This window comes from Haemaphysalis longicornis, unplaced genomic scaffold (genome assembly GCF_048455015.1).
Source record: "Haemaphysalis longicornis isolate Haplotype H1 unplaced genomic scaffold, Haemaphysalis longicornis Haplotype H1 scaffold_4, whole genome shotgun sequence".
In the NCBI taxonomy this organism is placed as follows: Eukaryota; Metazoa; Arthropoda; class Arachnida; order Ixodida; family Ixodidae; genus Haemaphysalis; species Haemaphysalis longicornis.
The window spans coordinates 121,151,043-121,223,131 of record NW_027526361.1 but is presented as its reverse complement, the minus strand read 5'-3'; the positions used below and the strand labels follow the sequence as shown (position 1 = coordinate 121,223,131).

The window sequence follows — 72,089 nt, the reverse complement described above, 5'->3', positions numbered from 1 at the left end:
GGAGCCATGAAGAGAAAATGCAAGTTGGTTTTATTCGAAAGATTTCGTGTTTTATAGTGCCCCCAGCGCTTGTCCGGATACAAACGGTGCTTTATTCACTGAGAAATTAAACAATTTAGGTTAAAATTTTGATTTTCCCGCTCAATCGTGCGTTTTCGTGGTCCCAAGTGACATCACGGGAACCGACCGCTCTGCAGCCTAGAGTACCTTCATTCACGCATCCGCCGTACAGGGTAGAGACACGTAACGCTGGCGCCGCCATGTTCGGTTGCTCGCTCGCCGCCGAAGCAAGTCATTGTGTCAAAACCGCGCTAAAATTTTCGCCGCAACACGGTTTACTGAAGAAGTTTGAATCATATTGTCTGTTTCGCGTTGCTAGGTCTCGTGGGAAACGAAAAGAATAACGCGTTGAGCCCGTTGGCCCAATTGCGGCGGCACGGGACCGTTCAAAGGTTGTCTCCACCCTGTAGCGGTGTTGGTTTGTTCCCGCGTTTCTTTACGTTCCGTAACCTAGATGGCGCCACCATACCGTGGCAAGCGTTTGGTTTGTTTTTGCCCGCATTTAAACCTGGCTTGTTTTTGTTCTGGGAGAAAATATTCGTTCCCTGAAACAGTGCTCGCTCGACAAATGGGGTCACGTAAGACACCGTTGCTTGCGTCGATCGGCCAGTGTCGTCTGAGACAACCCCAAGCCCCATAGTGCTGTGCAGCTAAACCAAAGCATGCTGTGCGCAGTACGAACAGCAGAACGCATCAGTACTTCTATGTTTACATGTGCTTTCGTAACTTCCACTGTTTGTCCCATCATTCCTATTGCTTTGTAAAGAATGTGCCCTAAATTTAAGCGCAAATCGCTCGTTCGTCTAGTTGGTAAGCTCTACCTAATTTGCGTCTGCTTCTGCCAGCCTCCGCCAATCGCAGAGCTTAGCCCATGTGACATCACAGGTTCTGTTGCGGGAAATGAGCTGGTGGGTCGCATGACCATTCCCGTTTTTCCTAATTATGTAGCTTATTTGAGCGAAGTTTACGTTAAAAGTGGTGTCAGTATGATTCTAACGAGACAATCTTTTGAATGAACCAAACTTGTGTTTTCTCTTCATGGCTCCTTTAAAGGGGCCATGAAGAAAAAGTGCAAATTTGGTTCATTCGAAAAATTGCCTCGTAAGAATGACAGTGAAACCACTTTCAATGCAAACTTCACTAAGATAAGCTGTGAAATTGGTAAAAAAGAGAGTGGGCATGCGACCCACTAGCTCATTTCCCGCACTAGAACGTATAACGTATTATGAGCAGGCGTGCTCATTGCTGAGACGGGCAAAATCAAACGCAGGGCTACTTGCGCTTAAATTTATTGCATATTCTTTTTATAGTACTAATAATTGGGGGTGGGGAGGGGGTTAACAGTAGAAGTTAAGAACGACAACGCAAACATAGACGGACCAGTGCGTACTGTGCCCACCATGCTTGTAATAACTGCACGGAATTCCGGCGCTTTGGGGTTGTCTCACACGACACTGGCCGATTGGTGTAAGCGACATTGCCTCACGGGACCCTATTGGTCGAGCATACGCAATGTTTTTCAAAACGATTACTATCAAGGGTAACAAAAATAGGCCAGGTCAAAATTCGGTCAAAAACAAAGCGAGTTGACATCGACTTGAGAGGTATTGTGGCGCTATCTATATACGAACGTTAAACGAAGGAGCGAAAGAAGTTTCGTCGTACGCGGCAGCCCTAGTCAACGTACGTAACAGTCGTTTCACCGAGCTTCCCTGGATACGTCATCGCTTTTGTCACCGAGCACATGGCTTTAGCGGGATAATTAAAATTTCGTTTGATGTGTAATTTTTCGGTGAATACCGCATCGTTTGCAGCCGGACAAACGCTGCGAGTACTATGAAATACCAATTTTTTATATAAATAAAATAGTATTTGGTATTTATGGCCCCTTTAGCGTGCGCGCAGATCTCCATGCACACGCGCTTCTCGTCCCCGTCTGCACCGCACATGCAGCCATACGGCTACACAGGAAAGCTATGCAGGCTTGTCACAAACTTTACATTAGAAAAAAAAGACCACACGCAAACAATGACAACATAGAGAGAGAGAGAGAGAGAGAGAGAGAGAGAGAGAGAGAGAGAGAGAGAGAGAGAGAGAGAGAGAGAGTGAGTGAGTGAGTGAGTGAGAGAGAGAGAGAGAGAGAGAGAGAGAGAGAGAGAGAGAGAGAGAGAGAGAGAGAGAGAGAGAGAGAGAGAGAGAGAAGTCTTATATGATACTGGTGAGGTTAGCCTGGCCAATGCACCTAGCTTGCTACACCAGATGTATGTAAAAAAAAGAAATCGAAGTGATGATGATGATGACATAGAAACAAGACAGACAAAAGTACGGAATAGAAACTAGGCTAATCCCTTTATTTAATATCATTTTATTTAGTTTTATATTTCCTGCTCTTAGAAGGCGTTCATGCGTAAAGAAAGCTGATACTGAACACTACAGAACTCGGAAAACACAGGTACGCACGTTGTGGGTTCAGGCTGATCGGGCTGCGTGTAAGTTTACACAATGGTGGCCATGTTTTTGCTGTGCTTGATGCCCTTCCAGACAAGTGTCAGGTCCCGTGCGTCTTCTGGCTCGAAATTGGTGCCGTTGCGGAAGCACTGGTACGTAGTAACATCTTCCTGGTGTATACGCTGCGATTGCGACAAGACAGAGACGTCACTTCTAGTGGTATGTTTGAGTGTCCTGAGACTGCCACTTGTACACTATTGCCAGGGCACCTGTATTGGGATTCAAATATTTCGGGATTACCGACCCTTGATTTCAGCACAAACCCTTATAAATGTTTACGGCCCAATGAGCTGAGTAACAATCAAGCTTGATTACGCGCGTTCGATTCCCGGCCGTGGAGGCCGCTTTTCTGATGGAGGTGCAAAGCAAAAACGACCCTCTGTACGAGATTTCGGCGCAACGTGAAGATCCCCAGGGGGTCAAAATTAATCTGGACACCTCCACTACGGCTCGCCTCATCACCTCTGTAGCGTCGGCGCGTTAAACCCTACAATCAACCAATCAAACTTGATTTATAGTGGTCAGAACAGGCGCCAGCGGTCCCACTAGTTGGCGGGTACAGATAATTATTTATCACAACTCGTTGATCTTTAACCGCCGTCTGCATATCTTAATAGCTTCCATCCACCAACTTCCGGGGCAATCAAACATGAACTCTCAGACACCACGCATACCAGGCATGTTCTAGCTTCCGGACGTGAGACTGAAATCTAATTTTGTTCCATCCGTGTCTCACCTCGCTCAAAACTCGGCGCAGCAAAGCGGACAAGGAGGACATGCCTGGCCAAGTAGTATGAGGGAAAGTGGCGAGGAAGCACGGAGCCGATGAGCACGTGTGGGGAGTGCGCGCCTCAAGAAAAAAAAATTCGCCGGGTATTTGCTCACTTTCTTGCAAATGTCGAAGAAAGACGATAGTCGACTGGCGCCCCTGCCAAGTAAATGCCTCCCTTCTTTTTCCAGCTCACCTCTCATGCTGTTCCTCTCCCGTGTCGTTGCTTCCAAGATAACGCGCTAGAGGCTTTCTCAAGTCAATTTAAATATGCCGCGTTCCACTTCTCCCCGCCGAATGCCGCGATGCCAGAGGTGCCGTACCGCGGAGACTCGCGTGAATTGAGGAACCCTACTTACGCCACGCGCGTTCCAAGCGGAAAGCGAAAACTATCTAGTGGAACCTTTAGTTAGTGTTGCTGTTTGATTTTTAAAATTCCGCTTGGGAAACCGCGGGCCACTACATTTAGATTTTTCTGTGCGTATCTTTCATTGAATCTACCATACGTGTGCTTTTATTTAGGAAAACACTGCGGATATCATTTAAGTGTTGATGTCTTGCCCTAGATGAGCGTCGTATTTTGATTTGAATGAACATTACTGCCGCACCTAGCCGTTATGTTTGGCTGTGGGTATATAAACCATTGGTGTACCATCTCTTTCCCCTTGGCCAGGTACCTGAATTCAGGGACAGACAGAGAGACATACACACAGAGAACAACATTTTCGCGTTCCAGTAGCCCAAGGCACTATCGATGTTAAAACGCCCCGCGCAGTCGGAATGCAATGTGGGTCTCAGGCATTACTAAACCGGCGTTTACCCGATTGCGCTATCATTGCATATGGGGCGCTCAGCATTTCGTTTGCGTTTGTAGTGCAGGCGTTGGCTTTGGACTTCAGCTGAGTTGAAGTGGACAGATGTTCTGGAGGGGAGGCGCGCGTCGGAGATTGGATGCGGCTATTGATGACGTAAGCTCTGACGTGCAGGTGTTCTACTACTTGAGAGAGGCGGCGTGCGCTCGGGAGATTTTCGTGCCCGATCTACAGGCTTCTGTGTGGGACCCCGGTCAAGAATCACTCATCGCAGAAATAGAAAAAGTTCAAAATCGCGCGTCGCGCTTCATTCTTTCTAATTATCACCGCACATCAAGCGTTACGGCCATGAAATTAAGCCTTTCTTTACCACTGCTCGACCATCGGAGGAAATTATTTCGGTTGTGTCTTTCATAAAATATATCACAAAAATCACATTCTAAAATAACAGCTACTATCTTCTCCATCTTACACCTCGGCACGCATTGATCATCTGTACAAAGTTAACGTACCATCCTGTCATACAAAGCATTTTCATGATTCGTTTATCCCCAGCACTTGCGTTAGTTGGAACCGCCTTCCTTCATCTGTTGCTGCGATAACAGATGAGACTACGTTCCGATCTGCTGTAAGCAACCTGTTGTGATGATTTCTTATCTTTACGTTGCTCTTTTCAGCTTGTGTTTGTGATGCTGCTTTTGTTTCTCTTATGTTACACAAGATGTAACCCGCTCCCCTCTGTAACGCCCTTTGGGCCCTGAGGGTAACCAAATAAATAAATAAATAAATAAATAAATAAGATGGGCAGGCCTGAGAAACGCCAAATTAAAGCTAATGAAGAGCGCCAGATATGCTGTTCCCTCAGTATTAAAATTTAGGTCTTAGGAACTCGCATGTAACTTGCGGAGGTGACCGAATTTTTTTACTATTTGTGGTCTTTAAGGTGCATTATTTTGCAAGGCCGATGGAAACAATATGAACCTGGCACGTCAACAGGGTAGCAATATGCTGAAGATGGCTTTGCACATCCGATGCCGGGTTGATGCCGTTAGTGGCACAACTTTGCCCACGAAATGGTACACGGGCTTTCTTCATCGTCGGCCAGCAACCAGTTCTCCTGAAACTTCATACATGTTTGTCGTGGTGTACGAGCCATGTTGTACGTACTTCAAAAAATTCTTCCATTGGGCTGGCGCAGAAAACCATTCCCAAAGCGGTCACTGCGACGAACAGGGCGGTGAGACGTGGATTCCCCGGTGACATGCCTGGAATTGGGCAGACGATCCAAGTTAGACGGAAAAGGGAATATGAAAGGTTCCACTAGAACGAAGGTGCACAATCAAATATGCAGCCCTTTTTTATAAAATCAATGTTTATGTTGTAAAATGCTGAAGGAGGCCTCAATTCGAGCAGAATAACCTCACCTAATTTTTACGGCCGAAATTCCTGAAGCTGCCTCTAAGTGAATGCATTTTTTGCGATGACAGTTGAAATTCCAACCTTCGAGATACAACTTCTCTTAATCTCCTTAAATAAATTTTTGTCCGTAAGCTTAATCAACAATTCTGATTCCAATTGCACGGCTAAACCTAGGTCTCCTTCACAGCTAGTGTGATGGACGCTTTTCATAACCGGCTGCATATATCCTACACACAAGAACAGCTGCCAAGATTTAAACTCTCATAGCTCTCCCGTTAACGTTAAAAAAATTTATGAGCAGTCCCGATAGATTTCGCTTGTTTCCGTGGCGTTGCTCATTAGTGATCTGTATTGCACTGTTACAGGATCAAACAAAGATCACTGATATCCCAAGTGTGCATTACGCCCAAACTAGCTAACCATTCCGCCGTTTTTTCTTTATTAACAAAGAACTGGAAGGTTAATTACATAGCTGTTCTATCATGCTGTGAAAATGTCTTTTGGGAATTCACTCCCATGGTCATCCAAATAATTTGTCTTCCATAACGAGATTTGTTTTCAAATTTATTTTTAAAGGGGTCCTGAAATGCCTTCCGCCGATGCATGGATGTACATGTAACCAAATAAAGCAATGTATTAGCAATCTCCTCCTGCCAGAATTTTGTTAAAGCGATGAGTATTAGCTGAGAAATCGTAAATCAAAAACCGCGAATTATCGTCGCGCCGTATTTCCTCCTCCTTTCAACTGTTTCTTCGCTGTTGGCCTCCCCTCCCAAGATGCTCCGCTCCTCAGCGGTGACGTACTTCCGCTATTGCGCTCCCACAGACTGCCGTCTGCTACGGGCCAGCTCTTTCGGCTTTTTCATCTCTGTAGACACCATGGACACAGGCTGGAAAAGCGAACGAATGACCTGGCCGCATGTGTGCGGCCTGGCCTTGCCCTTTCGCGGTGTACGTAGCTGCCGTTGGTATCGGCGGCGAACTCGCAGCCGCGTGGGGAGAATCGTGCGCTCGTTCCCTTTGGTGCACCGCGCACTGTTTATCCAAAAAGCGCGGTCTCAGATGTGGCCCCGCTGGTGCCGGGTGTTATTTTGCGGTGGTTGTAATTCCTACTACCGGCGGCATGTGAAAAAAGACATTTTCAACCGACACAGAACCCGTGCACAAAACGCGCCGGATCGGATCGCTTTATCAGCGGCGATGAACGTGAAGGCGAAGAGCAAACCAACGCTGCACTCGATCAGCGAGAACCCGTGTTCTGACAAGCTGCACCCATGTGTTGCATTCAACACTGACGGGAAAGCGTTTGTTTGCACTTGTTTGGATAGTCGTAAAATGTCCAAACACTCCGGCACTCCGCTAGCAGATCAGCCGGTGAGACATTTCGGAAAACATTTGACAGATGGCGCCGTATGCATTAGTGTGTCGCTACGCAAAACTGATGAGACGCTCTACTAAAACTCCCATCGCGGTGTCACGTAGCGGGACGCAAAAATTTAGCGTTTAGCGTATGCAAAGGCCACAAACGCTGTACTAAAACTCTATTAGCAGCAAAATAGCGTGCGTATGTGAAACCGCTTGCGTTTACAAAGCTGCACGCCGAGCGCGTACGTGTCAAACCTAGTGACATCGTTCAAATACACTGGCAAGCACAGTGTAACGTAGTCAGATATCAACCGTACGCTCAGGCGACAAGCAAGAGCTTGTTTTATGTGGGGCGGAGATTGCGCATAAAGGCCCGTTCGCACTTGCGACGAAAGCGAGTGAGAGCGGCAGGAATTCCGTCGCTTTGTCGCGCGACGATCGTTTTTGTCGAATGGTCGGGACAAATTTTGGTTGCGCGACAGAATTCCCGTCGCTTTCGCTCGCTTTCGTCGCAAGCGGGAATGGAAAGTTCTGCCGCTGCCGTCTGCTACGCAGCTCGGAGGTAACCGCGCGACCTGCTCGGGCCGGATGAACGCGCACACTCCCGCACGGCAGCGCCCCAAGCGGCAGACGGCCGCGTACATCGCTCCCGGCGCCCGCCTGAAGCCCGCCCTCGGCACACTAGCCAGTATATTTCAGGCACTATAATGGAGGAAAGATTTTTTGCTTCCGATGAACCTAGTGCTTTGCCCCTGTGTTTTTAAATACGTGAAGTGGTTAGCACGTCGTCCTCACGCAGCTCTGTATCGTCGTAGCATCGCTGATTGTCCGAACGAAGCTTGCAGCTAAGCCAATGCAGCGACCGAAGCTGTGTGTGTGTGTGTGTGCATCGCCTCCTGTGTGTTGTGGACGCGTTCGTTTCGCGATGAAATGCGACATTGTACTTTTGCGGGTGGATAGTGCTTCCCATGGTCTGGATTATCTTTCTCGAACGACGTACCACTCAACCTCGCATGGGGTATGTGCAGTGTGCCTGGCTAAAAGCCTTCTCGCTTGCGCGCCAGAGTTGTGACTTGCTGCTCGTCCCCGCAAACCGGGTGTGAGGTGAGTGCCGAATTTACGACGGGCAGGAGGAGGCAACTCATCGTCTGTCAATCGCGGTTCAGACTTGCAACGCATGTTGTGACGTTGCGTTCGTTCGAAACGCATCTCTGGATTGTTTTGAAGTTGAATAAAATGTACGCGTCAAACCCGGGCATTCGGCTCAGGGCGTTCTCTGCGATTGCACGAAAGAAGTGCCACGGGGCTTCAACGCTTTCTTTATAGAACGTACTCAGGTAAGAGAATATCCATGTCGTGTTATGGCCGTGTTGCATTCAATACAAACGGTTAAGCGCTTGTTTACACTTGTTTCGTTTGTCGTAAAATGTCAAAGCACTCCGGCACTCCGCTGGCAGATCAGCCGGCGAGCCGACGCTGAGCAGACGACTCATCTCTTTGCCGGAAGTGCGTGAAAAAGCCGCCCAATAGCAGGATGTCTAGCTCATGACGAACATCTGGGAATCGATGATGTAGACATGTGAAGATGGCGGCGTCCAAAAACACGAAGGAAAGGGTGAGAAAAAAGCGACAAACTTTGCAACAAAAGTGTGAGCTTTCCGCTGCGCGTAAAAGAGTAATACTTGGCACAGGTGACGTTGGCGACCCAATCTAGCGATTGCGCTAGTTCATTTAGTGTGCTCAAAATGCCTTTCAGGGCCCCTTTAAAGTCTGTGTTAACACTCGAAGCAAAAGATACTTGGGGAATTTATTCTTGTTGCGTACTTTGAAGGAGAAAGCCTGGCAATGCTTATGAAAGACTGATTTACTGCTACATTTTATTTGAGTCTTTTTCCTTTCTTTCGTTTCCTTTGAGCAGATGATTCACACCTAATCCCCTTTCACGTTGCTCCCATTGCAATGCCTGTACAACCGCCACACTCCTCCACCTTACCTGGACTCGTTCTAGTTTCGTCTCGCATGAAACTTTTACCGAACCGTGTATCGGCCATGCGCACATAGACCCCCACCAGCGGGATCCCGGCACACTTGATCAAATTATCATTTGCTACCTTAAACGTGACCTAGCACGGGTACTGTGCATGCTTATTCTGCATCGTATTCTTCGCAACCACTTCCAACACCGAATCATTAGCTGAAAAAGACCTATTCGTGGTGCCCATGGCGAACTCTATCCGTAGTAGCTGATATTCACTTGGCTGTATTGATCCTGACCCCCATTCTTGTTCACCCATTCGCCCTTCTTGGACGACGGGTCCTCCTGTTCCGCATTGAAACTGCTACTACTATTACTACTACGTTTACTCGTGTTTTGGCGTGGATTAATTCGGCATGTTTAATTACTGCCACAGCGTGCTTTCGCCTCTTCTTTCTTGGCTTTCGCTTCTTGGCTTTTCGGTGCTTCATGCTTCAACGGGCAGGCTGGCGACACACGTCACATCGTCGGCTAATCAAAGTTCCGCGCGGTTAGAGTGCGTGTGTTCGACTGATGTGCCATCACATTAACCTGTAGCGCGTCACGTGCTAGTCAACATTTTCTTCCAGGGCTCCTACTGTGTAACCATCAGTTAAAATGCTATGTGAACTACAGTGTGGGCTTACTTACTGCTTACAGCAGCCGCCATTTTCTGTACAGGGCAACGACTACAACAACAACATTAACGATGGTGCACTTAACGATGTCGGCTTATAATCAATTTTTGGGGCATATTTTTAAAACCACGCTAAATCAACTCGTAATTTTGAGATTGTTTTCGCTCACATCGATATATCGTTCCTCACTCATTCCAAAAATGGTATCACACTGCTATTTTATGGACAGTTCTTTGCAACGAAACGAACCACAAAATTCTGCAGTTGCATTAAACGGGTTGCATACATAGATTTGTGTGTTATGGCTTTGTGTAAAACGGATCCCGGAATTCAAAAGTTGTTTACACGCACCATTTATCCTCCTATGCGGTACTGTTGCGGCCGATTGACTGGCTTGAAGTGCCTTTTTCACTGGCAAAATTGCCATAGAATCTAGGAAGAGGATTACGCTGTGGATCGTAAAATAAAAAGCAAGGGTCTTTATTCGTGCAAACTCAAAGTTGAAGCATGGCTGTAGGAATGCGATTGTTAGAAAAATCGGAATGAGGAATGCGAATAATTACGGATGGACTAACCAGGAGCCTCTGGGCAAACAGCATTCTCGCAATACGGCAACAATTATCTGCAGGTTTCTCTGGCTTACCTGTTCTTGTATGTGGTACGATTGTTCCTCTTGAATAGGCTACGCCGCTTATCCAAAGCTAAGTCGGTCTGACTGCGGCTTATATGCTCACAGGCACCATCGGCGAGGTCATTATCGGAAGGTACGGAAGTAACGCTGCCACCTGAGCACTAAAACAGCTGCCGGTCGTTTCTGTCATTTCAATGGGAAGTAAAAATTTAGTTGGGAGTGAAACTGTTGCTCAGCTGCCGACTAGTTTGACGTCGCCTGTGCACTGGTGCATGAATTCCTGGGAACAAGTCTCTGCACTACAATTTAACCCAGACTGATTCAAATTTTTCCCTGCTATTCCATAACAAGAGATGTGCTATTGAGGTCTAGTGCATTTTGACTGCGAAACGGAGAAATGAAAATAGTCACAGGTGGATTCAGCAGGTGTGGTCATATTAATGCAAGTTCGCATATGTGACTAGCTTTTCTTCGACTTTTCGGGGCATGAAAACAAATCTGGTAGCCAGGTAGAAAGTTTTTGAGCAACCCGAGAGACAAATTAAGTTTCTTTAGAAAAATATATACATTTTTAGACCCCGCCCCATTCGCTCTGTTCCTTAGCTGAAGAAGCAGGATCAAAGCAGGAACTTTATTATACATTGTTCCTTTCGAAGTGGTATCCACTTGGAGGCCACCCTGAAGTGTCTACCCTGGGGTGGTATATCCGCAGCTGGATATATGAAAAACAAAACATGATTTTAACACCGCTAATGCGCTATCTCGGCAGTGACACCTAAGACTACCTACTTCTAGAAATACGAAAACCTAACTGCTTGCTCAGCGTTTACGTAAAAGTTAACGTAGCGTCAAAATAGAAATGACACCTTCTCTAAAAAAGCATGCGGTACACACTTTGAAGTCAACTTTCTTATTGAATTCGAAACATTAAATAACCAACTGCATGTGGTGGATGTAAAACTCAACAAGGACAACAAAGACGTTAACCCGTGTGCCGTGCTAAATAGCGCGGAAATATTTGAAGCGCCTGCCGGAACAGCATCACCGAGATTTTTTTATGACTTTTGCCGCTTAGAGATTTGAACTGAGGATTATATCTACGTTTGTCAGGTTTACAACCAATCTGAGCGAGAGTCGCTGCAGCGGACGTACGCTTAAGTCATTGACTTTTTGTGTGCACGTGTGCGTTCATTTCCAGCCCAGGGATCGCAACTCTATAAGGCCCGAGTTCCGCCTACTCCCGAGTTTCCAGCTGCTTGGGCGAAGCACGACCGGCTTTATAGATAGTGACCTACCCATGCACGGCACTTCCGCGTGCCGAATTTGTTATTGCTCGTATGGTTTTTTTAGCTCTTTGCGAAGTGACTGCACCGGTTCGCGCTGCATTTAATCCTGACTTCTTCGCTGTATACGCATTTTCGCGGCCTGCCATCGTTGTTAATTTGTCTTTATTTCGGTGTGTTGTGGTCAGTCTTTTCCGATTCACACTGGGGGAAGTGCACACCTGCTGTGGGCTCGGCAGTGTGCTCAATTAGGAGTTTTAAATGCAGATCATTTCTTAACTCACGATGTTATGCGTCCGTAAGTCGGCGTCCGCAGCGAGCCAGCACGTGCGCCCCTCCCCCGCTTCTCCTCGCTCTCAACAACAGGTGCGGGCGCGCATGCGCGTGCTCCGGCGCTGAAAGAGGCGTTGCAGCAGCAGGTGCTACCTCCCCTCCCTCTACTGCGCGCGCTACGAATATACTCGTTGCCCGAGCGAAGGATCCGCGGCCCGACGTTGACGTTTGGCCGCGGCTTCTCGTGCACGAAGTTCGGCGTCGGCAGCGCGCTTCAGACGCTTTCGTTCGGCGTCGGCAGCGCGCCGTCTCGCCGCCTTGTCTTCTGCCGCCGTCGATGAAGAGGATGGTACGATGTCTTGAACTGGTACTGCAACGCTGACGTTGGCTCGCATCGCGGTACTGGTTGAAGGTGTTGCTTCCATCGCTTATGAACTTCGACTATGGTGCACTGCCCTCCCGAGAGGGATAATTAGAAAGAAAAGAAAAGAAACAAAAGAATAATAACAAAGATCCAACCGATTGCCCCGCAGAGAGGGTGGGGTGCAAACGTTGGCAATAAATAACACGTTACGTACTTACGTCTCTCGTCTCTCTCTCTCTCTCGTCTCTCTCTCTCTCTCTCTCTCTCTCTCTCTCTCTCTCTCGTCTCGCAAACCAAATACCCAACCCCTACGACAACAACAACTACAACTACCACCGCCAACTACCACAACCTACGCCACGTGACCACCCCCAATGCTCTGCATTTACTCGTGTCCCTCGCGCGGGGGCATGCGACGGAGGGTTTTTTTTTTAACGTGAAATTGTTACTTGGCTAGGATGGTGAAGGCAAGCGCCAGGTCGGCGTCCACCCAACGCGCAACCACCCGGATGTAGTACGCAAAAAACTCTCCACAGTTGCATACCCTTTTGCTAGAGCGTTGCACGGCGTTCCACGAGTTGGGTTGTGCCCGTACATCCAAAAGAATAAAACGCCAAGAAATATTAAGCGCGTTTCGTTTGATAGCGTGGAACAGGAAAAACGAACAGGAAGAAGCGCTTTGCTCGCACTGTTTGATATAGTGCATCGAAATCGGAAGGACAAAAAGGAAGAAAAACTCGGTGCGCGGTCAATTCTCATTAGCTAACGAGGCATAGCACGAGTTTAACATAAAAAAGAGCGAGCATGCGTCAGGAATTTCCCGCGGAGTCTTGGTTGGCCTTCAGCTTATGTGGACATTTCCTACGGTACTCCCATATGTTCAGAGATTGTCCCATGGTTTGAAGAATGTTGCGGGTCGCTTTGGTGTGCGGGTTGTCTTTTCAGCACCCGATAGACGCAGCAAAATTTGTGGACCTGTTGATAGGAAGCTCAAAGGCATGTCGCGTGCCGCTGGAAAGGGTGCAGGCGTGCGGGGTGAAGCCTGTGTCTCCTTTTGTACCACGCAAAAAGTGTGTTGTCTACCTTATACCATTTCCATGTGGTCATGTGTATATTGCACAGACAAGTAGGTGCATTGATGTTAGGTTTTTAGAACATAAACGGTCTTTACCAGGGAACACCTATTCGCACGTCGCTCAGCCTCTTTCAGAGTGCAAACACCAGCCTGCAGCTGCGTTCCAGGAAACAGTGTTGCTATCTGAGCACGTCAAAAGAAAGCTTTTCGATGTAAAGCAAAAGTGCACAAAGTTTCCACATTTTTAAATGGATGAAAAAGCTTGAAAATAAACAATGCCAGTCGAGCAGGCGGATATCGTTTGCTTGTGTACGTTCACATATTTGCATTACTAAGAAATAGTTCTAGACTTAACCGCGCACGGTAAAGGCAACCAGACTTGACTGTGAATTGTCGTTGCTGGCCAGTATTATAGGTAGTTATCGGTACAATCGGCATTGATTAGTACGTGTGCTAGTTTTTATGCAAGCATAAGCAGCCCGCTCTGCGAGCGAAGCTAAGCTGGCGTGTTTGGGGATTAAACTTAGCCCCACCTGACGGAGCGGACCGTCCCTACACGGCAATTTTTTTGGCAGGCAGGCTCCAGTTGTCGCCGGCTGCGATGGGCAGATCGCTATCTATAAAGAGAGTAGTGCTAGTTGAGCATCCGATACACCTCGAGTGATACTGGCGCCATCGCGCGAAGTACGCCTGGCATATTCAGCGCATCCTATTGAGGCTACTTACGTTGAAAAAGTAAAGCTTGTGATAACACCTGCATGCAGCGCTATATGAAATCGAGCTGCAGTATTCACTCCCTAACATAATGTAGATAACTCCACTCCTTTTTTTTTTCAAAACTCCAGCCTGGCTGTTCGCCACGCCCACCGCAGGGCAGTCCGTTTTTCTCGGTGTTCTGTTCTTCCTCTCAATTATGTTTGCTGCCTGGCTTGAGGGTAGCCCCAGCGCAGCTCTGTTCAAGCACAAACAAATTAAAGGAGTTCCTTTTAGCGACGATAACACGCCCTGATACCGACTGTCAAATATGGCTTTCTATACATTTTGGGTGTGTGGGAATGGCGGGCGTTTATCAGAAATCGTCCGAATATCGCGAATAAATCATGTGTTCGGGCATCGACGCTTGCGTTTTAGACGACAAGGTCGTGTCATCTGTCATCGACTGTTGTGTTCAAGGTGAATGAAGAAGGCTCTTGTAGAAAAATCTTGTCTTGGCCGCTTGAATCGGCTCGGACTAGAGGAAACTTTAGTTAGACCAGACATCCCTGCGACTGTAGCAGCATTGGTCACAGTGGCCGGGAAACTTCGTTTTTGTTTGGTGCTAAGTGCTTGTTGCGGCTAGCGTTCGCTGAATGAAGACGACTTCGTGGGTACAACGCTACCCCATCGACAAAGTCGACGCCATGGTTCGGTCGCTACGCCGCGCCCACGAATGGGTTGGGTGTGTTTGACTGACACTATCACTGGGAAAACACTCTTGAATGGTTTTGCATGACCGTGTTGAACTCGTGACGCTCGTGGTGGCCGCTCCTGCGGCTTGGTATATTGTTCATGGTCGCCGTAGCAGGCATATTTCTATCCCGTCAGATTTTTTTCTTTACCGGAGGAGGAATTTTGAACTTCTCTGGAAAAGTACTGTGCATTGGATGTGCACTCATCTGGCGACGGACCCCCGTTTGCGACGACTCCGACGCGGCTTTCGATCAAGAAGCAAGTGTTGTGTACGCGGTGGTTTTGCGCGACGGGCAGCTTTCACAGAACCGCACTGTCGACCAGCGTTGCGGAGTTGCCTCTCCGGAATTCCAATGACGCCGAATTCATTCCACCTTTTCGAGATGCCGGAATGGAATTGGAAGGGAATGAGGACAACGCTTGGACGAATCGAATGGGAATGGATATAGGCGCCTTTCATCCGGAATGGAATGTGGATAGAATGGTGATTTTTAGACTATGGCGTCCTCATTGCTGGCGCGTTCCGGCTACTTAATGAGCCTGAGGCGACAACTGCGTCAGTATATCTCAAAAGGAGCACCGTCGACGAAAACGAGAACGCATACCCGGTGACTGAATCGCGCAGCCTGCCGCAGTGCGTGCGAAAATGAACTTCGAGCGGCGCAAGCGCGTGTGGCCGGTGGCGCCGTTGGGTCGGCTACTCGTGCTTCGGCAGGCTTTTTGAGGTATCTTTCTATTTATAACTGTCTATGGCGCCGATGGCAGACCGGCGTCTCATTGACAGGCGCCGTGTGGCCAGGGCAGCCGGCGGGGAATAGCATAGAGAAGCAGTAGGCGAGGGGGTGGGGGGGGGGGGGGGGATACGAAAGGCACGCATCCGAAGCCGCGGTGTTTTTCACCACAAGCTGAAGCTGCAAATTCTTGGAGCTAGCAATATAAAGCGTTTCCGCATGAAACATAAAACAACGAGTCTGCTTGGCGTTCTCCTCGCAACCCCCGTACCCGGTGCGCCTTGAGGCTTGCAAGCCGACCTGGTAGGCATCTAGCGCGAATACGGCGCACACCTGGCTACCGTCTGTCCGTGTTTTGCGGCGGGGCCCCGCGGTTCCAGCAAATCAAAACCAAGGCAGCAAAAAGAAAATTGTGGGTAAAAGATTTCCGTGCCCGGCACCCCCCATAAGCGTAAGAAGCGATCTTCAGATAAGTTAGTAAGCTTTTTACCTCCACGCTCTGCTACGGCGGCTACGTTAGTGGGCAGCTGGGATATACGATTACACTAGATAATATACAAGACAACGCAGAACGCACAGCTGCCGGAACGCATTTGCTCCAAACACCGCCGGCTCCAATAGCGCCCTTTTTTGCGAGTGCTTTGATAGCTCTCAGCAGTGCGACACCGTGCTTTGCTTCGATCCGAATGACTCGTCCCCTCCTCCAGTGGTGCCACACTTGTTTATGATTTGGTTTCTGTGCTTGTATGCACATGGTCTTTGCGCCTGTGTACGAACGTACCTGATTACTGAAGCCTTCGTAGTCGGCTTGAAAGTTGAAGCATCGCCACTAATCAGGTGGGAAGGTCTCATTTAAAAATTTTGATAAGGTCCTCGTGCTTATTAGTTGCGCGTGGATGGAAATAAACTTTCTAACCGTACTTCTTTAACTTAACAGGGCTCCCGTCTCGATGTGGTTCTGTCACTTTCAATGAAGGGGTCATAAAGAATGCCCTGTATTGAACGAATAGGGCTGAGGTAGTGCCAGGGCATTAAGCAAGCGCAATGGAGGTGAACGTTGAAGCGGTGGCGACTTCCCTGCAGCGAATGCAAAAACTTAACGGCGTTCCGTGCCGGTGCCCTCCCGTCTCTCGCGTTGGTACAGTAGCATTAGTGCTCAATGCTGTAAATTCACTTGAAATCATTCAAGTAAGCATTTCGAATGACTGTACATGTGAACAAGATCCGCGTGACATGCCTGTGAGTTGTCCACGGCATACTAATTACGCTGGCATGACGGTACGTAAAGAAGATAGCAATATAGCACGCCACAGACTCTAACAAAACGGAAAAAGCAGACATCAACGTAATAGCTGCTTCACCTCGCGTCGCGCAAGACCAAACCGTTAAAACATGCTTACATGCAAATCATATAATAGGTAGTGGGATCCCGCTACTGATTACGCGAAAAGGGGCAGTGTGACACTTCCCTTTTTAAAGAGAAAGCGTGAGGGGGAGCGATCGCATTCTGTCAAAAAACTAATACATTCGCCCTTAGACCGGTTGCTCGACCTAAAAGCTCTGATAAGGTCTCTGCACTCATAGTGCGTGCGTAAAGCCGGTGAACAGAAATTTTCACTCTCTCTCTCTCTCTCTGAAACTGGGCTTCCATTGTGTCAAAACGCTTACTTGAAAAACGCAAAGAAACGAACGGTTCTGAATAAGACAACACGCGCGTCGATCATAAAGAAGTACCATAGTATACCTAACCACGTAAAAATGTACATTTAATTAGTTCGTAGTTGCGTTTTCTTAGTGCGCGAAAAATCGTCGCGTAGGATCGTTCTTCGCTTGCGATTGGTGTGTTTGAAGGTTTTACGATCGGTGAGACGCACTTTCAGTGCAAGTTCGACGCACTTTTAGCTTCTCGCTTCATTCTACTTTCGTTAGGAAGGAACGGTAATTTTTTGTATTGTGTAGTTGTTCCGCGCAGGATATGTAACCAACCCATTGTCTTGGACGGACGCAGCTAGGGTCCTCCGCATTCTTGCCCGGGAAACAGCTATCTCCCAATGGTCTCCAGAAGATTCCACATGCGCACGCATTGGTGCCTTTGACCCGCACCTGCAACGTCCCCTTCCACTAGGCCTCCCACGGTCTGACGCAACTCTTTTTTGCCGTCTCTGGCTGGGGGTGGCATTCACAAATGCTTACTCGTACTTAATAGGAATGGCAGCAAGGGCGGAGTCCGAAACATGCGACACATCGGAGACGATACGCCACGTTTTGTGCGAGTGCCCACGCTACTCGGCTGAAAGAAAAAAGCTGTCGTCAGCGCTGAGGAACCTGGACTCTCGGCGGCCATTTTCGGAGGGAAAGATTCTGTGCCACTGGCCTTCTCAGTCATCCGCTCAGAAGGCGACTAAGGAACTATTACGTTTTCTACGGGCGACGAACTTGAACACTAGGCTATAGACTGAGAGCTTCCAGTGTCAATCACTGTCAGTGCCTCAGTGCTAGGCATACGTGTCTGGTCCAACTTTTCCTCTTTTTTTTCCTCTCTCTTTTTTGCCCATTTCCCCTTTCCCACGTGCAGGATAGCAAACTAGGCTCTAGCCAGGTTAACTTTACTGCCTTTCTTCTACATTCTTCCTTCCTTCCTTCCTTCCTGTTCCCACCTCCCAACTTCGGTGACAAGTGACACATTTTCCATACTTTCGTAGTTTTCAATCCGTATAATAACGTCAGATTCATGTTGCGTTCTTCGGCAACTCGATAGGGCACCTAAAGGAGTTTTTTTTACGTTGAGGAATAAAAGGAATGAAATTGAACTTTCCGTCCATTCCAGGAGTGGGAGTGGGCTAACTTCTGTCATTATGAGGAATTGAAAAGAATGGAATCACGGCAAGTTCTAATTACTCGGAATGGAATTGGAATGGAATGGGGATGCCCATTCCGCAACACTGCTGGCGACCGCTACGAGTTGACACTCGGCTGGTGTGTGCGCAATATGATCACTCTTGAGACGTGTTTCCCTTATCTCGCGTTTTTGTAGCGAAAGCTACACTACGCTACCTCGGGCTCTCTTCACGGGGTGACCAGTTCTGACCTTGAGAGCTAGAGGTCAAACCACACCCCCTTCCGTAAGCGCCCGGCACGGAGCAGCGGCCCGATGGCGGGGAGAGATAGGCGGCAGGGGAGAGCACATTGTTGAATGAAACCAGCGCGACCTAGTGTTGTCCACTACCCCCGATCTAGTTTCCCCCTTAACGTATCTTCCTGGAATAAGTGACCATTCTTTGCTGCAGTTTGATTTAAAAGCCCGCTTTTCGTACACGAAAAAGGCTAAAACAATACGCGATTATTCCAAAGCTTATCTTGGGGCAATTACCGAACGAATGGAACGTTTTATGGATGAAGTGATGCCTGATTTCGATGAACGAATACTGGAGCAAAACTGGTCTCTTTTTAAGTGAAAACTGTTATTCCTAATCGAAAATTATGTTCCCCAACGACAAGTACGATGTAATCCCCAGTCACCTTGGTTTACGGCGGCCTTGCGCCGTCTTTGTAACAAGAAAAAACGGTTATATCGTTCGGCAAAAAAATCGCACAACTAGAATCGTTGGTCTGACTATCACCGCACCAATGAGGAATATTGTCGCGCCATTTCACAGGCTAAGCAAACCTTTTTTAACGTTACATTGCCATCATACTTACAAGTTGATCCACGTAAATTTTAGAATGTCGTTCGTGGCAAAACACCAGGCACAATACAGTGGTCCCAATTTAACACCCCTGTTCAAAGTGACCAGTGTTGCACAGTTTTTAATGAAGTCTTCCCTTCATTTTTTCATGACGCTACACCAGTGCATTTTCCACCTACTACGACAGTTCCCGCTACTCAAATGGATCCGATTATTATAGACTGGGTTGGCATCGGGAAACTAATTGGTAACTTGAAAACATCCTCGTCTGTGGGTTCGGATGGAATCAATTCTAAAATGTTGAAATGTACTGAACTGTAATCATCAATTATCCTTTCTAGGATATTTCAACAATCATTACACTGCTCATTTCGGCCAAGCGACTGGAAGGTGGGGAAGGTGGTTCCGGTTCACAAGTCAGGTAACACACATTCTCCGAAAAACTACCGTCCCATATCGCTAACCAGAATTCCCTGTAAGATTCTTGAGCATATAATATATTCCCACCTAATAGATTTTTCTTGGGACCAGTGTTGCGGAATGGGCATCCCCATTCCATTCCAATTCCATTCCGCGGAATTACAAGTTGCCTAAATTCCACTCCTTTCAATTCCTCGGAATGCCGGAACATCGCCCATTCCCACTCCGGGAATTGCCGGGCAGTTCAATTCCATTCCTTTAATTCCTCAACGTGTTATCGGGTGATTATCAAGTTACTAATGGACCCACCATTAAGCTGATGTTATTACACGCGTTAAGAACTGCTAAAATACGGAAAACAAGTAACCAAGGTCGAGGGATAGTGGCTTTGTGGCATATCTCGTTCGGTGCAATCACCCTACTAATTCCCACAGGGGCAGTTCTCCAGGTAGTTATCATAGTGTTTGCATGGTCAGCACGTCTTTACCAGTTGTGATGCTTTATTATCGTTTAAGTGTGAACTTGTTAATGCTAACGTGACGACATGCTCTATTTTGTGCTGACAAATGTATGGTTGAAGAAGACATTATATTCCTTAAGCAGTTAACACGCGTATGGAGCGGTCGTGAGGGTGGTTAGAACTATAATTTTTTAACGAGGAACAGAACCTCCGGATCTGGTGGTATCAGTTGGAAGAATTACCGCTCGAGCACCTTGTCCTGCCTTTGCACCAAATACGGATCACGGGCCGCACAGGTCGTCAGCACTCACGCATGTCAAGCGCGCCTTGAAAGGGGGGATAGGTTCAGAACTTCCTGTGTTTGCGTGTGCGCAGGTATGCAATGTCGCCCTTGCCGAAAAGCTTAGTTACGTGTGTCAGGTATCATCCACTGCGCACGAGCGAAAGTTCAGGCTGTGCTTAGAGTATGCGTGACCTTTGTATGGGTGTCTCAATGAGTACCAATGCGCAGGGAGAATTCTTTTTTCTCTGGTTAGTGTATACTGGGATAGTGCATTGGTTCGTATACTAATCTGGGTCTTGTTTTTTTTTTCTTTTAGAAATTGGGAGATTGTTCACACTTTAGCACCACGCAACCTTTGGCTCTAGCTAACTGAAGAAGGACTTAGAGAATGCGTTGCGGCCTTGGACTCGGCAAAACTGAGTCCAAGGCCTGCGTAACTAATTGTATAACTGAGGCCTGTATAACTAATTTGAGGAGTTGCATGCAGTGGAGTAGCAATGAAGGTTCCCCCAAGTGCCCTCTGGTCTGGGCGATCAACCGAAAGAAAAGATGTAAAGAAAAATGATAACGATAATAAAAGAAGGACACGTTCGGCAGTCGGTCTGTCTAGTGTTGTGGAAATCCCTACGCCAGAAAAAATCGCGTAGGTGTCCTCGTTGATATATTGTAGGGTTTAACGCGCCGACGCAACGCAGGCAATGAGGCGCGCCGTAGTGGAGGGCTCCGGATTAATTTTGACCACCTTAGGCCGAAATCTCGTACACACGGGTGTTTTTGCTTTTCGCCTCCATCAGGAAAGCGGCCGCCGCGGCCGGCAATCGAACCGCCACCTCGTGCTCAGCAGCGCTATTAGGTCTCCTCGTGAATTTTATATGCTGCAATAAAGGTCTCAAGCTGCCTTGAAAGGTCGAAAAAAGTTTATTTTGGTTTCATTCATCAAAAAAACATAACAAAATGGTGTGAGCCAAATGGGCGCTTCGCCGTTCAGTTCTGAAAACACGAAGTGTAAATGACGGCTGCTTCAATGACCAGTTGTAAAAACAAAAAAAAAACTGAACTAATACAGTTGCCTTGTGCCTGTGTGTTGCGCTTGACAAACGAGCTGCTTAAAATAGGTGTTTGAGAGCCGGTTTCGCTTCGTTGTCTGTCACTAAAAGAGATGCTGTGGAAAACACGCGTTCCACGTCAGCTGACGTCACATTTACAACGGAAACTGCCCTTGCGAGTCGGGAAAACAAGGGAAAGTGGCTAGCGTTCGCTTTCCGTTAGGTCGGAATCGTTTAGGAACAAATCTTGCAGCGTGCAGCTTGCAGGCGCAGGCGTGACCGCAGTTCCTATCACATGGGCTCTGCTGTTTCGGGTGGATTCTCGAACCAATATTTTAGGCCTTCGTAGACGCTGCTTCGGGCAAAGGCGTCCGAGTGTCTAGACAGGAGGGCCAGTATTGTAAAACGTCCTGGGGGAGGAGGGGGAGCGCGAAGGGAGATGGGGGCGTAAGCTGATACGCGAAATTTCGCAGTGGACACAAGCACCGCGCCAGCGTCCCGATGACGGCGAGGTGGGATGCCATCACCGACGGTTCCGGACGCAAAAAACAAAAGTGAAGCGTGGGGAGACAGCTCGCAGCCGGGGTGAAGGTGCCGCCAAGGTAAAAAATCACAAGGCGAAGTTGGTGGGAGAGATAGGGGGGGATGCCACCGCGGTAGTTCCCACGGCGGATACCAACTGCTTAGACCCGCGTTTATTAGGTGGAAAATCTCGACGAACTTCGTAGCAGCGCTGTATTTAAGGACATAATTGTAGTAGAATCGCTGCTTATAAATATACCGTGCTTGTAATCAGCCAATCGATTTTAACAGTACCGAGTTATTGTTAAATTCAAGGCTCCGGCTTACTAATGTTTGAACTTGGGCTGGTGGGATCTTTTGCGTATTTTTGCATATTTTGACAAAAAACAGCGCGTAGAAGGAAAAGTGCGCTTTATTTATGGGAAAAATACATGTAATTCCATTCCCATTCCATTCCGGGCAAAAGGCGCTTAATTCCATTCCCATTCCATTCCTTCAAGTATTGTCGCCATTCCATTCCCATTCCATTCCGGGGTCGCAAAAATGTGGAATGATTCCGGATTCATTCCAATTCCGGACTGGTAACTCCACAACACTGCTTGGGACCATCTCTTTTTTTGACGACAGTCAGTACGGCTTTAGGAAATCTTTCTCCTGTAAACCACAACTAGCTTGCTTTACTAAAGACCTGTTTTCTAACACTGACCCAGGATTTGACACTGATTGCATTTTTATCGACTTCGCTAAGGCCTTTGATACCATTTCCCATAACCTACTAATCCATAAACTTAGTTCTCTTAACATTGACCCGCTAGTACTAGGCTGGATTAAAAACTTCCTTGCTAATAGAACCCAATACGTAATTGCTAACAACTCGTCCTCTGCACCACTTGCGGTAACCTCAGGCGTGCCGCAAGGGTCCGTTCTCGGTCCTCTACTTTTTCTTGTCTATATTAATGATCTTGCTTCCTGTGCAAAATTTTCAACTATTCGACTTCTCGCTGATGGCTGCGTTCTATATCGTAAAATTACTGACTTAAGTGATTCTAACAAACTTCAACAAGACATGGATAACGTTCTATCGTGGTGTAACAAGTGGTCTATGAAACTTAACTTAACCAAATGTAAATGCATGCATGTATCGCAGCGTACTAATGTTACTAATCTGAATTCATACCTACTCAATGACAGCCCTCTCTCAGTTGTCTCATCTTACAAATATCTTGGTCTAAACATTACCAGCAACCAATCCTGGCACATGCATGTCGATATTATATGCAGCAATGCTAACCGCATGTTGGGCTACTTGCGTCGGAATTTCTCGTCTGCGCCACCATCTCTGAAGCTAACACTCTACAAAACATTAGTTCGCTCCAAACTAGAATACGCATGCGCCATTTGGGACCCGTCTAACATCACCCTCGTTAACAGCATTGAAGCTATCCAAAATCGCGCAACACGTTTTATCTTATCCAACTACTTCCGATATGCTAGCGTGACTTCAATAAAAAAAAAACTAATTTGCCAGATCTTTCTTTCCGTCGTAGACGCTTCTGCCTTTCACTTTTTCATAAAGTATACCACCCCAACCTTTTCTTAAAAGAGGGACCCGAAACGAACCCTCAACGAGGACGCGGACCGAATGGCGAGTGCGCTCACTAGACGCAACGCCGGCTCGGTCTGCCCTCCTCCAGCGGACGATCACGACGACGAAGGTGAAGACTTCAACCCGATTACTACGTACGGGGAGGTACTGAAGTGCTTCCGGGACTCCCGGAGACGATACCCTGGGCCTCACTCGAACCTCTCTAGGCAAGAGGCAGTACTGTTCAGACAATTGCAAGTGCGTGCGACCTAGACCCCTGTATGGGCGAAACACGTCCACCCCGAACTACAGCCGAGTGATGTGTGTGTGCTGTGCAGTGCTAGTCGCGCAACTATGGCGCACATGCTATGGACATGTGCTGTGACTCCGGACCCAACAGACGTGCTTCCACCTCATCTTGCTCGTGCGGTGGGCAAGGAAGACTTAGACTCTCAACGGGGAGCCGTCCAGTTCGCGATGGAGGCCCTCCAACGCCAGCAGTCATAGATGCTGCCTCCCCTACAGGAGGCTGGTATCTGCGACTAATTTAGCCGGCCAATAAAGATGTTGTTCTCTCTCTCTCTCACCCCACCGTCATACATTTCATCTCGCGTTGACCACCGTTTCAAAGTTGGTGTGCCGTCTTCCCGTACTAAATTTTGTAGCCATTCATTCATCCCAAGCACAAGCAAAGAATTGAACCACCTTCCCGCCACCGTCGCCGCCATCCTGGATATCAACACATTCAAGACCATCATTCATGAAACACCGTGTTGAAAGATTTCTTTGTACCTTGCACATTTTTTGAGTATGTTTGTTGACCCACTCCTTTCTGTAATTCCTTCGGGCCTTGAAAGTATGTTAAATAAATAAATAAATAAACTTACACAAAGACAAAGGAAGTGGAACACAAGGACAACTTCTGGTCTAAAAAATAAAGTTTAATATCAAGAAGGGTGGACACAAACACTTAACACAAAGCAATAAAAAGCACTGCGCATGAGCAAAGCAAATTTACAAAAGCCACGGTGATAAGGCAACTAGATAGACACTGGCTACAGTGAAGGCCCACGCAGATATGCGATCTCTTTGGGATTTCAAACAAACACCGTGCACTCAGGCTTCCCGTGTCTTCTCCAATTCAACACTGGAGCTGATCGTCAAAAATTCTGGGCGCGTTCGAAAGTATATCTTATTTCTAAATTCTCCTTTGTTTCTCTAGCTCTACCTTTCAAGTTTATTCTTTTTCTTGATCATAGTTACTTCAGGATTCCAGATTGCGCTCATTACTTTTTTTTGTTCGGTGATAGTCCGTTTTCATTTAAGAACGGCATATCCTCCTCCAGGGGATTTGAGCCGGTGGATGCTGTTTCGCGACACCAAAAAGTTGGGGGACGACGACGACGACGAGCTGTGCTGCCGTTCGGTACATCGGCTCCCGTTTCAACTCTCTCAATCTTTCGACAAACGCGCCATCCAATGGATTAGTTTGCACCAACCGATTCCTCTCGACGAGCGGCATCGAACAAGACCACACACAGGTCGGTGAGTGGACCTCGCGGTATTTTATGACCGTTAGAAATTCTGAAGCGAGGACTGCCACGCTACGAGTGAACACAGCAGCCACTTGCGCGTGCACTGATTGCTCTCGCGCTGAAAAAGCGCAGGCACGGTTGAGACCTGTGCGCTGGCTTTAGTTGGCAGTTTTTATCTCGGCAATGGACTGTGAAGAAATCGACAACCCGCAAGATACCCCACAGCAAGATGGTGGCTGGTTTTCGGTGCACTACCGCAAATCGAAGCGTGTACTAGTGCCGGAAGGCCACGATGGCGTTGCAAGCCCAGCTTCTCTCAACCCTAAACTGCATTCAATGCGAAGACGACCACCCCCGCTTCCGCGGCAGGATTACAAAGTGGTTCTGCGACCACGCGAGGGACTGAACCTCAGTCAGTGGAAACCCCATCACGTAGCTCAAGGGATTGCACTCGCCTGCAACAACCACCCGAGCTGTGCCGAAAACCGCCTCCTCGTGCGTACCAACCTCACCCAGAACGTTGCGGTTATCAGTACACCGCACGCCGAGACGGCCGACATACTTCGGAAACTCACGCACATCAAGCTCGCCGGCAAGGACCACGCCGTGTTCGCTTACGTAGCAGCACCGGAAAACTCGGTGAAGGGCGTGATTCACGGTATCGAGCCTGGCACCCAGCCCTCGGAACTCCAAGCCCACCTCCGAGCCCCGAACCACAGCATCCTGTATGCCCGCATGCTCGGTCAAACACAGACGGCTGTCATCACCTTCGAGGGGACACGTGTGCCGCACTACGTCTACTACTACGGTGCTGAAACACGCTGCCTCCCGTACCAGTCGACGCGGCCGGTCTGTACAATATGCCTGCGCGTAGGGCACCGAGCAGATGTCTGCCCAAATCCCGAAACCAACCGCTGCCCACAGTGCGGACAAGCAAGCCCAAGGGAAAATCATGACTGCAAGCCCACCTGCGCACTTTGCCAAGGCGACCACCCTACGGCGGACAAGACATGCCCAGCGCGACTACGAAAGCACACACGTCGCCAAGGCGCGACCCACGACGGGAACGAGGAACTGCCTGCTGGAATTTTGCGACGCAGCCGGTCGTCAAAGCGTTCATCTTTAGGGGAAGAGCAGCAACGCTGGTCCTCCAGGTCTGCCTCCCGAGCCCGTTCCAAATCGAGGCGCCGTTCCCCGTCCCAGAGTCAGGTTCACTCCACGTCGAAGCGCCATTCCCGATCCAAGAGCAAGACCCGCTCCAAATCCAGACGCCCTTCCCGATCCAAGAGCAAGACCCGCTCCAAATCTAGGCGCCGTTCCCGATCCAAGAGCAGGGCCTGTTCGAAATCGGGGCGCCGCTCCCGGTCCCGGCACCGTTCCCGATCTCCGAGCCATTGCCGACCAGGCTCCAGGTCTGCCTCCAGATCTGGCCCTGGATCCAGCTCCGGCAAGCGGCCCAGATCCAGTTCCAGACTATCAACGTGGACCAGGAATCCCGGCAAGCCCGCAGGCAGGGGGCGCAGATGTCACCAAGGTGAACTGGGCGGCGCGTGTAGCGCAGCCTCCCACTGGTCGAAATCACACCCACGCAACTCCGGACACAACACACACTTCTCCCAACACCGCACTTCTACTCCAACAAGTACTAGCTGAGGTCAAAGCACTTCGAGCTGAAAACGCGGAGCTGAGGAATTCAAATCAGGAACTGGGAAAAGCGCTCCATGCTAAAGAACAAGACAGACGGCTAATTCCTGAGCAGCCAATCGAAACCCCGTCATCCAACACCGATACGCAAGATCAGATAAATTTACTTCGCGAAAATCAAGCCCTCATACAGCAGAACATGCTGGCCATCCAGGAAACCCTTACTAAGTTAAACGTGACGGTGGAAAGGATGCAGAACATGCATATTACGACGCCGACCTCTACCCCAGTGCGCAACGAAAAGCGTGAAAAGCCATACGCACGATCCACCCTAAACCCCGCCACCTCTCTTTCGCAGCAGGATGGCTAGGGCCCCAAAAAGGCAGCTGGAACCCCTCACGCTTTGGCAGTGGAATTGCCGGGGCTACTCGAAGAAACAAGGCGCACTTATGCAGTACATAAGCAATGCTCCCACAAAACCCGATATTATAACACTACAGGAGACAGAATGTACACCACACCAGGCAGGCTACGTCACACACCTCTCTGGGAACCTTCCGCCTAGGGTAGCCACCCTTACGTCACGAACCATCACTGTCGTACAACATCAAATTGATGGCTGCAGCATTGAGCATGTACTCATAGAAGTAGTACCTCGTGCCAGAGGCCAACCGAGTGTATATGTGCTCAACATCTACAGCCCGCCTAACCATCGCCGCGATACCTTCGAATACTTAATAATGAAAGCAGAGAGCGCGGCGGGCAGAAACGGCCTGGTAATAGTCGGAGACTTTAATGCAGCGCATCCGGTGTGGGGCTACAAGTACGCCACGCCAAAGGGCAACAAGCTCCACACTACCATCCAGCAACACCGTCTGACAGTCCTCACTGACCCAACATATCCAACTCGTATCGGGAACAGCATCACAAGAGATACCAGCCCAGACCTTACACTGATAAAAAACGTTCCACACGCAGAGTGGCAAAATCTGGAAGAGTCGCTGGGCAGTGATCACTATATTGTCCAGACTATCATTCCGACCGCTCCTTTACGTCGGACACTCAAGTCGACGAAAATAACTGACTGGACCACATTTCGCAAGCACAGAGTCCAAAGCGACACAACCGACATAAACTCACTTGAGCAATGGATCGTGGACCTGCACCACGATGTAAATAAGCACTCGAAAGTGATCACCCTCACCACAGAAGCGCCTGCAGTGGATTCCCACCTCCTCCATCTCTGGGAAGCACGCAAAGGCCTCCAACGAAGATGGAGGAAGCAGAAACATAACAGAAAGCTAAAATGCAGGATAGCAGAGATAAATCGGCAAGCAGCGGAGTACGCAGCCGAGCTCACGCGACAAAACTGGCGTCAGCTCTGCGACGGCTTACAGGGAACGCTGGGCACGGCAAAGACATGGAAGCTCCTCCGCCACTTGCTAGACCCCACCCAGAGTAAGCTGGAAAGTCAGAAAGCAATCCAGCGCTTGCTACACTCTCATCCTGGCAGCGACGACGAGGTACTGGATAAGCTTAAAGACCAGTACATTGGCACAACTTTACCTTCCGTGACTCCTCGCACGTATGCTGGCCATCCCAACCCGGAGCTGGACAAGCCAATAATGACACAGGAGGTCTGGCAGGTACTTCAAGCCCTGACCCGCAACAGCACTCCGGGCAAAGACAAGGTCACTAACAAGCTACTTAGGAACCTCGACGACAGAAGCATCCAAGCCTTAACGGCGTACTTCAATGAGCACTGGGAACGGGGCACAATACCAGCTGAATGGAAACACGCTGAAATGGTGCTTATTCCAAAGCCAGGCAAACCTACGAAGTTGGACACATTGCGCCCCATATCACTAACGTCGTGCGTAGGGAAGCTTTTTGAGCGTGTGATCCTCGCCCGCCTTCAACCATACATAGAAGCCCAAGACATTTATCCGCACACAATGTTCGGATTCCGGCCTCACCTATCAACCCATGACATCCTCCTTCAACTAAAGGAAGACGTCTTGGCGCACATTTCTCCTCACTCCAGCAGGGCTATCCTCGCTCTTGATTTGAAAGGAGCATTCGACAATGTGAGCCACGACGCCATCCTCGAAAACCTAAGTGCCACGAACTGTGGAAAACGAATGTTCCAATATATCCAGGCATTCCTCACCGATCGCACGGCGACTGTGGGCATCGGACCACTACGAACGGACCTTCAAACCATGCCCAACAAAGGAACGCCACAAGGAGCGGTGCTTTCTCCAACATTATTTAACATAGCTATGATGAAGCTGCCACAACAACTTAACACCATCCCGGGGATTAAACATGCACTGTATGCAGATGACATCACGATCTGGACTACTGGTGGGTCAGAAGGCAACGTGCAGGATGCGCTCCAGAAAGCTGCTGACGCAGTCCAACAGTACGCCAGTGTGCGTGGCCTTCAGTGCTCCCCGGAGAAGTCCGAGCTCATCATTTTGAGGCGCAAGCCACGTGGCAAGCCACTGGAACAAACCACAATACAAGTAAAGCTCCAAGGTAGCGACATCCCCGTAGTCCCAACCATCCGCATACTGGGACTTTACATCCAGCAAGACGGAGGAGGAACGCTAACCATCCAGCGCCTCAACCACACTACATCGCAGATCATGCGTATGGTGAGTCGAGTAACAAACCGGCACCAGGGTATGAAGGAGGATGATGTCATCAAGTTGGTGCAAGCACTGGTTGTCAGCCGCGTGGTGTACTCTACGCCTTACCTCCCGCTGAAACCGAGGGAAATGGACCAACTTGACATACTACTGCGGAAGGCGTACAAGCAAGCACTAGGCCTCCCTCCTCACACCGCCACTAGTAAGCTGGAAGCGCTCGGGGTGCACAACAAGGTGCGGGAGATAATTGATGCCCACCTTGTCAGCCAACTAGAGCGGCTAAGGCAAACGTCGACTGGTCGCACGGTGCTGAGGCAACTAGGCTACCAGATAGCGGACGCCAGCCACCCTCGACCGGAAACTGTGCCGCAGGACATCCGTACGCTGATCAGGGTTGCTCCGCTCCCACGAAACATGCACCCTGAGCATCACGTACAGCGCAGACAAGCGCGAGTACAATTCCTACTAAGGAAGTACTCTGCCCACCCCCATGTGCGATTCACGGATGCGGCCCACTATGCAACCCATCCAGCCACAGCAGTAAGCGTCATCGACGGCTCAGGCGATGTCGTTTGCACTGCGACCGTACAAACCAAAAACATCGTTGAAGCCGAAGAAACGGCCATCGCACTGGCAATAACGTCTGCAACTTCGAATAAACCGCTTCACGTAATTACGGACTGCCAACAGGCATGCAGGAACTACGGCAACGGTCGCATCTCAACATCCGCCCTCCGATTACTAAAAAAGCACAAGGATACCCTGAACCCTACCATACTGATATGGACACCAGGTCACGCAGGGCTCGACGGAAACGAGCGAGCACACGCTACAGCCCGAGCATGCACCCTCCAGGCACCGCACCAGTCGCTCCGTGACCCAGAGCCTGTCCAGCAGCAGTTCCGTGCACTTCTGCAACACCACCGCCTTGCCAGATGTGCCTACCCATCACCGCACCAGAAGCTTACCCGAGAAGAGGCTGTAGCCTGGCGGCAACTACAGACCAACACATACCCCACCTTAGCTTCCTGCACATCATACACCCCACAATATATACACCAACATGCCCACACTGCAGCGAACATGCAACACTGTACCACACCACGTGGGTTTGCCAGAACACACCAGCAGCCCCCATTATTCGCACCCCCACCCTCGAGCAGTGGGAGGCCGCGCTGTGCAGTTCGGACCCTGAGGACCAGCGACAGTTGGTGGACCGGGCACGCAGGACCGCAGCCGCCGCAGGGGCCCTGGACTGAGGGCTTCTCCCGCTTTCAAGCGCAAATCTGTTGAATAAATGTTTTTACCACCACCACCACCAAAAAGTTTTCTGCGCGCAAACTCATTGTAAAAACAAATTTGCGCAGGAAACTCACGAGCAAAACGCGAATTAACTTGTTGCGTTTTCAAGCGTTGGAACAGCACAAATTTCTTGAATACGCGCTTCAAAATAAAAAGTCACATCGCCGCTTTCCAACTTAGGAGGTCACATCGCCAAAACTAACATAAAACGCAAAATAACATTTACTGCCTAATTATTTCTCCCTCACATTTTACTTTCTGATTACTTCTCATTTTATTTCGTGCGAGTCCTTGCAACATTGTGAACAGCATTTATTCCTTAACTAGAAGCCATAACGCTAGGTATATATAGCCAGAGCTTTTCCGGATCACTACCAGTGCTGGCACGGCTCGTACCTGTCCGCCTTGCGAACATGTCTTACATAGCAAGCGAACAATAGATACATAACGGAGTGTACATCGATATGAAAATTAAAGAAAAAATAAACACAGGTTACAAACGGCATTCAAAGGAACACAGCTAAAGTCAATACAACACACAAAATGAAGACTGTGGCTCACGTCCGGGACTCGAGCGGCGGGAACAAGCGCGTTTGCTTGGTTTTAACTGCACAGATCCCGTCAATCGTCGTGGTAGCCGTTGTATTAAATGATTTATTAATTAAAAAGACGGTTTTAGCAAAAATCAAATCAGAATTAAAAGCCGAAGTGTCAATTAAAAAGCCAAAGAGAAGATCGAATGCGTCAGTGAGAAGAGCCAATATGTCGATGAGAAAAGCGAAGTCAGCCCGTTCGCGCGCACAAGCGCCCAGGGGGGAATTTTCCTAGTCGGTAAAACGTAGGCCCTCGGTGGCAGTCCGAGGACGGGTCACCGAGTGTATCTTCAGAGACCGGTAGGAAATTGTCAGCCGGGCCGCCCACTGCTCATGACGGGGGTTGGGATTTCAGGTGGGGTCGGGGGTTTCAATTGCTCCTATGCCGTATGGAGCAAGGTAAGAAGTTTATTACAGAATACACAAGTTGCTAATTCAGCTAATTGATAAAAATGAAGACTGGCAGGAGCGGACGCTGCGGGCGTGAGCGAAGTAGGTGACCGGGCCCAGGCTACAGTGCTGAACCCGCTGCTACTAGACACTGCACCACACTGGTGCATGGTTAAATATACGGTTGTTTTTCGGCCCATGTGGCTGCATTCGCACGGTCAATGGACGACATGGCGTAATATGAAGCTAGCAGAAATCAACTCGTGGTGGTTTAATTATACAGACTAGTTCAGGAAATGACTGACAGTAAGGGCTATTTCGAGATTGATTATTTATATGCCTCGCTTTCCCTCAGAAACCTTTGGAAGTACGCTACATAATTTGTATATGATATATATTGGGGCTCTCAATTTTTATCTTTCATTTGGAGCCGCCCGTGGGTTTGCGTTCATTCTGCTTTCTGCCCCGTTATACTCCAACATGCCCGTTTGCCATCACTACCCGGTCTATCCGTACATCTCAATGGACGGTGAGTTTCCTAGCAGAACGCCGCGCAGAAAACGGTACTACAGGAAGTGGGCACATTGGCGTTTCAGGTTCAAGTTAGAATTTCAAACGCAAGCGCGAAGTAGTTGCTAACGGGACTTTGCCCATTTTTTGCGCACATTTACGCTGGGCGTCGCTCAGGACAGCGTTTGTTCACCGAGACGAAGCACCCCACTTGAACCTCTGGCGGCTAATTACGCTGTCCCCGCCGATCACTGCATTTTCAAGTGGAAAACAAATGCTCCGTTAAACAGGAAATTATTCCGTTTTAGGCTCGTTACTCTGCCTACAAAGTAGCGCGACGACGAAAGCCACGCATGGTTACACAGCAGAATATCGCGCGTGAAAAGCTCGGCCTAGTTTTATATATCGCGCCTACTGATGGTTTTGTCTCGACAGGCCCAGTTTGCAGCGAATGTTGGCGGATTGCTGCAAACAAATGGACGGTTTTACGGCTTTTTCCGTGGCGAACTTGCAATTGGCTATAGCGTTTACGATTAATGCCTGCCAATTTCCTATTGTCATATTGGCCGTCACCAGGAGTAAACCGTACTCCTAAGTAGCTATGTAGTGAGCGCAGTACGCTATCCACAATAGTGACCACACACGTAAGTGACTCGGAACTCGAATGTCCCTGTGGTAATTTTTAGAAAAGTTAAGTCTTGGATGGGCTTTATTACTGGATTGGCGCAGAACGTGTAATGGCTTTAAAAATGAGCCAAGGACTGCAGTGGTATCGAGAAAAATGCGCGCTCAGCTTTGTATGGCACTGAATGCTAGTGCTGTGCTAATTCAAAATGGATGTGTGATTGAATTTTCGCGATAGAAAATAAAAAATACGCGATACGGTATTTTTGCTATTAGCAACAATATTCCTATCTAAACGAGGTACGCGGTACTAATACCAAGAATTTTTCGCCAGTTACTTTCAAAAAGTTACGACCTGTAGAGCTGTGCCTCATACCGTCCATCTCTTTGTAAGCTGTAAGAGATGCCCCTTAAACGGAGCGCTAGACGAACTTAGTTGCGGGACACACCTTTAACTGGACACGAATTTGTTTAATGTGCTTGTGGACAGGGTTGTACACTGAGTGAGCTGAACAAACAGTGCCTGGGCAACAACTCACTAAACTACCTCCTCTTCCAGGAGTGCTTTGCCGAAAAAAGCAGTGATATCATCGGTACCTATACAGTCTTGGTTCAAGTGCTTACAACCTATGAACGTTACTAAAACACTAATTCCTAGCCTTGAGTGGCAGTCACTCTTCTACCGGCACTATCCAAACAGGTATCACCTACTTTCAAAGAACACGTTCTGGGCACTTAATTCCAACTCGTTGATCTGCACAGATGTCACTCCGGGTGCTCTAACACTACGGTTATGCACTTATCAATATAGCCCAGAGGGGTTGTAACACGTTACCAGCCGCTACATCAGACATTTAGCTCTTGGACTCCATCCCCAGGGCCCATGAATTATCGAAGGTCTTTTTTGTTTTCGGATTACGTAAACTGAAACAGCTGGCACGGGTACCTGTGAGATATACATGGTGAAAAAGCCACCTTACAGAAACCAAGCTTACGCCAATTCCCTTCAAGACGCTTCACATTTAAATACAAATGCAATACTTGGAAGACATTGTTCCAGGGCAGCTATAAATTTGGAGGTGCTGGACCTTTTTGTAAGTTTTCTATAAATCTTGTCCATACGCTGAAAATTGTTCGCCTACGCTCGGTCTGTCGCCGGTGATGATCTACGGCAGATCCTTGCCACAGACAGCCTCGCTGTAAAAAATCCCTTCGCAAAGCTTGATATTGGGAAAAAACGAGGGAATAGGAATAGGAATAGGGAGGGAATAGGTGATAGACACCAACTAAAACAGCGGCTAAACAACCTTTCACTGCGTTTTCTTGTGACTAAGAAGTATGTGACGGTTGGCAAAGACTTCTATGCGTACGCTAAGTCCTCATTTAGAGCGAAAATTTAAAAAAAAACTCAGATTCTCCCATGAAATCGTGAAGGTGCTCACCAATTCACGCGGGCACCAGCGGAGGCAGTGGCGCGAAATGCGTTCTAATAGGCCACCAATGGCGAAAAATGTGGCGTCGCTGAAGATGGGCGGGCCTATACTGGCGCGCTGTAAATGGTCTATGGATGGAGGTACGGGACCGTAAAGGCCATCCTGCTTATGACAAAAGCTTCGATTTTCTGCAGCCCTCGATGTTTTTTTGCTATCCCGCAAATTGGCCGGTTTGATTTACGTTGTGTTCAACTTGTGTAGGGTGTCCACATTCTTATAATTACCCTGAGTCTGCATACCGAGCACCCTAACAGACTGGACAACTGGAACTGGTTTGTTGCCGACCTGTACTTTGATCTGGATCAGCGTTTCTCTAGGCACCCAAGTTGTTTCTGTGATTGACAGCTGCGGTTTTAGCGAGGGGCAGGAAAGGCCTACCTTAACTGCACAGTCAACAACCACGGTGACGACCATCTGAAGTGTCTTCCATAGTCCCTTCATTGCCTGGTGTAGCTTCCAGGCTGACAGCGTCATCATAGGGAGACGTGGACTGGTGTCGTCGGTAAAAACGAGTTTTTCTTGGACTACCCCAACTTGAAAATTTTGATCTGTCTGTCTGTCTGTCTGTCTGTCTGTCTGTCTGTCTGTCTGTCTGTCTGTCTGTCTGTCTGTCTGTCTGTCTGTCTGTCTGTCTGTCTGTCTGTCTGTCTGTCGATTCAGCCCCACGGCCAAAACTTACATGTATTGAAGCGACAAGCTTCTGCTGGCAAAATCTCTTCAAACCACAACATATGGCCCCATGCTTCAGACTTGTCAACACTGTTGCGCAAAAAGAACCCATTAGGCATATTAGCAGAAAACATGAATACATAATTGGCACTCGCCGTGTTATTTTATTTGAAAAAAAGGTGTGCACTCGATTTTTTGTGATAGCGAATGAAAAATACGCGTTCAAAAGATTATTTTGACCCGAAAATACAAAAAGCGTTTGCGCTCGAGCCTAGACTTCGTGTAGACATTACAAGGGCGACAGTAAAGAAAATTTCGAGGAAATGGAGCTTTGGAATGCGGAAATGTTAAATTGACCTTACAAGCAAACGCCTACCATGTTTATTGCAGGAAGATCGAGAGGGAGTGTAAGAGAGGAAGAAGTGGGTGGAGGAGAAACGAAGTATTTGCGTGGCAGGGACTCGGGAGGCAGAATACTATTGTCTTTCGCTGACATCCGCACCGAATTCAGCTGATACTCAGTCACTTTTTTCTAATGTTTGGCCATTGGAATGAAAGGGCTGTTGAAAACGAAAAGGGAGAGTACTGCACCTTGCAGGTTTATCCTATTTACCCGTCCAAGTGTGTTTGATTGAAGTGGGCAAGCTTGAATTTCGGCTTTCCTACTAGTTAAAAAAGCCCTCATGTACTTGTGGGTTCTGAAAAGTAGGTTAAAGGGACACTAACTGATTTGTAAACATTGCGGGATTACGCGTGCAAGTTGTAGTCTGGAGACTGTAGGCCATGTTTCGACCGGTAGCGCTGTATTTACGCGACTTTGTTCACCAGAAAAATCAATTTGAAAATTCTGTCCTCCTCTATGCATCCTCGCCCATTTTCGGTGGCCTTTTGTATGACGTCAGGAAAAAATGGTTGGCTTGACTGGGCTACTGCACGGCTCGCCGACCTTCCGACAGTCAGTCGACGCAGCGGTTACTCCACCCGCCGCCGACGGATCATCGCAATTAGATCGCTCAGTTGAAGCTAAGCCACGACACGTTTGTGAATGGAAGAATCTGCCTTTCTTTTGTTTGTGAGTTCGCATACTGTATCAAGCTCCAACTCCAGGTCGCGCCACACAAGCGCTACACAAGCGCATACGCGACGCTTCGCTGACTGGTACGCTAATAGGAAAATCTAAGGTCAATTCAAGACAGTATAAGAGTCAGCGAAGTTAATATATAGGCACTAAGGAAGGAAATTCAACCAAAACGTTTACCGTACAGGGTAAGATGGGGTGCAGGGAGCACATTTTCGCGCTGGGCTAACAAGCACAGCGATCAGCAGCACTGCCACACATCCGTGAACGCTTTTCCGTCCAAGAAATGCAGTTGCTACACATAAGATATTGAGTAAATTTTTGGGACGCTTAGTGCACGATAGCTATACAAAAAATAGTCATATCAGCTGCTTAAGATCCAAAGACTAAATAAAAATGTAAACTGGTAACACATCATACTCTATGTTTCCAAGTCCGGCAGTGCTTGCTCGTTGCCGAGTGCAATAAAGAAGAAAAAATAGCTCGTTGCCGAGTGGTCTGGAGGGCTATGTATGTTATTTTGCAAGTCGCAAGTTCGAATCCCCGAGAGTACAGGTATTTTTTATAAGTTGATTTTTGTCGCTTTCGGCCGATGTTTTCTGTGCTGAATTCACCATTTTTGCGCTGTAATGTTCATTGCTCCGCGAGCGAGTTTGGAGAACGCGCGCCGACTGACACTGACGCGCTAGCGAGTTCTTGTTGGTCTGCTTTTGCCATAAGCACCGACTACTTGCGGGCAGTGGGCACAGGCCAGAATCAACAGACCCTTGGCCTGGTGCGAACACGCTTTGTACGATACAGCCATGAGTGATGCAAGCTCCAAAGATGGTGGAAAAGCGCATGACATTTGAGCGTTTGTGGTGACGCGGAGGGCGTTCATCCACTGCGTAGGCCTCGGCTAGTGATTGCTACGATTCCAAGCCGTCCTATTTGGCTTAGCTGACTCATTTTACAGCAGACAACATGACAGAAGCCTGGTATGGCGATTACAGAGATATTGAGAATGCCCATCCAACGATGCCGTCGGATGCCAAGCACGTTGTTTCACAGAACCGAGACCGAAACTTGTTTGAATGGTTATCTTGGACATTGTGAGATCACGTAGCACCTTTACCTAACGTCACTCCGGTTAGTTGGTGCGGCCGCCGCAAAACGCGCGTGATAGTTTTGCTTCTTTCAGGCTTTATAAAATAAATACCGCCTTATCGCCCGGATAAACAATGAAAAGTGTGTTCATTTGAGCCAGCCTCCGCAGTGCAAGCAATAATGGGAGCCTGACAAATTCACTTCAGCGTCCATTTGAGGTGCGCTAGCGACTCAATGTCGGAGTAATGGTGTATGATATCACATACTTTTGTGAGTTGTGGGGCTAGGATGGCTCTGTTATTACGCTTGTGTCCGAGGGCCATGACTTCTTCTGAGATACGAAGCACTGTACGCTGCACCCACACCAACGGTCAAATACCCATATTCGCATTTGAAAAGTGGTCAATGTGGGCTTGGAGCCGGACCAGTAGGCTGTCTTCCCTTAACTTTCCGACTCACCAGAAAAGTTGCGTGCTTTTATACTTGACGCTATTGTGACGACGTCACAGATGGACACAAGCGCTTCGCATGTACTGCGCACTGCTCACAACCATGGTTTTGCTGACCAACGATGCGACGGGTCACCGAGCGATACGTGGCGAGTTGCTCCCAGAGCAGCTCTGTGAACTGTCTACGACTGTTCAGCCGGGAAAACGCCCCCCTGTAAATCGGCCGCACTATCTGTTCAAGGAAGTTCGCATAAGCCTGACCGGCCCTTTCCGCGGTCATAGAATAGGACTGGTTGGATGATTGTGTGTCAGCTACATTCACGCTACTCGGGGACAGTTGGACACTTGTCTTATAGCCGCGTTTACATGAATGCGACAAGTGGCGCATCGCATCGCATCAATTTTCGAGCGCATCGCATCCATGTAAACGGGGCTAATGAGCTAGGAAAGCGCGTCGCATTAATGCGCCAGACAGGGGTGGATTGAGACGCGTAAGTCGACTTTCCAAGTGCATGTAAACGCGAGTGCATCGCATTAGGAATTATGTCGACAAGAAAAGTAAGCCCTGCAAACGCAGCTTTGCATTTAAAAACGTCTAAATCGAGTGTAAGACGCCAGAAAATGCGAGTCGTGAAAAAAGAACAGGAACAAAGCCGTGCCGAAAGCTTTGGAAGCGCTAGAAAGGCTGCTTTACCTTCGATGTGCGACACCATATGGCGTCACCATCGCACCAGGGCTAATGCGGTATGTAAACGCTAGCGCATCGCATTACTCGTGATGCGCTAGGAAATGTGACGCGCTGCTATCGCATTCTGTCGCATTCATGTAAACGCGGCTTGTTGCTGCTTCCGAAGTAGCCAACTTTATACTTCGTCGTATTATGTTTATGAATGCCCGCCTCGTGTCTTATCAGCGACCGTGGGCGTCAATTTACTGCTCACATCGGAGGTGTTACTTCGTCTCTCCGATTATCCATTCCGCCATTCAACACCATATGATCTACCAAAAAATTTTGTTTCGTTTGTTTTATTTTACATCAGTGTAGGGTACGTTATAGAAGGGAGAGGCGACAACAATAAAAATGATTAGAGATGCACTGGTTAGTAATTACAGAATAACAGAACACTTTTGTAAATGGCTAGATGAAACGCAATTCAGGCACACAGTCTCAGTCAAATTATGTACTAGGGCAACCAGTAAACAACTTCCTCATTGCAGGCTACAAATTTATTGCGGGGCTCTGTGCCGCAATCTCGCCGTTTATTATTTCATGGGTTTATTGAAAATTCGTAGCCTGCAAGAGAGAAGTTGTTTAGTCATTGTCTTTGGCCTGCAAAAAAAAAACGATACTTAACCAATCGGGAAGATTCTTAAATAACAGGTTGGCGAACACTACATCGAGTAGCTTGTGGCAGCAGGGCACCTTGCCTACCATTGCCAGCAATGCGGTTACAAACTGGTGTATGATCAAGGCGGCCTGATAGACAATAATCGTGACAAGACCTCCAAAGAAATAATCGAGGCTTTGGATATTCATGGGAATCAAGGCAACTGTGTTAGCAACCTTCTTTATTGCTATCGAATAATGAATTGGATTATATGGCTGGCCGTTAATAAAAGAATATTAGGAACCTCAACTCTACTTGTTCTCTTTAATAGTCCACATGTACAACTGTTCCAAAATCATTCAGTTGTTAGTCACCACTGTGCCTCCGTCCCTTCTTAGCGTCCTGTTGCTGTGTGCTGTGCACGAGGAATGTATCGAGAGACATTATTTCTCAGTTCTTTGAATACACGCACAGGTAATACAAATAGTAAATGCGCTCCTGTGCAGCGTACGTAGATGCTCATCGATCAAAATGCCACTCAAAACGTATTTATTCCGCGCTAGTTACAGGGACAAGAATAATGAACGAAACAATACCAAATGTTTACAAATGCGAGACTATCGTATCCCTCTCTCCAAGTTGAGGCTCGGCCTGATGGTAAAGCCTTGTTCCGGCTTCAGAAGTCCGCAACGTAGCGTTTCTCGTAAGTTCCTCGTAGACCGCGGCAACCGTACTTGGTACTGTATATAACGTTGTCAGTGGTCAAGTTTGCCCGCTGTGGCAGCGTAATTGGCTTCTGGACGCTCCTTTTAGTGCCAAGAAGCATCGTCATTTCGTCGAGATCATTACCATTCCGTCCGCTTTGCCGCAGCGTTGGCTGCAGACTTGAGTCTATAATTCCTACAAGTGGTGTCTGGAGTCACAAACCTTGTCGAGGCACAGGTATTTGGCGTGCAGCGCTTCCAGTAGTAGTCTCCATGGCAGCGAGGCCGGAGCGGCTGAGGCAGTTTTTTTTTTTCCACTCTCGATGGCACCTCTCTCAACGCGATATCTCCGCTGCGTCACACTCTTCTCTTCTATAGCTCACCGTGTTGCCGCAGCGACGCTAACATAAACACAGCACCGCAAAAGTTTGTATACATGCCCATCTCTAACTTACTCTATGAAACAAAAATGCCAGGATACCTACGGACGGCGAATAAGTGTTTAGCGAAAGAGAAATAATGTCCAATTGAACACCGCAGAGTGTTCTTGCTACTGGGTACGTCGTCGTCGAAGCTAATTTAAACTGGTGAATATGCCGTGAGCCTCTGACGGCAGCTTTAAACGATGTTGGCCAGTTTGTACACTCAGTGGGTGTGTGAGAAAGTTGTTCGGTTATATAGACATCGAAACTAAGTGGGAATTAGTAAATCGTCCATGAGCTTTGACGACCACTGTCATCGTGCGTGAGAATTCTGGGTGGTATATGGGATAGCCTCCAAATGGCGAATGATGGGACGGTCGTGAGAGTCAGGCGGCGGCTGTCATTGTCACTGGCCTACCCACCTGAGCGGGCATGTCCTTGAGCCTATATTTCGCGTAATATGTTGAGGTATATTTTGAGCCTAAGTCAGGGCAAGCAAACCAAGGTCAATGTATATCAAGCTGGGTGTACCAGCTGTCGGTGCTCTCTGTGTCCAAGGCCACAACGCCTTCACTATGTCCACTTTTGTCAACTAGTGCCATGTAGTCGTACTGGCGTTGATGATTCTAGCTCGACTCGTGTTCCGGAGGTGCCAAGTTTGATAATTATTCAGTCGCAGTTGCTCATCATATCATTTTTAACGAAAGTGCTTCTTTACTTCTTAACTGTGCCGCTTTATTCGGCAAGGTTTTCGTAGGTTTCGGATGTCCTCACATCAAAAGTACCGGGGCTGCACATGTCCGAAACACGAGGCGTTCCATAGCAAGAGTTGTTCCACACCTCATGTTTTGAAGGGAACGATCAGGAGCCCGATGCGCAGTAGACAGATCAATACATTCGAAAGAGTAAAGCGGAAGCGAATGGCGGATTAAATTATGCCAAGTGATAGAGGATGAAGGCTTTCAATAACACTGGCCGAACCGACCGAACCGACCGGCAAGACATGCACGTGCATCGATTTCACATTAACCAATAATAGGTCTGCAGCTGCGAGTGAACCAATCATTGCTTATCATGGCGCCAACAAGGACATTTGGGCCGCAGTTACTCAGTGACGATGACTTTACATCTCCACCGGTAATCCATATTTGCAGGGAGCAATCTTCTTGATTCCTTTTTTCTATTCGCACCGTCTGCCAATTTAGGAGCTATGTTGCTGCGACAGACGCCGAAGCCTGTTTTTTTCTGCTTAATAGGCTATTTAACACATCAATATTTTGTAGTAATAAACATTCGTTCAGGTATTTTCGAGGTAAGGAATGCAGTTTAACCTGCTTACGCTTTCATATAGGAGGAATTATATTTGGCTAACAAATAAAAAATTGCACCACTGCTTGCAGCCAATTGGGTCCGTCAAAAAATAAATAATATTGTGGTACCGACACAGGCAATATACTCTTTTATATGGGAAGTGATATACGGAAATAACCAGGACAACAATATTAAAACTAAAACATAAATAGCGCTCGTTTTGGGGTTCCCAGAACGGGTATTGTGTTTTTACTGCGTCAGTTATTACAAGAGCTTACTTTGAGAATGCGCATTTTGCTTACCATAGGGCATCGTTTCGCAGAAATGTTGCAGGACATTTTTTTACATCGGACAAACAAACGTAACAACTTATACAATACCTTAATAAAATATCAGACAAAAGAACAGGTTCACTGTTTATGCCAGTAATGTAAATATTTTTATTGTTTAAAAAACATCCTATCAACATAAGTCACTGTTAAAGCGGTCAACTGAAGTAAAGCTTTAGCAGTTACAAAGTATACTCGTCAAGTGAAGTGTATCCAGTGGGTTAATAACGCGTTATTTAGGTATCACTGGAACAATGACCATTCATTGCACATAATTCATTTCACAGATGGAGTCGTGCAGAGCCTTCGCGTTCACGCAGGACTCGTCGGTGTCGTAAATCTTGAAGACCGTGCTGCCGTCGCTACGGTCGACTGCATAAAATGTGGGAAAGAGTACTACGTCAAAACTGCTTAGAGAATAATTAAAAAGGCTATGAAGACAAAGTACGAGCTTGGCTCATTAAAAATCCCACTTTTTTAGCAGTGATACCATATTTTTCACACAATTCGAAGAAATGATGGAGATATTGAAGAAAACTTGCGAAGCAGTAGAAACTGCCTAGCCAGTTTCCAGCAACTTTCTATGACGTCACAAAATCTTGCTTGCGCGATTTGGCGGCCGCCGGCCTCAACCATCGATAAGACAAATGGTTGGGCGATTGTTATGGGGCGTCTGGTTCAGTTTAATCGCATCACTTAAATGGTAACGTGTAGTTACCACACTGAATATTGTTTTAGTGCTGGCCTATAAGACGTCCCTCCTGTAACACGTCACTGTAGCGCGAAAGTTGAAAGATTTTTTAATACTCCTTCGGTTTTCTCGCTGCAAAACGTCTTTCGCCGCTGGAATGGAGCTGTGAGTGCTACTGAACACTAGTTCTTTGAAATCAAAGTTGTATTATGAGCGAAGCTCTATAGCAAATCGTAATTTTTTTGTGTTCGCAGTTAAGAATAGTAAGAAATTGTCGAGCGAGTACCTGACCTCCTGACAGTTAAAAAACAACAAAAATGCCTAGCGCTCGTGTGTTCAGGCGTCGCGACACCTGCCCAGCGTGCCCTGCGCCCGTTTGTCAAGCTAAGCATACCGACTTAGGGATAGTGGTCAAGATCGCGTCGACCACCCGGCAGTTAAAAAAACCAAAGGAATGTCAAGCGCTCGTGTATGCGTTCCCCGCGGCGACTGGCCAGCGTCATCGCCGCATGTTTGCAAACAAAGCAAACCCACTTGGGAGATTGGCCAAGATTTGCAAAAAAGGGGAAAAACAACTCCAAAGTTTGACGTAATCGTGGCAACACTTGCACGGAACGAAAAGACAGGTCATCGCGTACGCCCCTTCAATGGGATTGCCATGTATTATTACTTGCAAAAAATGAATGACGCTCCCACTTATAGCAACAGTTATGGAGTAAAGGTCGCTGCGACAGCCGCAAAGAAGCAAAGCAGCTGCAATCACGTACAGCCACTAAAAGGCTTGTCTATAACACAGCTTTCGTTCTCTCAGCGCTATCCTGCCCCGCCGGTGCGGGATTTGAATAAAACTACTGCGGAATTCTGAAGTCTTAGCCCTTCGCTTTTGCCTCCGACATGTTTGGAACGAGTATGTTTCGGCAGTTTTCGGATGTAGCTGGTTGAAGTTGAAATCGCTGTTATAGACAAGCGTTTTACCGACTGTACTTAAGCCGTCGTGATGGTCGTGACCGTTGCGTACAGCTTCAAGTCTTAGGCGTTAGTGGGAGCTTCCTTCGTTCTCTTTTTTTATGTGCCTTTTAAAACGACGCCCTCACACAAAAAAAAACCGTGTAGAACGGGCAACGCGTGAACAAGCAAGGGAAATTAAATCGCAGGAGGGAGTAAATCTTCAGTGGAAATTTATTCGCGTAAGCGAAAGTACATATACATGTGCTCCCACGTTGAAAACACCTCTACGCATGCGTCACAAATTTTGTTATTCAGTAAAAACGCGGTCTCTGTTGCCAACAATGAAATGGACGCTGAGGAAATGCACTCGTCTTCAATTGCCGACACCATACAAAACATTCCAACAGAGTCTCCTGGTCGTTCTATCTTTTGACTGACTGAAGATCGTGTTCCTAAAGAATCCTGGGACGCATTTATACTTAGCGCAGGGCAGTACAAAGGAGCTGGAAGCGGCTGTTTGCTGATCTAGCAAAGGTGATTATTAAGCCGCCCATTAAGGCAACGTTGCAATGTTTCTACATACCACTTTTGGCATGAAAGCGGAGCGTTCTACATCGTGCCAAGAGGGAACTCAACAAATTTGCACATTTCCGCTATTACTCTGCTAAACAGTTTGCCTAGTTTATTTTATCTGGCTTGCTACGGCTTTGCTTACAAGATTGCGCGGATTTCCACGTGTGTAAAACAAGCCACCCGTCCCTTTTTTGACCCACCACTTTTTGACTTCTTTGAAAAATGGGGTAGAACAAATTATCAGAATTGTAGAATTCGCTAATTATGTTCGGTGCATCCCCAGAAAAGGACAGTAGTCCATTGACCACATTTTTCAATTGTTTTTCTAATTAAAAAGTGCCAGTGAATGGAGAATACGCCGCGAGGTGGAAATTGCGCTATCAGATGAGCATATAGCTGTGGTGATCTTGAGTAACAAGGCTTGGAACTAAGCTGCCTTCAACCCCGTCAATAAAGTGGTATCTAGGATAGTGCTTTTAAAAGCTAGGAATAGTTATGCCGTAATTCAACGCAGTCTGCAGGCACCCAGACGGTTTAGTATATGTGTTTGTACCATTCTCTGTACATTATATGAAGATATTTCATCCCCTTTTCGCGAAAAGGCTGTTCTTTTTACTTTATCTCTCCGGCAAGAAATAGCCGGTACATTATTCTTTGCATTTTGTACGTTGATATGCACTCTGAGTGATGCTGTATAGTTAAACAGATACTTCAAAAAATCCGTTTCTACAATAGCGCACTAAGTACGCGAGAAAATTTTGTGCACTTGCCTACACAATGGGGTGCAGCTTTATAGAGTGAATACAGCTTTTTAGAATTTAAATATTAAGGTTCTAGAAGCTATGAAGTAGATTTAAGTTTCCCTACAGAGATTAGAAAACTGACCCTGTTTGCTCGTTCATAGGCCACAGTGCTTACTGCTGTCGTTTTGTAATGTAACGAGTTGTAAGTTCAATTCTCCATAATTTACTGCGCTATACACAACACCATAGAACCCCTTAGGAATTTTTTAATTGCTTACCTTCCTTGAAAAAATACGCTTCGCCGTTGGCGGGGGGTAATAGTAGATAGAGATTGATTCCTTCCCCTGTAAAACATGAAAAGGAAGAAATTAAAAAAACTAAGTGCGCCTGCGGTTGCATCGCACTTGCTATGAGCCACAATGCAGGATACGGCTTGAACACACTCTGGTTAGGGGCAGTTTTTGCTTCGATAGACGTTTCCGCGAAAATGAGCCGTCACCCAGTGATTGCGGATTCCTGTCATACCAAAGAACTAATGCTTATAGAGATGCTCCGTTGCTTTAGCAACACCACATTTCTGTGTACAATGTCAGTGCTCGGCTCTACTCATGAACTCCTCCACTCTCATGACTGCCACAATGACGCTAATGTGGCGCACCATTCAAACCACTTTTTACGGCAGCACACTAAACGATTGCTCGAGCCTTTGGATCCAGGTCTTCTGGAATTTGGAATCTTGTAGGGGCAAAATAGCGCAAAAAAGTGACGCTCTTAGATTATTGTGACATAAAAAGTGTGATGGAAATAGAAGCATAATATGTCTCGCCCAACTTTGAAGTTGGGTTACCGCGCTTTTTCAAGGCTGAGAACCGTGTATTTTGTCCGTGAGTGATCTCGTGGGTAGCGTAACTCTCTAATTACTGGAAAGCTGGGCGCTAGCGTTATTTTGCGCCCCCCTCCCTATTCAAAAGCGCATTCCGGTCAGTCACCTAACATCGTTAAGACACCGTTCTTACAGTACTTGATCAGAAGCATAATTGTAACAGCAAGGGATATATCAGTCTAAGTTTTAGCTTTCACATATTAGGTTATTGAATGTATTTCGTTTCTGCTTTCGAGAATAATATTTGCTTCAGAAAGAAGTTCTTTATAGCGTGCTCCGTAGTGCTTTGGTAAAATCAGCAGAAAAAAATACATGCTATCAAGGCATTTTGCGGACACTAGGATGTTCATAGTTTCTTTGAAATACTGAAAATATTTGTCATCATTCAATTCGTGCTGGGAGGTTTGTGTCATTCAGTGTAACCATAAAAGCGTAGCTGAGACCGAGCACACTATATTTAATAACTGCCAGTGTGTAAAACACAACAACGTCTTCGGACCGTTCAAAAATTGACAATAGGAGGTTAATGCTCCGAAAATACACATGTGCTGAGAGGCCTGCTGTAGTGGAGCGATGCGGTATCAATTAGGACCACATATGGTTCTTTTAATATGTGTCAGAACTGGACACGTGGGAGTTTTCTTGTTGTTGTTGTTGTTTTATAAGAAAAATCCAGCCCCACGCGTGCACGCGAAGTTTGTTTAATCCTGTAAAACCGTAAACCAGTTCCTTGGGAAATCTCTGTCAAACCAAATGCCCACCCCTGCATGTCGAACCTCTTCAGCGGCCCTCCGTCTTCGTTTCGCCTGTCCGTCGAATTGCCGTAACACGGTATTAGCTCGCCGAGCACGCCCCGTTCACGGACCCGCTCCCTTTGTCGTTCTTCCAGGGTTGCCTGCTCGTTGGCGTAGCGGACCAAGTGCGGCCTGCCCATAGCACAGCTGGCCTGAAACTGGCGATAAACAGGGGCGCGGAGCGAGACAACCTGCATTTTCTTTCACCGGAGTGGTGTAGCGTCTCTGATTGGCTGGGACTAGGGCGTGCTCCGGCCACCAGCTGCGGTTGAGGATGTAGAGGGAGGTGAGCCTCGAGTTTTCGCGTACGCAACCAAAACCAACACCGAAGTAGACACGAATCGGCCAGTGTATGGTTCGCTTGAATAACAAAGGCGTTTGTTCAGGGAACACAGAAAGGAGCATGTTGTCGGTAACATAACAATGTTACCTGCCAGTCGACTTCTTTTGACAGTTTGTAGACGCTCGAGTTACGGCCAGGGCTTTAAAAAAGGTCCCCTTCACCCAGTTGTTGGAGCGGTTCTGGCTACCACCCCAAAGCGTAGGATCCAGTTATATTAACATTACACGAAAGCGATGTGAAGACTACAGTTGCCCAGATACCGTAATCTGTCCGGCATCGAGTGTAATTCGAATAACGTAAGTATGGTCTGAATTCGGAGCGCGTGTTCTTTGGAGCACTTCAAAAATTGCTGTTTTAATGCGTAGCTCTCTGTGCCGAGTACCCCTACAGCCAGGACCGTGTAACGCTCTGTATTTGCATAACCTAGAAATTTAAAAAAAGGGAAAAAAAGTGCACAAAAAGGAACTGACGAAACCAAAACTGCGCATCTTATAAATCTCCTCCAAAAAACGAAGTCTAAAATATAAGCCTATAAAGGACTATGGGAATACGAAAAAAAAAACGGCGGAAATGGGTAAACCGCGTAACGCCGTGTATTTCTACAAAAAATGCGTAACTGGCGGAAGGAACTCATTTAATCGTTATAATAGCGTGAATTTTGAAAAACAAAAACATACAAAAATAGAGAAAATATATATTTTAGAAAGAGGAACTGACTAAACCAGAAATATCCATCTTTTAAACTTCCTTCTGACGGTGACGCCTAAGGAAAACCGCCAAGGAAGAACAAACGATAGGAATACAAATAAGAAATTGTGAAAGAAGGAAAACCGTATAACGCCCTGAATTTCTACAAAAATGCATAACTAGAGGAAGTTACTCTTGCAATCGGTATAGTAGGGTGAAAGGAGATAATCCGTCTAACGGAATTTTTAAAACTGATGAATTACTTCCTTTTTCTCTCTTCGCATCTCGAAATCCGGATTCCATTTCTGTGTTCGTTCTACCAGTCACTCACACACAGTTCTATTAAGCTACATGCACAGCAAAGGCATCTGTTCCGAGAGCCTTGGTGTCACAGGTAGCCTAAATGGGTTTCCCGCCTGTCGACTACTCTTGACAGTCGGTGGACGCTCGAGTCCCGGTTCAAGGGTTAAAGAGAAGGTCCGTTGCGCATTACAAGCTATGCGCCAAAACGCAGTAGCTTGATGAGAAGTAAAATTTATCCTGAAATCGCAAAAACTTGCGCATGTGCAGTTAGGACTAAAGCGCGATTCTAGAATAAGTAACGTGCGATAGTGTGACTTGCAAGCGGAATTCTCAGGCTCAGAAATATTACGGGAGCAGAGAATGCAAATATTACCCGACGATTACAAATATTATGGTTGATATTTTGTACAGAGCCGAGATAGAACGGAGATTCTCTTGCTTTCCTCAAGTGCCCACAAAAATGTCGTGGGCTATAGATATTTTTGTCTCTATCCACGTAGAAATGGGCCACCCAGAGGGACATTGTATATACTTACCACCTCCATACACAATGGCATGTTGCGAGCCGTATATGTACTCTGCGTTCACCTGCACCCTGCGCAAAAAAGGTAAAATATCGAAAATTGAACAGATGCACTTACTCAAGCATTAATTATATTTCGAGACGTCTGTGGCTGCACAGAGTGCTACCAAGGAATTTTTTTTAATGTTGGTCATCCTTGCGTAGCTGGGCATCTTCATTATAGTCTGTTAAACCGCCTCATTCTCTTAACAAAATGCGCCTGATTGGCGCTGGTAGAATGGTAGGTCATTTCTCTGTTTACACGAATCTTAGTTTAGACGACAATCAACGGAGCCTCTGAATAGGATAGAAAATCAACGGGCCTCTCATCAGAATATAAAATGAGCTTGAACCGCAGCGCAAGCGAAAAGGCACGAACGACAGCAAGGAGACAGATAAAGAGCTTTGTTCCTCCCCTTTGTATCATCTGTGTCTTTTCACTTGCGCTGTGGTTCAACATGCATCACCAACACGCCTAAATTTTCACGTTACTCGGAAATGAGACCTCAAACATCATCAGAAGGGCAAGCGTTAAGCACCTACATATTCAAACGTTCCCACAAAAATAGGTGCCACCTTTTTGATTACCGTTATATATTTTGTGCAATGATTTACACACTGCCAATCCCCCCAAGCAATTGCTGCAGGAAGGACACAATCAAACAGTATATATTACAAAAATTAAACTTAAGGCAATGCAGTTTGAACAATGACTGCTTGAATACGTCATATTAGCCACGTAGCTGTGAAATTACGGTGCTATGTGCAAAGAAAAATGCGATGTTTAATTAGCAGGGCCTGCAGTGAAAAATTTATTTTCGCATGAGGCAGTTGATTTCCTACTAAGGGCGAACAACTTTTACATCTTAAACTGTTAGTTACGGACATAGGGAAGTTATTTAATGATTGTATCGCTGGTGGGAAGAAAACGTTGAAATCTGTCGGATGCGGTATTTATGTCCTCTAAGTAGTGTTAGGCCGACGTGGTTTCTGTATGTTATGCAGACAAAGCGCTATCAACATTTGTTGTGTTGTTGACGAATTGGGTAACTATATCTGGGAGCGAGTTTTGCACTGTGACTTAGGGCTCAAAATACTGCTTTTTCGGGAGTTGCGTGGGCGAATCAGTTGTCCGGTATTTGGCACAGGTAAAACTGATAACTTTTACATGCACTCCTTCAAGTTTGTTTATAAGCATCGTAGTAAATGAAACAAAAATCACGTGATGTTCCCATATTCAATGCTTGTCCTTACGAACGTGTTATGTGGGGTTAGCTTTGTTTCTGGTGCTGCTTGCCTTAGTCTCCTCCTTGAAAAAAAAAAAGAGGGCCTACGGCGTCACATTTGACGTTGCTGACATAGGAATACCGGAGGTCAGTGTAAAGTTATACCCGCACATTTGTGCTCATTACCCGCTTCCAGGTGAGCATACATAGTGTAACAAAAATGCAATATATGTTGTTTTTATGTTGCTCTTAGGAGAACTGATTATGTTATAATAAGAATTAAGCTCCACTTCGCACACCAAATGCACACAGATTGTAAGTCGCTGTTCAGTGATAAACCCTCTTTTGGGAACCTATTCTTCGGTTAAAGAATACAATTCTCCGTCAATAGACTTGCATTAACGATATGTTTGGTAATAATTTGTTCATTGCGGGAAAATCATTACACCGCATTACACAGAGGGGTTGCAACACTACTCTGTGGTGCACCAGATGTGACCCTATCTATAGTGAAATTTTGTTGATACTCTCGACTACATTGTGCAATGTCTGCGAGGTAGTCTCTACTCCCTTAGCAATGAGCCTTTTGTTAGATTAATTCTTCGTTGTAGTAGTTGTATGTGTGGTACTATACCGAAACCCGTATAGATATCGAGCAGGATAAGGTCTGCCTGCGTCTGGAAGCCAATGGTAAATTTAGAAAAGGGCACGATTTATTTCCACGGTTAGAGACCTTCACAGAAGCTGTGTTGAAACGTGAATAACATGCCCTCATAGCAAAAGAAATTCGCGCAACGTGCAGTAGAATTGCTACGCTGGAGAAACACCAGAGCTGGCGGCCCCTCTCCCTTCGTGGGAGACCCTGCTGTTGCACCTGCCATGTATTTCCGAACTTGCTGCTGAAAGTTCTTCATCACTGGTAGGCCCAGATCGTTCTGTCCACAGGCTTTCACATCTCCCCCAAATGGGAATGCGTTAGCATGCACTAGAACCCGTGGCAACCGGCTTCGTGAACTGGGCGTCTGCGAAGTCGGCGTCTTTGCTTCCCTCTTCAGGCGCGAATGCATGTGAACTGGTGAGAAGAAGAGCACGCTAAAGGTCACGTTACGAACGCCGGGCAGAGTGCTCTCGAAGGTCGAGCTCGCCGACGCCGGGTGCTCCACTCCAGGCGCAAGCTCGCGTGCGTTCGGAATTTTTTCATGTTTTTTGCGCGCTCCTCACGTGTAGGAAGCCCACGTGCAATCCTGGATGGCGGCGGTCGCTTCTCACGAGGCGCACGGTCACGTGCCCTCGGCTGAGCTCAATTTTATGGTAATGCTCGACGGCGGAGCGAAAAGCTTAAGCAGGTCTGCGGTTAAACCGTGGTTTAACAGCAAACCTTAGGCTTAGCGTGGCTTAAGGGTGTGTCCTAAAAGCAGTTTTGATGTTTTACTTGCGGTGAAAACTGGTTTAAATGGTAAATTTTTGGTTTCGACATCCAGCTCAAATAGAAAATTCAAATGTTGGAGATTTGATACGCGAAAGCTACTTTTTGGCTCTGAGGCACGCCGTTGTGGAGGGCTACAAATTGGTCTCGTCCACCTGGAGTTCTTTAACGTGCGCCCAAATCTCGATGCAAACGCGCTTTCGTTTCAACAGCAGAGGTGTTTAAGCTTGAGCTTGGTCCGTTGGCGCTCGCAGAAAAAAAAGCGAGAAAGAACCGACGCGAGGCGCCCGGCACGATCTTCGCGCAGTGCTTTAGCAAAAAAAATACCCAGCGCACTCGTGATGAGCATCCGGCATCATCACTGCTTGAGCGGGGTCTTGCGCCACGTGGGAAGCCCCGACCGTCGTCGTCGTCGTAGTAGTGGAGCGACCGGCGCGCCACTGTTCCGCCGCGCCGATGACGACGACGACGAATCTGTGAAGCCATCCCTTCGGCGATAATTTTAGCCCTTAATAAACTACAGCATAGATTTTCGGGCGCGGTTATCCTTTCTGGTTCTCTCTCCGTGAATACCGCTTTAACAAATGATATTCTTCCATTCTGCGGTCACACAGTTCATTCGTTCATTACCAGCTTCGCGAGATCCAGTTAGTGCGGGTCCCTGGCCACGCAGGGATAGTCTTAAATGAACTGGCGGACGAATTAGCCAATTTGGCTCTTGGGGGTCCAGTCGCCGTGAATTTTCCAATTCACAGTTTTCTGTTGGGGGCGAGGTTCAGGCGCCTTCACATTTTAGAAATTAATCGGCAGGATGCCCTTCCTTCATGCTCCGACTATATTACCTGTCTCACTCATGGAAGCCCAAATTCTGCGAATCTCGTAAATTTGAGGTGAGGATCCCAACATTTCGAGGCATAATTCCCCCTTTAAGATTTTATCTACACAAAGCTGGTCAGGCTTTATCTCCTCAGTGTCCGTTCTGCAAGGCTTCCGAAACAATAGACCACTTTCTTTTAAATTTTTGCCGCAGCTTTTCCTCGATGCGACGCAGGCACCTTGAATACACGTTTAATCCGCTTAATCTCCCGTGATCTCCCACCGTTCCTCTTTCCCTAGCGGCTTCCATCCCAGGAGTTTGCCACAGAGATGTTGTGCTCGCCTATAATTCCTTTGTTGAGGCGACAGGCCGGATGCCCTGCTAGACAGCTATGTCTTCATTCGTTATTTTTTTCCTGACTATTCTGTTATATCCAAGGATTTCTTTTTTCTTGTCTCAATCTTTTTCTGTTACTTTATTCTTTTTTTTCTTTAAAATAAACCAGGCCACAGCCTAATCATAACAGGCAGCTTTTTGGCCGATCCCCCGCGTGGGTATGCGCCACGATTCAGGGGTCCAACCAAACAACCACAATCCACACGTGGCCACCGGACCAGCTGACGAAAAAGTGGAGGTCTTCTAAGGCGAGGGTGTGTTTTAAGAGGATTTGCCCTACGCGGCTGCTCCGTCGGACGACGACGACGAAAGAAATGATGACGATTGCTACTGAATAAAACACTGTACATACTTTAGTGGTCTTAGGCTATACATTTCCGTCCAAAACCGATTTGCGGTGATGCGGTCCGGCTGCTTCCTCTCTCCTAGGATCCGCTGTCAATGTAGGAAGAAGCTTGGTCGACCCCAAGCTCTGGTGTTTCTTCAGCCCTGCACCACTAGTCCAAGCTGCGCCCATTTTGTTTTCGTCTCCGTCTGCACTTCAAATGCAGCCATACAGCTTCAAAGGAAAGCTATAGAGGCTTCTCACAGACTTTACAGTAGAAACAAATTGCCCTGGCCTACGATTCGACCTAGGGCCACCGCTTATCTAGGGCATACGGTCTACCAAATGAGGTAACCAGAGGCTTGCCATTGGTAGCGCGAGGATGAATTGAACAACTTAAAGCGAGTTTAAGGACAACCCTCGGGTGAAGTTACCTCCTGCGGACGAAAAAATTACCAGATGGCTAAAACCATTGCAGCCGAACGGCTGCATTTCAGGTACATGTCAAGTTTTCCTTTCGCAGAAACCTACTCCACCTTGGTGCTTTCCTCTACAGTACAGTGGCACCACCCTACCCTTACGCTCCTTTTATAAAGCCCCGCGCTGCAAGTACACTTGACTTTTTGTTCGCAAAGATAAAAATTACATGGTCTCTAGCCATTAGGCTTCGCCTAAAACGGCGGTACAAGGGACGCCGGAAAAGCAGCGCCAAAAAAATTTTCAACGCCCTTGCACTCCTTGAGGATGGAAGCCCGCAAATCTGTAGCAATGGTGGGTTCTTAAGTGCCCGATGCATCCCCGCCCACGTCTCTTTGAAACCAAAGAACGAAGCTTCTTCAATTCCCGCTCTTCTCGCTTCGCGCGAACGTAATACTTCGCGCATCCGCTAACTTTGCTGCAAATGTCGAGACAATTAAGAGTCTTCTGCCACCCCTGCCACGTAAATTCCTCTGTTCTCTTCCCCGCCCACCTCTCACGCTCTACGCCTCCCGCGTGGCTCCTCTTACGATAAACATGGCGTAGATGTGCTAAAACACACTCAATTTTCCCGCGTTGCGGTGCTCTCGCGCCATCTATTGAAACATTTCGTTACTGTCGGACTCAGACTGCCGCCATGATGTCTAGGCTCGGGCGCGAGCTGTTTTTGCATTTTGCGGTCCAAATATTGTTTTCAGTGCATATTTTAGTGCTCTCCCAAAAATCAAGCACACATCTAGTTTACATTAAAAGAAGCAGGCTTCTACCAGTTATGTATTGATTTGTCGCCTCAAATATTCGCAATGTTTTCTTCTTGCGCAAACAGTGCTGAAAATTATGAACAATGGTACCAGATTTAGGGATTTTAAAAGGCTTTGCCTATATGAACTTATCGTTTCAGGAAATGTATAACCTTCAAATGTTAAAGCGGCGTAGGCGGTGGCTAGGAGAAAACTTCTTGATCTACAGCCAAGGAGACGGTCTGCTCAATCGTTTCCATATACAGCTTCGCTGTGAAGATCCTTCACGCATTTGGAAAGTTATTCGTCACATATAATACTGCAATTCTAGCTTGCACTAGATGTGGCACATTTTTTTGTGTCACATAAATTTACTTCGAATCCTTCCACTTATTTTCACGTCGCTACATTTTCCTAAGAAGTGGACAACCCCCAGCTGGCATGTTACCTTGTAACCAGAATTTCGCCCCGTATACTTCCTCGCAAATGAACCTGCACTCGAAAGCGACGTTGAACCATGAGCTAAACTAGTTTCTGTTTCGACACACATTCCGTGCAAATGCAGAGAGCGGCGAACAAGACCGTGAAAACAAGGGGGACTGCAACATCATCACAATCATAGCTTCCGCTCTTGGGAAACGCTCACACGTAAAGAAAACCGATAATGAACACTGCAGAACTTGGAAAACACAGGTACGCACGTTGTGGGCTCAGCATGATCGGGCTGCGTGAAAGTCGAGATAACGAGGGCCTTGTTTCTTCTTTAACTGTTGCCCACCCAGACGAGTTTCAGGTCCCGTGCGTCTTCCGGTTCGAAATTGGTGCCGTTGCGGAAGCACTGGTACGTAGTAACATCTTCGTGATGTATACGCTGCGATTGCGACAAGACAGAGACGTCACTTTTAGTGGTACTTGACAAGTATCGGTGTCGTGCAAATGGTACTCGTACACTGATACGAGGACACTTGTATTAGGTCAAAATGTTTTTTGGCTGAGTTAAGCCATATTTCAGCGCTAAAAAGCTAAAACATCACATTTCTATCAATTTTAGGACTGTAACCTTCAGTTCATTGTTATGAAAAACTCGACAAGCAGGCTTTGTGGTTTGGGTATATACTTGAATATTATGGAGAACACATTTAACACTCGTCTGCTTCCCTCAGTTGACCTTAGTTATACTCTGCTGCTGGAATTATTCATCGTGCTCGGAACCACCACACATAACATGCATCCTCTGGCTGCTGCGCGTGTAGTTGAACTCTAATTCTTTGCAAACATTGGTCCTCTCCAAATTGCTTTGTGGGGCTGAGGCCGATCTGAAGGTAATAGCATGGCACTTGTTACACCACAAAAACCACATGTTAAAGATATTGCTGCACTTATGATACAATTTTGAAACATGGGTGACACAGAATGAACGAACAAAATATGGTAAGATTGATTCAAGCGCAAAAAAATATGGTAAGATTGATTGAAGCACTTCTTTGTAGCAAAGGAATAGCAAAGCAAAGTAATGTAGCAAACTTTCATAGTTTGCTACATTACTTCATACATTTCCGTCACTAAAGGAGACTTAGACACCCTGTACAAGCTCATATGCCAGGCATTCCTACAAGCAGTGGGCCTACCTATGAAATCCTCTACTAAGCTGCTTATTCAACTAGGCATTACAAAACAGTTTTAGAATAATTTGAAGGTCAGCTTGCTAGTCAACGCGCCCGGCTGACAGACACCTGCGAGCCTAGTCTTACTGGAACACCTACAACTCACGTACCCAGCACCACCTGCTGCGGTTCTTATCCGTCTCAAAGCTTGTATATCTGCCATGCGGGTTCACCCAATACCTGAAAAGATGAACCCCAATCTTCGTTCAGGAGAAAACACCCGCGGGGTGAATCCCACGAAAACATCTGTGGGAACCGTCCCGACGCTGCGGATACAGACTCTAGCTTGTATACAGGCGGGCAGCACCAAGTTAGAACCGTCACTACAAAATAAATTGCAATAACCTACGGGTCAATTAACACAACGTGCAGCCCGATTGCTGAAGATGTAGTGATTAAACTTTTGTGCTTCGAAATGCACCAAGAAAGCAGGGAGCTGAGGGTGAGCCCCTAAAATACAAACAGGCAGCCGATAATTTTGTAGCATTTAATAGCACTGGCAAGAGCGTACGGCTATAGTAACCAAGCTAAGTAGGAGATACAATTAAAGGTAGCACAAGCTTAAGCACCAACGACTAGCTACGAGGGTGAGGCCGTAAAAGTTTCTACAAAGGTGCAGAATCGGCACCGAACAACGTAAACGTATAGCACACAATAATGCAGTGTACGCATAGCATAGAAGTGGGAGAGAAGGAGGTACGCGAACATGTAATATGAAAATTTCGCATAAATAGTTGTAACAGCGAAGGGGGTCCACTGGTTGGGTTTGTGAAATAAAACAACCCCATGCTGAATAATACTCTCCTCCGCAGACGAATGAACAGGGAGTGGGCACAACAAAGAAGCAACGGTAATACGTGCGTCTTTGATCAAGACGCGCGTGCTACCGAGCCTCTTTGTTCAAGCGTACAAACGAGCGTCTTTGATCAAGCAACAAACGCGTACGAAAAACTTCACCTCTCAAATTAATAGAAAGAAGCGGAGTGGAGCGATACAAGTAGTGCGGAGAACTGACAACAGGTGGACGTATGAGTGAAAGAGTAGTCACCGAAAACAGGTAGTAAAAGAAGAGGAAGTAAAAAAATGGATGGGGTGCCGAAATGATTATTCGGCACATCGTTAAACGAAGATGATTAACGCTTTTATATAACAATGATGATGGCACGTTAACCGCGCGTAATACAACACCGCGACAAGTGATGAAGACACATGTCTACCGTTTGAATAATAATGAGCCGTAAAAATCTGGGTGTTTTTCCTGAAATACCCACGTTTTTCTGGGCAGGCTATTTAATATCATAGATTTACTAACCTAATCGAGCCGCGCGCCGTCGCCAGCAATTTGACCTTCATTTGACAGCTGCTCCGCCGTAGCCTTGGCAACGCACCACCTGACTCGTCGTGTCAAGCTCCGCCACCGCCGGCTTGGTGCATGCGCTCTCCGCAGGTGGGTCGGCTGCCTGACCACGAGACTGGCTTCGCGCATGGCTAAAATCGCGTTTATATTTAGACATAGCGCAGGCGCGCGCACACGCGCTGCACAGCCGTGCTACGTTGGCGAATGTGTGGACCTCTACACTCCAACGTCATATCACCGCCAATGCGTTCGGCGCACATCGGCGCCACGGGCATCGAGATGTAACGTGTCTCTATAACGCCCGCAGCTCGCTGCAAACATCGGCCCGGTATCGTAGAATGCCCCTCGCCAGACCATGCGGGCTGGCCGCACCCGCGCCCTCTCCCTCTCTCACAGCCCGGCTATAGTGAACTAGAAGCCGGGCTAGACGGAGGCTCGACCTTTTCGTGAATTTCTCAACAGCCAGCGCACTAATAGCAAAACCTTCTGCGCATGCGCCAGCCGGAAGGCGCCGGTCGAACTGAAGTGTACACAGGAAGAAATTGCCACTGGCGCAGCCTAGCCGACGGACCATCGCGGACCGCGTGGCCGCTCACAAGTCCGCCGGGAAAGTCGGAGTATAAACGCGCCTTCAGGGTCGAACACAAGAAGGGAAAAGGACGCCTCCCTGCGTGCACGCGTCTCCGCCGCAGGAACCGGTTTGGCTGCCGGATGACTCGCCGCATCGGCCGCTCCCGCTCGCGTTCAACCTGCTAGATATTTTGCCGCACCGCGCCGGAAACCGGACGGCTCGGACGCACATGTGCTCGCATAGTCAGTGCCAGTTTGACTATGGGCAGAGTCCTTCAATAAAGCATTGAAGGACTCTGTTATGGGTGAGAACTAGGCTGGGCCCTCTCCTCTGAGCGTTGCGCGCGAGCGAGAGGCTTTGAGCCGTCGTCGGTAAGAGGCATATGATCACACGGGCCCGGAATGCCAAGCGCGCGAAGCTAGCATGAGATAAGGAAGTTTGCGTCTACCCAAGCCTAATCACACTAATGTCTAGTCGTCTACGTAGACACACCCGTCATACCTGGCTTAACGATGAGTGTATACCTGGGCATAATAATTACAGCCAAATCAAAGCTTAATAAAATAGAACCAAGAACCAGGCTAAATCAAGTTTTCGCTTTGCATATCCACAGTTAGCTGAGCGGATACGTACGCAGCCATTTTCTTTATTTGTCATTTTAGAATGGTTCAAATGAGCTTCGTTCTTTATTCATCCCTAGAATTTTTATCGCGAGGGAAAATCTGCACTTCCCAGGGAGTAAAGAACTGCTGTGGACCGGCAATTAGAAAAGACCATGCATTTGGGCTCGCGCTGATGATATTTGTTCGCGGGCATACTTAATTGTAGTGACAATAATATCTGATGTCTTACGTTACATCGAACTTCCCAGACAGATTGCTCGGGGTGCTGTATGTATGTGGAAAGAAACAAGTTTAAAGCGGGAAGGAACAAACGCAAATCATTCCTCCCCATAAACCATACCGAGCTCTACTTTCTTGGTAAATATTGTTTCCCTTAGCTTATTTGTTACTTTAATTTTATGACGCGTTAGAAGGCACCAGCACTAGATCATAGCTTTGAGCTACTCGTTTGATATTCAGCGTTTCGGGCGCATGCATAACTTTCGCAGAACCATGAACAATTGCAGGTTAAGTTAGTCGCTCAAGGTATACAGAACCCCAGCTTTCTTACTCATATATAGTTCGGCTGTGGGCAACCAGAGGCTCAGGAACGAGCGTAACTCTACGGACAGCTCTATTTTCAGGATGATTAGAGAAAATGTCCGAAGTTTTCTGTGATTTATTTCTTATTGGCTACCTTGGGAGTGAAAGCGACAAGATGTAAAATACAGCTGACATATATTGGTTGCAATAGGTTTCTACATAGGTTAAAAGTGTGAGTGTTGCGGAGCATCTTTAAGCGTTATGGGAAAGCTCCCGTCATCACTGGAACAGGCCACATGTTGCTCAATTGGTGGGCGCTTTGCGTCGTCTTTGTATCAGCCCGGTTTCCAAATCAGACGCATTTTGAAGATGATAGTCTTTCTTGGGCTACTCAAATACGACAATTGTCTGTCTGCCTGCCTGTCTGTCTGTCTGTCTGCCTGTCTGCCTCTCTGTCTGTCTGTCTGTCTGTCTGTCTGTCTGTCTGTCTGCAAGTTCCTCAATTCGGCCGCCCGACCAAATGTTAAAATGAATTCTTGAATTACACGTTTCTATAGGCAAAACATTTCCAATCTAACAAAAGGAAGATGTCTCATTTTCGTCAAGATGGTTCAACAAAAAGATAATATTATGCTTATTTGAGGAAGAGTGTCAATACATAACTGGTGTTTGTAGTATTTTAAATAAAGGTAGATGTTTGCTTAATTTTGCGAGAGGAAGATAAAGAAAAGCGCCTTGAGCAAAATATTTTAACCGTACACATCCCGCCCTACTCACACACTGGTTGTTGCAGGCCACGCACGCACCACGGCGGCTCAATTGGCAACCATCACGCTGGCAGCAACCACGGATTCCTCCGATTACATTGAAATCATCACAGATTCGCAGTAGGCCTGCCGCAACCACCGTGTAGGTCGCATCTCGCCCTCAACGGTCAAGGTTCCGACTGCAATCAAGGATACCAGCATCCATATTGTGCGGACCGAAGTCCATTCTTCCCTCGAGGGAAGCGTAGTGGCACACGCCGCTGCCGACTCTCGTACACCCCAGGCATTTTCGACGACGGAAACGGACCCTGCCGCATCCTCCACCAACCCCTAAATCCCTTCCTAATACACTGAAATCTCGTATTTTTATGTACAACTGCAGCGTCAATACCCGCCTCCAGGTGGTCGTGGTCAGTACATATTTAGTGTCGTGAACACAAAAGGCAACGGGGGAGGGATGGAAACAGCCTATACTTCGTATGCCGTTGCCACCTCCTCCGCCCACTCCAAGACTTTGTCTTGGGTTGTAAGCGTTCAGCTGCGCATGGCAGACTGCTGAAACGTAGTTGTTTGGAGGAATTTAGGAAGGGGTTGGCATCCACACATTAGGTGGCTCAGCTGAGCTCTTTCAGGACAGAGGAGACCTCTTTCAGGACAGAGGAGACCGGAGTGAGGGTAGAGGGGAGGGTGGATGAGGAGCCTTAGGACTGGGATAGGAGATGTAAGGTTCTGAAGATTTGCTGTTCAACCATTTTTTTAGTTCTAAAGTCTCTCCATTTTCCCTTGAAGAGCTTCTAGTAATAAGGGAATTTTGCTAGAGTTCTTTGAGACGCCACTATCAACAAGGTATGTTCTCAGAGCGATACCTGGCCTTTATGGCACCCGGCTTTTTAAACAAGAGTGATGGAACGAAATTTCTGCAATTTTTGATTTCATGCGCTGCTTATTTAGAGAGCGGGAGAGACATCGTGAAGTCATATTGATAAAGTTAACGCAGTCATATTGTGCTCCAGCAGCTATGTGCCTGTAGGCGAGAATATCAACAGATTTAATCACGCACATCCATATGCTCTCACGTGCTGTTCAGCGTATACATTGACATCAATGCGTGGTCACTTGCAGGACGAAAGGAAACCCACCATCGCCGTCAGCGACCAGCTACACCAACCAGGCGCCGAATTCTAAAGCACAGTATTCGCCGTGCACTCGTAGCGGTTGAAGAATCATTACACGGCACAAGCGATGACGCAGCAACGGAGCGCGCCCAGCTACAAGCGGTCTATGTGCGCTTCACAACTGACCTCACAGAGGCGGCCAAATAGGGCAACAAAGATAAGGTGGCCATGTCATAGTGCCGCGCACGCACAGATGCGAACTCCCTCGCAGTCGGCGTCACCGATTGTCATCGCCTGTGCACCCCGACGTCCACAGCTAGAATGCAAGCGCCTTCCGTTTAAACGTCGCGGGTGATGCGTGCGCGAAATGGACACCTTCGAAACGGAAACTGAGAATTCCGCCATGGATTAAAAATACTGTCACGTCACAACGAAGAGTTAGGAAGTCAGAAGGTGTATTTACAGAAGGGATACCGTAGTTCCACCAGAGAGGCTGTGAAATTTTCTTCGCCTGCTAAACAACTGCACTGAGAGTGTGGAATCAGAAAAAGCCAAAAGGAGAGGAACGTTGCAAACATATCTTAATCCGTTTCATGAACACCTGTAGTGGGGCGGGCTGAAACGCGCGCATTTGCGAAACCTATGTGTTCGGTCGTATGCGTGACTCGCCGGTAAAAGGTGATATTCCTTGCTAAAAACTATGCGAAAATCCCTGCTTTCAGGGCAGAGCACTTTAGGGGTCCGGCTAGTCGTCGTAGCTTGTCCGCGGTCACGCTACTTAGCCACCGCAGTCACGCGGCGTCATGGACCCAATCACAGCCCCGCGACGTCACGCACCGAAACAGAGGCCTCGAAAAGATACCCGCTTGCCCCTCAATTACACTTTCTGGCCAAACGTTAACCGGGTACTTTAACAAGAAGTGTAAATAGCGAGAACTGTTCGAAACTCCTAGAACCACCGGCACTTGTCATGCATGTCCACTTTATTTAGCGCGAAGAAAGCTGCAGATATATTTCAAGCAAAATATATGTAATTAACAGGCCGCACCCGCGCCCATTTAGTTAGGAATGCTCATTCGGTTGGTTTTTGCGCAAGTGAAAAAAGTGGCCGCCGAACAAAACAACAAAAAAACTGACGCGTTCAAAATGCCGCAGAGAGGCTTTATCACGTGCGAGACGAACGCAAGCACAAAAAGAACACAACTTCCGCTCGTGCTGTTCCAAGCAGAACAAGAAATAACATAGAAAAAAATATTAAAACACGGCGTAACATCTACTGTTTTCCAGTTGTGCGCTAGAACTGCCTTGGCATCATTTGTACGCGGCAGATGAGGGCCCAAAGGTCAGTGTTGCCACAGCGATTGGTCTGACTCTTTTCTTTCAAAAATTATAATTGCTATACAAATACTGTCGTCGAATCCGGTTTTTATACGGCACGTGGTGGCTACAGCCCCCACTACTTACCGTGAGCCCGAGAGCTGGACCGGCATGACGATTCTCTCCGAGCTGTTGAGATGTATTAAGATTACACCGTAGCTTCAACAACAAGCTTGCTTAAGTTATCTCTAAAGGAGCACCTTAAAAGAGGTGGCTGTGTAGCAGCCTCTCAAGTGGCCTTTCTTGCTGGTATTACCTCGCAGTGAGGCATTCCAATAAATGTTACCAGGAATGACTATTCAGGCATAAACATTTTGAACCCGGAGTGAATGTCGTGTTGATCCCAGGGACGTGCTACTCACCTCAAAAAACTCTTCAATTGGGCTTCCACAGAAAACGTTCCCCATTGCGGCCATTGCAACCAAGAAGATTGCAGTACGATGGTTCCTCGGCGGCATGTCTGGAATTGTGCTGAAGAAACTTTGGAAGTTACATGAAAGAATCGCATTACCTGAAAGTACAACAATATTTACCCTACAGTACGTAAACCGAGGTTGGTCTGGTGTGAGGGTAATATGGGCCTAAATCTAGCAAGAAGGGTACAGGTAGCTTTTAAGTTATTACAACCTGGTAAATATGTCTCTACCTCTAGGCAAATTTTCTGAAGAGCTTCATGGTTCCTTTCTTCGGTAATACCTTTTCTCTTCTTCTTCCGGAAGTAATTATAATCTATAAGTACAATCATGAATTCATCGGTAGACTCTAGTCACACCAAAACAGAGGTCCCTGCACAGTTTACAGCTAAAATTAAGGATACTTTCTGTAATCAGTTTGGTATTTCTCAATACCACCGCGCGTCGCCTCGGGATTTTGGAGCAGCGCTTACTCAAAATCACATTGGACTATTGTTCTTCGTCAGTCACAAAAACAGAATCGCTTTGATAGCTAAAACACATTGATGTCTAAATCAAACAATGATTTGTTCGTGTCATTAAGAGAGTTGTGTGCTAGAGTATCGTTTTTGCAAAATTGATAAGTGAATAACAAAGAAGTCATCGAGCCGTTTTTTTGTTGTCTAAGCGGTGCCGTCTTTTCTGAGTGAATGTTCGAGGTATATTTAGAATGGTGAATTTGTACACTACATATACGAAGGCGACAACAGGAAGAAATGTGGAATATAATGCAGGACGATACAGTGACTTGTGCAAATCATAAAATCCGACTTCAACTATGGCGGGACAATTGTTATTTGAAGAAGAACTGTCAAATAACCAAGAAAGAGCGCAAACACGAGGCGGAATAATCGATCTGAAGCATGCTGCCCAATGCGCATTACCGCGGTTCAGCAACAGCTTTCAATACCTTGATGCGTGTTTCCTGTTCTAAGGTGTGTCAGGAATCGATGCATGCCCCTTGGTATACGCAGCTTCTCTGAGGCAAAGTTAAGTTGCCATTTGGAAGGATAGGCAAACGTTAGAGGAAGTGAAACGCTCACATTCTCAAATCTGTTCACTCAGCGACTACGATTTGAAAATCACCACCTGCTTCAAGGCATGTTTGAGGGGAATCGCGCGGCATCAATTGACCCCTTAAGAGGCGGCCATTGGTAATGAATTGGTCTTTCAAGAAATTAATTTTCCTTGTTTTGCCTAATATGCCCGCAGGAGATGGGATAACCAAGTTTCCAAACTTTCGAGGGCTGTGAGCTTCCGAAAGGGGATATGTTTAATATTTTCTGAGCTGTTCTTCCATTGCGCGCTGAACCTGCTTGAATTATTGTTCTTCGCGGGTGCGCTGTCAAAGAGACTGCCTGGCGCGTATACATGCCCGCTATCAACTGGAAGCAAGTACTTTTGGGAAACCATACGGGCACTGTGTTCTTGACATCGTCCTCGCGGGATGGGGATGTTCCTGCAGCCGACCGAACGATACTCTTCCAACCTGTCGCAGGTACCATGAATACTACGCTGAACAGCTTTATTTGGAAGGCTTGGCAGCTCGGAAACAAATATAATTTTGTTCTACGCTACGCGTGTTTATATTGAGCGAAAATTTATGTTTCAAAAGGCATATTTCAAACTGAGGTATTCTCCATTAACCCTTACTCCCACCTGATAAATTGGGCATAGTAAATAACGCACAGGACCGGGACAATTGGAGAGACCTTTGCCCTGAAGTTGGCGTAGATAGGCTGATAAGGATGATGAGGATTATGACGACGAGGATGATGATGATTATGACGACGACGACGATGATGATGATAATGATGGCGATGGCGATGATGATTTCAAACTACCAGCTTCCGACCTAGCCTGAAATCATACCAAGAGATCGTGTAATATTCATGGCAGAGCTCTAGGCGATGAACTAGGCGAGAATGCGAAAGCGTATTTTTCGGCTTTCTTGTAACTTTCGGGAATTGCCTCTCGTACACCGCGAGGATGGTGATTATTACAGCAGAGTATAAGTACCGGGCGGCCGTTGTATGGCACCACCGTCGTTTCAGCGAACAGCGACGCCAGCAGCCAACCGCTCGTCGGTGGAATTCCAGTGGCGGTCAGCGCAGCGTACTTGTGCATCACTTTCAGTCGTTGGGACATGTATGCCCGAAATAACCGGAAGGTCTTTTTCAGATCGGGGAATTTTGAGAGTGGGCACAACCTTTAACAGATAGGCCACGTGTATCATTTACGCGCGTATTTAGTAAGTGCAAGCAACAGATGACGCTTAATGCGCCAAACCACATTTTCAACCTGGAAGTGCAGAACATTATTTCGCACACTCGTTGTATCACACGGAGCAAAACTGTTATGCTGTGTTGTATGTAGTATGCGCGCAGTTTGTCGCGTCCACGAACACCTTGCACCTACATGCTCCGGCAAAGCGGCCGCGGACGGCCGAATGAAGCACGCTGTGGCGCTTCCATTCACGCGTGATGCAGAAACGGCGTCGTGCACAAGCGAAAACTTTTGGTAGTGCCGTACTCCAAATATTAACCCGACTGAAAAAAGGTCGTTCTCGAGGGATGATCTGACGTCCCATCATTACTTATCGTAGAAACTCTGTCAATTTCATGGCAATACGGTAAGAACAACCACCGGAATGCCGCATGACTCAAGTAAAACGTTATTGCTTCATGTGCAAAAGCAATGCTTTATGCCTGTAATAAGGCTTCGTGGCTGGCCAGCTGGCTTTTTGTTCTTGGAAAAAACAATTCCTGCGGGTCTAAGCGGCGAGAGCGACAGGAGGGCTGCCGCGAAAGCAAACTGCGCTTTGCGCGCTGTATGGGAACCGCTGCGAAAGTTGTGGGTTCAAGCGAAGCGCTCGGACTTGTTGAAAAGCGGCATAAAGTTTAAAAGTTGTTTCTTAATGCGTTAAATTTTTACGCCGCTCTTCCGTTTCACCGACCCTGCGCTTTCTTGGTTGAATTAAACGCGCCAACCCAAATACATAGCGCCTTTAATTTGTTTCCTCTATTCAATGACTTTGTGCTTGCGTCGATTCGTTCGTTGTTCTTTCTTACTTTTTGTTATTACATAAACGCATGATGGCGCACGCTGAAGTATATCTTCCCGATTCCGTTATTTTACTCTCACGACGTTTTCTGTCGCTATTTATTTTGTTTCCCGCGACGGACGGTGGTTGCGACAGTCGGCTATCAATATCAAAATTGAGTGGCTTTTATTTCGTTTGATTATAATTTTTGGTAAACTGCCACAGCGTTTCCATGACCACATGACCCTCGAAATCGTACATAAGTGCCTCTCTCTTTAAACAAACCGCATCCACGTGTCTAGCAGTTCAGGCTGGGAATAAGACCATTGTGATTCAGACTGGTGGAAGTGAATGCTATTAGTATTGATATTCGTACACAGAGAGAGCGGAGCCTGGCATACAGGCATAGAGTTTCATACTAATATACACTAGAGGGAAATCTGGCGCCACCATCTAGGGGAGCCGCGCTTCGGCGAGCGTGCCGTCATGTACCGGGCAGGCACGTTCCACTTGTCCTTGGCATGGCTCACAAACATGCTGAAAAGTTGCCTCTGGCTGCAAAAATGCAACAATATTACGGCAGAAGATTAATCGAATTTGTTTTATCATTATAAAATTAAACCTCCAGAAAGATGTATTTGCCAGGGATTATTTAGAAGGTTCATGCAAGCTGAATAAAAAAAACAATGTTACCAATTTTGTTGATTTGGCTTCAAGACGAAAAAGAAGCTATGTGACTAACCAAGCCAAGGAGGCGAGGAACGTCGCTAGCTGCAATGGCGCCGCCCACGGCGGCACGCGAATGCAGCGCCAGATTTCCCTCTAGTATATATTAGTATGAAACTCTATGCATACAGGGCAGCAAAAGGCATAACTTTCCATGCAAATGAGGTTTACGCACCCTACCTTTGGAACGTCTTGCAAGTTTCTGCAGCTGTCAGTGTAGCAAACAACACAACACATCTGTATATACGCCGTTTCGGCGAACATATCCGCTCACAATTACACGTAAACATTAAAATCGCCGACGCACGTGGTACAAATACAACGGCATGCTGCGCACTCCAATGTGGCAGCCCATTCCAGTGACCAGAGGAGCGCCGAGGGGTGGCGCCACCTTAAAGAGAGAAAATCAGTCTCTCGCCTGATGCTAAAGCGAAGAATTGAACTCCGGACCGTCAATACTCCATAGCAGTGACAGTGACCCTATTTCTATCAAACGCTAAGCTTCTATTCCACAAGTTTCAAACTACGCGCATAGGGCAGCTTGTATCATGAAGTAAACCACCACCAAGGCTTCTAGCAATGAAGTGCGCAAAGCATTCGTTCATGTTTACAGTACCTCGAATGCATCCACAGCTCGCTTCCATACCTCGAACGCTCTGTTCTGAATGGCATGGCCGATGAATAGTGCACAAGTCATATTCCTGTTACTTTGCTTGCCTTAGTTCGATAACATCCACGCTTGGCTACAAGAGTCCACGCCGCTTTACAAGTACGCCAACGTCGTCATCGACTGGGACCGGCTTACGCAGTCCCCCCAACGTTATGCGCGCTATAAAACGCGGTCCCTTCGCCGCTCTGCGTATGCGTCGCATCTACACAGGGGTTCCCGCGAGGGGAGGTTGGAGTTTCTTAGTGGAAACGATGGCGTCCTGTCAAAAAAACTAATGTTTTTCCCCATAGACCGGTAGGACGACCGAGAAGCTCTTATAAGATCTCTGGGCACACTGCGCGTGCGTGAAACCGGGCTTTTACTGTGTCAAAACTGTTACTTGAAAATCGCGGAAAAGGAACCGTTCTCGCTAACACAATACATGCATCCATCATTGGGAAGGAGTGCAACAGTATACGCTTATCTCATAAACCGCGTATCGGTTCACATTTAGATCGCTTGTAGATGCGTTTACGTTGTGTGCGAAAAATCGTCTCATGGGTTCGTCTTTCGTTTGCGATTTGGGTCTTTGAAGGCGTGATGTCGCGTTCGTGCGCGCACGCCGCAGTAATCATTATTTATGTTCTTCCTGGAAGCAGCGCCGTACCGATGCTGATGCGCACGCGTCACTGATGCCTCATGCGTAGATAAAATCATGCAATGTGCACGGTTGTGGATTGTTCGGTGGTGGCTGCCAGTGTGCGCCTCGGAATAAAGGCTGTTTCTGAAATCAACCGGCTCGGCTGCTGCTACAACAGAAGGTTTGACGACCGATTGGACGCACTTTTAGCGAAGGTTTTGACGACTTTTTGACGCCGTTTGGATCTTAGAAAGCTTTTGCGCTTCCCTCAGCTTTTTCTTAGGAAGGAATGACAAGTTTTTATGTAGATCACCCAATTTACTTGTGGCGGGTGTTAGCGCCGACGTCATTTCCGATAGGAGAGCTCACGTGCGTTCCGCACACAGCTTTAGCGGATTCCTGCTAGGGGCGATAAACGCCTACTGTGTTCGGAAGTTCAGCAACCTAGCCAAAAAACGCTTTCATGCTAAAAACATTGAGTTAGCACGCAGACTATATGCGAAACGATGCGGCTTGATGAGATGCGCAAATCCGGCTGTTAGCGTCTCACCTACTACGTTTACTCGACGTTTTACCTGTGAATTAGTACTGCGCCCTGTCTGGTACTCTCCTGAGAAGATGGACGTGGATATCAGGTTCCTACATATGTAGATATTGAGAACTTCACCCCAACTGAATCCTCTTACGTTGGCCAAACGGGACGATGTGTAGATGTGCGTTTGAGAGAGCAGTTTAGTTCTTTGAAAGGTACACCTACATCTTATTTGTCCGACCACTGTCATTCATGTCCTACGCGCTGCTATCAGCCTCAATTTCATAAAATGGTCTTACTGTTCCGTCATTCTAATCAGCTAAAGCGCGAAATAATAGAGGCGTTCAATATAAACAGGCTTGGTGACGAGTGCATTAGTCAGGCTTCCGTCACTTCACATGATAAAGAAGTGGCTTATATTGCTTGTTGTCGATACTGTGTAAGAGCAAACTTGTTTCCTCTTTTTTTATCTTTATCAGTGTTCGGTATGGCACGGATGTTAGCGCATGCGCCGTTTCAATGTTTTTACGTATATATGTCTTTTCGTTAAAACAAAATTCAGTTAATAGTCAGCGCTCGTCCTGTCTGGTTTCTTTCTTCGTGTATTTCGTCCTACCACGCTGTTTTTACATCATGCTGACGTACCAACTCGCACAAGTTTCCATCCTGCTGAATTCTCTGTGTTAGAAAGGAAAAGGGTGTACTCCGAGTTTTTTACGCTCGTTCACATTTACACAGCACACGCCGGAACTACATGGAGTGGGGACTGTCTTCTGGCTAATACGAGAGCCAGAAAAGGGCGGCGCCACAAGTTTGGCAAATTCGCGCTTGTTTTTCACGGCAGTGGCAAATCAGTACAGGCCGGAGGCTGTCGTCCCCTTATCACACCAGTCAACGGCAGCGACCAACATCTCACAGAGCGACCATGCAATCCACCCTCGTTATGCTGATAGATCTCGGCTGATTAGCTGCAGTTAGCGTTGCGCTTGACTCATCCGCTATTCCTCTATGACTCTCTGTTAATATTGAGCAACGTTGCATAGTGTCTTCGTATTCCATTTAGGGAATCGATCAGTTCGTGTTACCAACACGAAATAGACTTCACCAGACGCGCCGCGCCTTTAAACCAGGTGAAAAACTTTTGGGCCGTGCCACTACTTGTGGCAAACTTTGGGCAACTTTGGATAAGTTTGTTCCGTAGCATAGAAAATTATGTCAAAGTACTGTATACAGTACAACCAACATAGCTCTCACACGTATTAGCAACATCATGAACCGACGTGTCTATATACGTAGTCCTTGAAGAGACTACCTTGTTTTGATTCCTTGAGTAACATTTTTAAATCCTTCTTTTTCACAGCTTTGTTGTCCTAAAGTTAAAATTGCTAAACAAACAGCGCTCTGCTCATCCTGGTATTCGTTACCATCAACTATACTTTCAGGCTCCAAATGGTCCTTGTGTGTGTTTTATTTGGCAGAACTTTTATGGAGGGTGTCATTCACCTAATCAAAAACAGGAATAGACAACGCAGCACAATAAATTATTTTCGTAGATAGAAAGGCCCCTAACTTGCCTCCTTTCTACATATTTTTGCATGTTCACATTTGCTTCAGTCTTGCATAACGTACGTTTTTATACAATTTTACTGTTGGAAATCCCCGTGTAAAACACGTTTTGACAAATAAGGCTTTACGGTGACCGGTAGACTCCTCACACGCTTTGAGACAATACCGCTAGCTCTATCAATGGAAGAGAATAATTATTGCAATCTAAAAGCTACTGCATGACGCGGAACTTTTCAACATTGCCGTCTGGTCTGACTAGTGTCATAACACAGCCTCGACTCTACTATGCTTACCAGTGCGCTGCTTGGTCCGTGTGGTTAGTCTGCAAAAAACTTGTGTCTGCTATAAATGATAGACGAAAGATACTTCTCTGTCGGCTGTGGCCAGACGTACTTCACTTGTACACGGGCAGATATTTATCACGCATAGCCGCTTATTACAGTATCCGTCATCCACGGGCAGGAAATAGACACCATCCGGCAATTTTAGCTCGCACTTTTCGTACGACATGCATTTTAGTACATCAGCACTGCATGTAAAGCTTTTTTTTCTTTTCGTGGAAATCGTCATAGGGTACCAAAACACGTACGCATTATGATTGTCCTGTCATTCGCACAATAGAACCATGTTGCCAATAGAAAACCGCTCACTATGATGCAGTAATTGGTGACGCCTGCTCAAGAACGAAACAAATATTACTCGAAACAGATTCCTCCTTAGGTTGTTTTAGGAAAGTTGTTAGCACATAATTTTCCTCGTAATTATCACACACAGGAACTTCTTATACTATACCTCAACCAGCTGCAGCAAGTTCACATAAATCCGGAAATTTCACCTCTTATTTCGAATACGACACGTGTTTTGATGCGTCACTAAGCTATGAAACCTCAAAAAGCTTTTTTTATGTACAGCGTCCGACATAGTGAGAAGCGTACATTCACATACCCCTGACTTTTTTGCAGTTGAACCAGGTTGCATATGGGAAAATCCTTGAGGCGATGCTACGGGTATTGCCGTGGACAACATTAGGCAAGAAAATAGTCACGTATTTCTCTGGTGGTGAAAAATAACCAACCCACTTCCCCAAACCTCAAAGCATATGGAACATAGCGGTCTATGAGGCATTCGTTTGAGTAACACTCAATCACATATAATTTTAGGAAACTGTCTGATATATGATGTTTACTAAGTATACAAAGTGGTGCCTGTGATGGAGAAGCAGAGACGGATGAACACAAAACTGTTCGCTCAATTTTAAAAAGCCATTGGTTTTGGAATAACACCATATTGGGGCAAACCAGCACCTTTAGACGCAGCACGACGCGGCACCGGTGTCGCGGCCTGCTGGGTAACTACCGTACCTGTTGGTATACTATGGCGTTCCTCAGCCTATGCAGACTTGTAGTACAAGACTTACAATTCAAATACGGTAATTACACTGGAATACTTAAAATACAAATACAATCAAATACGGTGCAAATTCTGCTCTCCCGCCGCCTGCCGAACTCAGCTCGGTAAAAGGAAGAAAGAAGCGAACGCTTATGGGGTTCCCCAAAAGTAGGTGAGTGACACGTCATCACCACACCTCCTGAGCGCCAGAGCAGAGGCAACTTTTGGACAGTAAACTTGTGTGTTTATGAACGGTGCGCCCTACCATTCTTGCCCACATGCCGTGATATAAAACTGAATTTATATAAGGCAGTGCCAAATAAAATATTAACCGCCCTCATAACAGGCGGCCGCGCGCTGAAACCAACAAAAAATCAATCAGATGGCCTAGAATTAGTACTACCAACTGGGGCCAGCGCGAAATGATCCTTACGAGGTTTTCACTCTTTTTATAACCCTACTCCATGCGATATACCCCACCCAATACCCGTCTACCTGCAATTTCTGTCCAACGCCAGGTACACTGTACCACCAGATTTGGGAGTGCCAGAAGACCCCAGGCCTTGCCCCAATAACCTCGCTCTTCTACAAGCAGTGGGCGAACAGCCTGACGAGCCCGGACCTTGGGATCCAGCGTGAACTGGGGAAGAGGGCCTGGACCACCAGCCGAGCTCAGGGTATCCCGGAATAGGGAAGCCCCCCACCGGGCGGGTGCCCTAACATCTGCACCAGCTTGACAAATAAAGATTTCTTCATCATCATCATTTTATACGGTGGCGCTGGCTGTGTTACTGTGGCTGTTGCTGCTTGCTGTGGCTGGTCGGAGAGTGGTGTTACCGCAGCTTTAGCTTTCACTTTGTATCGGCCGTACTTGGTACTTTGTGCGTTTTCCGGTCGTTGCGTGGATAGGTTGCCGCCTGAACTGACTGCACTAACTGCTGTCTATTCGTGCGATTAACAGCTGAGCTACAGTTATTTTAGGCGCGCCCTGCTTGCTTCTTGTAGCGATGAGGTGGCGGCAGCAAAGGAAGGGCAGGCCCTAAGTACGCGGCTGTGTAAGAGGTGATGCATTGAGGTTAAACAGGGGGCAAACGAAGGAAGTTCTAGTTATGAATTTTTGAGTGTGCAGAAAAGGCCGGTGGTAGTTGGCCTTATTAAAGTAGCCTTGCAAAACATGTGCCTCTAGCCATTCTTCCACTCGTAAGTAAAATATGCGCAGTCACAGGTGCAGAGGAATTTTTCGATGCATAAATCGGGAAAGCTTTCGCTGAAGTACAGGCTGGTTTAGGTAATGTGTTGACACCAGAGGTCAGCAAACTCACTCATGAGTCCACTCACTCAGACTCATTTGGACTCAAACTCACGCGTGAGTTTGAGTTTGAGTGAGCGCGAGGCTAGTGTGGCATGGTGAGTTTGAGCTTGAGTGAGTTTGAGCCGAGTGATCACGACTGAGTTTGAGTCCGATTGAGTTTGAGTCCATTTTGAGTTCTGAGTACATTTTGAGTTTGAGTCCATTTTGAGTTCTGAGTACATTTTGAGTTTGAGTCCATTTTGAGTTCTGAGTACATTTTGAGTTTGAGTCCATTTTGAGTTCTGAGTACATTTTGAGTTTGAGTCCATTTTGAGTTCTGAGTACAATTTGAGTTTG

At 47.1% G+C, this 72,089-nt stretch overlaps 2 long non-coding RNA genes across 2 annotated transcripts; one reads left to right on the top strand and one right to left on the bottom strand.

Moving 5' to 3' along the window:
* Positions 1-41,610: 41,610 nt before the first annotated feature.
* LOC144180542 (uncharacterized) lies at positions 41,611-69,471 on the bottom strand. The gene is made up of 6 exons (XR_013324455.1): positions 69,346-69,471; positions 61,807-61,915; positions 54,150-54,319; positions 48,016-48,074; positions 44,748-44,813; positions 41,611-41,886 (listed from the first exon to the last, which is right to left on the bottom strand). It is a non-coding gene; the product is annotated as an uncharacterized LOC144180542 (long non-coding RNA).
* LOC144180543 (uncharacterized) lies at positions 46,594-71,724 on the top strand. Its single transcript, XR_013324456.1, has 3 exons — positions 46,594-46,785; positions 47,980-48,087; positions 70,960-71,724. It is a non-coding gene; the product is annotated as an uncharacterized LOC144180543 (long non-coding RNA).
* Positions 71,725-72,089: the final 365 nt, after the last annotated feature.